The sequence below is a fragment of the Ictalurus punctatus genome, chromosome 29, assembly GCF_001660625.3.
Source record: "Ictalurus punctatus breed USDA103 chromosome 29, Coco_2.0, whole genome shotgun sequence".
Lineage (NCBI taxonomy): Eukaryota > Metazoa > Chordata > Actinopteri > Siluriformes > Ictaluridae > Ictalurus > Ictalurus punctatus.
This window is the reverse complement of record NC_030444.2, coordinates 6,541,261-6,613,349: the sequence shown is the minus strand read 5'-3', so window position 1 is coordinate 6,613,349 and position 72,089 is coordinate 6,541,261. Positions and strand designations below refer to the sequence as shown.

Genomic DNA, 72,089 nt, shown 5'->3' with positions numbered 1-72,089 from the left:
CATCACACAGAACTCAACAACACATTAAAAAGGAAAAGACAAAAGAAAAAAGAAAAAAAAAAGCTTATCGCCTTAGATTTCATTTTAATTTAAATTACCCAATGACTGAAGGATTAATTATAAAATACTCTTATTAACCTATAAAGCACTAAACGGTCTCGCGCCACAATATCTAAGCGACCTTTTGGTTTTATATGATCCGCCACGCCTACTTAGATCAAAAGATGCAGGCTATCTGACGGTACCTCGAATAGTGAAGGCTACAGCAGGGGGAAGAGCTTTCTCTTATAGGGCCCCACAGTTATGGAACAGTCTTCCTATTAGTGTTCGGGACTCAGACACAGTCTCAGTGTTTAAGTCTAAGCTTAAAACGTATTTGTTTACTCAAGCCTACCCTGACTAGATTCTGTTCTACTTTCTCCCTCTCTCCTTTCGCCGAGCCCCACACGAATTTATGGAGATACTAGAGATCCAGATCCTTTCTGCCTCTGGATGGAGCTCAAATCTTCTTTAATTCCAGACTGCTGGGACTACGGCTGCTCTTAACACCATACAGACTTCATATAAATCCATAATGAACTTTTTCACAATATCTGTTGTTACCCAGATGAGGATGGGTTCCCTTCTGAGTCGGGTTCCTCTCAAGGTTTCTTCCTCTTAAAACATCTTAGGGAGTTTTTCCTTGCCACCGTCGCCACTCAGTGGCTTGCTCAGTTGGGATAAATTCACACCTTTAATATCTGTATACCGTGTTGATATTTCTGTAAAGCTGCTTTGAGACAATGTCTATTGTAAAAAGCGCTATACAAATAAAATTGAATTGAATTGAAGGATGTCCAACAGTGGCTTGTGGAAATTTACGTTATATGCTTCCATTTCCTACTCTAAAATAAATTTAGCAAATATAGTTACATGAGTAAGGTATTCACTTAAAGCAGGTCTACGCATAGAAATAGAACCACACTGCATTATCTGTTGTAAAGAGGAGTTTCTGAGAACTATGAGAAGGAGTTGACTTGTATGGGGCAAGTCTTGACTGAAAACCTGGGTCAAAGTTTCCACACACCTGTGAACAATCAGCAGTTCTTGAAGTTCCTTTCACATTTTTAAAAAAAATCTGAACTCAGTTTGGTGTAAATTGTACAATAAACTGTCTGCAGCAAACAGATGTGTAACATTATGAGCATGCACTGCCATATATACAATATTGGACTGAATGTTTGAAGCAGTTAAAGCTTATCTGTTCATCTGTGCACTAAATAGTTCTTGTTTTCTCCTCGGTCATTGTTCACAGCTTAATAGCTGGACAGTGAACAACTTGCATTTCACTTGGCAGCACATTTACATAAACTGACTTATAAGAAAGGCATAGTACAATCCAAGCATATACAGCAGCTGAGCAGTTGAAAACCCAACAAAGGGTCAAAGACAGCCTCATTAGTAAAGAACAAAGGCACTGCCCCTTTCACTTAAAACAAGTCCTTCACTGTGTCTGCTTGATTAAAACTGCACAAAGGCCTGATGACATGAAAAGTATGAAATATTCAGGAAGTACAAGCATTTGTCCACTCAGTGGTTGCAGAACAAAATAGCCCATTACTGCACAATAAGTGCACATTATGTCAAAATAATGTAAGCCGGGGATAAAGGCTCCTACTTTATATCAGGACACAAGGCCCAGACACTGGATATCGAATAGGTCTCAATAACACTACACCTTCCTTCAGGTCAACTGGCTGGCTGCAGGGTAAAATGCCTAGCTACTGAACTTTGGCCCAGCCACATCTGCCCTCAAACTCACATGGTGGACATGAGATGGGTGAACTTGACTAACATCTTTATGTAAAATATTCATCAATTTAGTGGTCATTTTAAAGAAATAGAAGGTGTTAATGTGTGACACTGCCTACAACTTACGCTACAGCCAAAACGTTAAGTAAATACAAATAAAAGGTCATTAAAAAGATAACTGTCACTGTAACTGCATTTAACTATTTTTGTGGTTTTGGAGATGACTTTAAAAGCATTAGCCAACTAGTTAAGCTTTGTGTCCATGCAATAATGCTGCCTTCACATGCTCCTCAAATGGTCTTAAATCCCACAAGCAAATTTACAAAGCTTCTGCATTCAAACACACTGCAAACTTTAGCTAGTAAATTAATTATCATCCTAACATTTACTGTACACCATCTCCTTTTATGTCTAAAGACATAAAAGGATGACATGACGGTCATCAACTGGCAGACCCAGTAAAGTATTGCAAATTGGCCGAAATTGCGTACTCATGTTCCCAGGGTCCTATGTTCCCAATATTTATACACATAAGGAACACATGGTGATTTAAAGCTGGAGTTTGGCTTCAGTATAAGTGAAAGCTGGGATATGTTCATACTTAATGTTATTCCTTTTATGACCATTTGCAGTGTTTTATAGGCTATAGTATGGGATTTCTTCAGTTTAGAGTATACTATTCACTATTGCTCATGCATGGATTTGAACTGAATGAATGTAGACTAACAGCTATTTTTGAGCAATAAAAATGGGGGTTCAGCATGTGCAACGTAGTTAATTTTAATAAATTTCAAGTGCGGATGAAGGATTGATTTTAAACTAATGTATGTTGAAACTGAAAAGGTAATAAAGTTAATAGGGCCCTGGGGAAATGAGTCCAGACTACCTAAAACCTTTGGAAAAGTTTACTTAATGCGTGTTAACAGAATATTAAACTGGGGAATATAGGACCCTGGGAACAGGACTGCCCCTCCAACATGTCCTCCTGTTTTGTGTGTGTGTGAGAGAGAGAGAGAGAGAGAGAGAGATTATATATATATATATATAAAATGAGCTCATTGACTACTAAAATGAAAATTTATTTGGGAACAAAATAAGCTATCAAACACTGAAACAATCATATTCTTCTACCACAAGGAAAAGAAAAGTTTGACTTGTTACTAACATTTAGGTGGTTACCAAGTTTTCTACAGCTAGCAGGATTATCATCCAATTATCAGGAAAAAACGACAAACAACGGTAAATTTGGGGTTCCCACAACAATTAGGGTTTAAAATAAAGAAAGAAAGAAAGAAAGAAAGAAATATAAAAAATAAAAAAACACGGTGCGACCCACAACTTGTTGGGTTTTTTTCCGTTAACATAAAAAAACAAACATTTTCTAGGCCTACAAATGCCAGTCTTGCTAATGGTCGTGCGCCAATTCGTACTCTTGCTAAACTAACTACTTCACCACATGTGCACTATGTTCTAGGTTATATTAATGTTCACTAATCTTTGAGCCAATGTGGCAGTGTGTTCTGCTAACGTATAGGAAGTGGCTCTTCATTTTCAGGGCGTTAGCGTTCATATTAGCGATCTTAGCTACTCGTGTTGACATAACGGTATGTCTTGTGACCAGTGGGCTTAGACTAGTGTTCTAAAGCCTCAAGACTGAGTTACTAACACTGATCAAACTAACAAACTGGTTACGACACACAGACTATCTACAGTTTAAGTTTAATTCGGTGGCTAATTCTTCAACTATGTTACACAGGAACTAGTTGCACGACGACTGCAGTGATAATACACAATCCCCCAAATGCGTGAAGCTACATTATAACCTGGTAAGAAAGCTCGATCAGTCGATCAGATCAATGAAAAGAAGTGAACTGCTCACCGAGAATCTCTTTTCTCCGGTCGGCATGTGGCTGGTCGGTATAAACCCATTCGAAATCCTCACGCGCCACCCGGTTCCCCATATTACACGGCCTGCTTTATAAGAGCGTTATTTATGAGCTTTAGGTGCTGTTCCCGGAGATTAGACGTCCCTGTGTAGGCGATTCCGAAGTTACCACTTTTTTCCCCCCTTCTTCATAAAGACCAGTAACACCTAGTGCCCCGGCTGAAATGGCCGAGTCGAGCTGCGTCCTGTGGGCGGTTCTGCTTTTAGGGCGGAACAAAAGTTGGTGTGACGTTGGACGTTCGATATTAATGGATATGCGGAAATTAAGGGACCGTCTCTAAAGTTACATACGACATTGTTAAACACGTTTCTAACTTCAATAGCATTTGAAGGGAATGACTTACAGTCGTATAACCAACTGTAAAGTGTTCATGTAGGTGTCATCTATAATGCACACCTCTTAGATTTTTAATATTTATTAAAATAAGCTATTAAATCACATGTAAATATTGCCATGTATTTCACTACAGAATGGGCCCATACACAAAATAGCCATAATTTAAAGCTCAATAGCATTTGAAGGGAATGATGTACTGGAGGAAAACAAGACCAGGTCCAAAGATTTTTGTAGTGGCCATAACAACAAAAACCTGGGAAAAAATAAAGCCACTGTCATGGAAATTAGACAACACTCACAGACTCGTCCTCTGAAGGTAAAAAGGTTTATTACAGAAAGATGGTTAATACAGAATAGAATAAAGCAGGATAGAATAATGAGAGCGCTCTGAAGCCCTTGTACTAAACCACTACTATATATGAAACGCAGAGCATGACTTAATTCTGTGTACTGATAAGAAGCAGTTTGAGACAGTTCAAACAGGCTTTGTTTTAGGATCTTGGACAGACGAACCTTGAACAGAAGAACATGTTTGTGTCTCTGTAAGCAGATAAACATTCTGTACTGATCTCAGTGACATGACATGGCGTTCTTAGGCGTTATCCTCAGATAAACATGAACAAGAACAAACTTATTACAAAGTAAAAATAAGTAATTTCCCTCACACTACATGCAGGTTCAACCCAGTTACAACAGCCCTGGACAGATGTCTAATATGAAGCGTTCACCAAAGTAAATCCTTGCTGTGTCCTTTCATTCAAGTATCAACTTGTAAAATGCAGGAAAAGTCGTAAAAAAAGAGCACCTTATTTCAGGGCACTTACCGTTTGTATCTTTGATGATTGTTCAGCAAAATACAAATTTACAATTTGAACAAAGCCCAAACCATTCCAGAAGCATATTGACATCCATGTTGTGCAAATGGGTGATGTGACCCACGAGGATAAAGAATTGAAATCCAGAAATGCCAAATTCACCAGAAGAGGAAACATTGCAGCAGCAATAGCAAAAGGAGTAAGCCAGCACTATTATGAATCATTGAGAAACACACCACCAGATGAGATTTTCGCTGGCAACATCTCCAGATGCCTTACTCATGAACAACTACATGGGCATTTTCCCCCTTTGGAGTGGCATATTGCTTCGGGACCTGAGCAGACTCTCCAAAGAGAATACTAAAGAAATAAAAACAAGGGGGAAAAGTTGCTATGTGGAGCAGTGGTTCTCACTAGTGAAGAATCACATATTACACAGAAAAAGGTTCCTGCGGCCTGCAGATTTCATTACAAAGATGTTTAACTCTCTGCAAGGAAGGTACACACAGCATCAGATGATGCATATTCTTGATAGTCTGTCTCAAGGAACATCTCCAAAGCAACAGACCATTGATCAACAAGAAGATCAATGGGCCAAGAGATCCCTATCTCAAAGACCAGCAAAGCATCGTTCAAAGATTTTGATCCAGCAGAAGCAGTGCCCCAACCAAAAAGACACAAGACAAAGCAAACATCTGAGGATCATTCAGAAGACATATCAGCCCAGGTATTATGCAGTTCTCAATCATTTCACAAAGCTTTTGTTCACATTAATTCATATCACCTTTTATATTATATTTAAATATCCCATTGCAGATCCAAGCTCTGTGGTCTAAGAAAGCATGTGAGATAGTCATTGCCGTCACACAGTCAAAGGACAAAAAAAAGGTCTTATATCCTGCATCATTCAGAGCTGAAAACACTCCAGCCACATAAATGGAAATGCTTTGCTCTTATGATAATTGAAAAATAATCTGTGAACATAGAGGAATATATTAAGCAAAGATGACAATGTTAAGCCATTGTTGAGTATATTGAATAAATGTTAATGAAACACTGGATGAGGTAACTGTAATTTATTTTTTATCTTTTGTTCTTAGACAATCCAATTCTATTTTCAAGTAGTGGTGAATAACAGAGACCAGGGATACAGGATCTTTAGTAAATTAAACCAAAAATTAGATTTTGGACCAAACTGTCAGCACTCTCCAGTATCATCTTGAAAATATAAAAATTTTGAAATATATTTTGAAAAAATTATGTTCTATCCCTCCTGTTTGTGTTCCAGAGACTTATCATAGATCTTGCAGACCTCTGGATCCTTAAGGATTATTTTCATAAGAATAAAATGACAGACTTCGAGTCTTTTACATTGTTTAAGTATACTAGTCTTCTCATAAGGTTTTTTTTAAATGCTGTCAAATCCTTACAATAATATCACTTATTAACTTTTACTATAAGTAGCAAGCAATTCACAATAATTGTTAAATGTAAAGTGAGTGAGATATGTAAAGACAATAATTACCATATACTACATATATAGGAAATTAGTAGGCAATAATGTTTTAATGCTTAATGTTATCCTGTCAGTCATTTTGATTCGCTTATCACACTTTTTTCCACACATTTTGTGTTTTATGCACTAAAGGAAAATGGATAATGTTGCCTTTCTAATAATATTATTATTATATTTATATGGCCTGTAAAGAGAACGGAGAGCACAATGCAGAACATTCATTTAAATTGACTAATAAAGTGGGTCTCTTAAATAAAAAAGATTCACAACAACATCTATTGTTTGGATTTTGTACTAACATTTGGTAAAAATATGGTTAAAAATATGAACCTTAAAGTAGTTTAAATTACAAGAATGTGTTTTTATTGGTTTTGGGGCCTTTTTTGCTTTATTGGGGTAGGGATAGTCGAGAATTGACAAGGCAATATAGATAGAAGAGCTGGGGTGTGATGGGGAAAAAATACCCTATGAGCTGGGAAACGAACCCTTTACTGTATAAGAGAAGCAATTGATTTGTCACCTTTCTCTACATTTAGACTCAACAAAGATTTAACAAATAAATAGGTTATTTACATATGATGATGAACATAGAATGTTCATGATTTTCTATATTTACACTGCTTAGAGAGTACTTCAAGATGAGAAGAAACTGTTTCAGTAAATGTGACTGGGTGGACATAAAATGGAATGGAGGACAAATTAACCATTCCACACAACAGGACTGGTACAGCTTTGGAGTTGTCATGCAGGTTGGATTTCCTCATTAAATTGTACGACATAAAGAAAAACAAAGAGTTTATCTTATAATAAACTCTGACCCAGTTCTTATAAATTTGTGGAGCAGAATGTTGATTTAGTTCAGTCTTATAAGAACCCTGGAGTGTACCTAGACAACAAACCAGAATGGAGCGGGTAAATTGAGGCTACACAGAGGAAGGGTCAGAGCAAACTGTACTTTGTGTGGAGGCTCAGGCTCTTCAAAGTTTGTTCAATGTAGATTATGCAAATAGTGTATTGAATGTGATTCATGGATTTAGATGTATGTGTTTTGTTTGTTTGTATGTATGGCTGCTGTGGTGAAACAATCTCCCATGGACAATGTAAAAAAAAAATATTAACTTATCTTGTCTTATGTAGATGGCAAAAGAAGTTGTTGGTGCTTTTCCAAATATCCCTTGACATTTGACTATAAACTCATCCAAGCAGCACACGGAACATCTGCGACTGACAATGGCAGAGGAACTTCTGAAAGCCTCAGGTAATTTATTCAATTCAATTCAATTCAGTTTTATTTGTATAGCGCTTTTTACAACAGACATTGTCTCAAAACAGCTTTACAGAAATATCAACACGGTATACAGATATTAAAGGTGTGAATTTATCCCAACTGAGCAAGCCACTGAGTGGCGACGGTGGCAGGAAAAACTACTTAAGATGTTTTACGAGGAAGAAACCTTGAGAGGAACCAGACTCAGAACAGAACCCATCCTCATCTGGGTAACAACAGATATTGTGCAAAAGTTCATTATTTACTTATATGAAGTCTGTATGGCCTTAGAAGCAGCCGTAGTCCCAGCAATCTGGAATTGGAGTAGATTAGAGCTCCATCCAGAGACAGGACATCCAAAACGGATCAGGCAGGTCCGGAGATCAGAAAGGATCAGGATCTCTAGTATCTCCATAAAATTGTGTGTGGTTCGGCAGAAGGAGAGAGGGAGAGAAAAGATTATTAGGACTGGGAATTAGCATAATAGAAAGTCTAGTCAGGGTAGGATTGAGTAAACAAATACGTTTTAAGCCTAGACTTAAACACTGAGACTGTGTCTGAGTCCCGAACACTAATTGGAAGACTGTTCCATAACAGTGGGGCTCTATAAGTGAAAGCTCTTCCCCCTGCTGTAGCCTTCACTATTCGAGGTACCGTCAAATAGCCTGCATCTTTTGATCTAAGTAGGCATGGCGGATCATAGAAAACCAAAAGGTCACTTATACTGTGGTGCGAGACCGTTTAGTGCTTTATAGGTTAATAAAAGTATTTTATAATCAGTGCAAGATTTCACTTGGAGCCAATGCAGTGTTGATAAGATTGGGGTGATATGGTCGTATCTTCTGGTTCTAGTTAGGACTCTAGCAGCTGCATTCTGGACTAACTGGAGTTTGTTTATGTTCCTACTGGAACATCCAGACAGTAAGGCATTACAGTAATCTAATCTAGAGGTGACGAAAACATGAACTGTAATATATTTTCTTATCTTACAAATGTATTACTTGTACAAAAACACCTGTTATTTAGACTATGGTATAAAGTATAGATTTTTAACACAGAAAAACCACACATTTTGTGACATCATACTAAGTAGTAGTATTAAGTAGTAAACATATGGTCATGCTATTTACAGTATGTACCATCTGCCAACAGAGCTGCATGTTTTCAGTATTCAAGAGGGGACATTACTGCTCATTATGTGCTGCCTCAAAACCCCCAGGTGGTGGTGCAAAAACATTTTGGGTGCGTAACGTAGCAATCATTATAACATTTTCATGGGCTATACCATTTTGTTTACAAGTGTGTCTTGTTTGTGTAAGAGAGTGAGTGAATGAAAGAGAGAGACTGAGAGAGAGGGAGAAAGAGTGAGAGAGAAACTAATTGATTACTGAGCAATTTGATAAGATTACTATGATAATTTTTCAGATTGAATGTCACTGCTGCAAGAGGTGGTTTCATGTGGCATGCCTTTCTATGTCAGAGAAGCAGTTCAAAAGGGCTCAAAAGGTTGACTGGAAGTGCTGCCTATGTAAATAATTTTGAATTCCTTTGGCTCCCATCCACAATCTTAACATGTACATAAATAAATTAAAAGAAAACAAATAAAATGTTTGAAATATTAAAACATTCATGGATCATCAGTTCTTTTAATTATTTCATTAATAAGACATCTATTTTTTTGCACCATAGCACCTCAGTGGCACGGCACAGCACCTTGGGGGCGAGTTTGTGTGCACGTGCGCTTTATTCGCCGTGTGGGCGGGGGCAGGGCGGGGCTGCAGGGAAACGGAGTTCGACACACACCGTGTCTGCACACCAGCCAATCAAGATACAATTTTCCTTTCACAACATTTTGCAGCGTCCAATCCCAATCATGCACGAGGGTTTTTTATTCTACCGGCGTTATCTTAAAGCCATCTTCCACATATACACTCACCGTCCACTTTAATAGAACACGTGTACACCTGCATCTATTCGGTTATGCAAGCAGCTAATCATGTGGCAGCAGCACAATGCAAAATAAATAAATAAAATCATATAGATACAGGTCAAGAGCTTCAGTTAATGTTGACATCAAACATTATAATGGGGGAAAAGTGTTATCTCTATGACTTTAACAGTGGCATGGATGTTGTTACCAGATGAGCTGGTTTGAGTATTTTAGATACTGCTGATCTTCTGGGATTTTCATACACAACAGTCTCTAGAGTAAGGGTAACCAATCTTATCCATAAAAGGCCAGCGTGGATGCAGGTTTTCATTCCAACCAAGCAGAAGCTACACCCGAGTCCACTGAAAGCCAAGATCAACTGATTAAACAGGTAGAATCATGTGTAGCTCCTGCTTGATTGGAATGAAAACCTGTACCCACATTGGCCGTTTGTAGATAAGATTGGACACCCCTGCTCTAGAGTTTACACAGAATGGTGCAAAAAAAAAAAAAAAAGGTTGAGTGAGCAGTTCTGTGGTTGGAAACACTTTGTTGATAAGAGAGATCAAGTTGTCAGGAAGGATATTGTAACTCATATAATTACTCTTTACAACCATGGTGAGTAGAAAAGCATCTCAGCATGGATAAAACATAGAACCTTGAGATGGATGGGTTACAACGGCAGAAGACCATTTTGGGTTCCACTCCTGTCAGGAATCTGAGAACAGAAACAGGAACAGGCTGATTGGCGGATTTTTTTTAGAGATGGTAACATTAAAGTGCCACAATATAACGCACAAGTAGGCATGAGAAAACTTGAGCTTGTCAATTATGACAGACTTTAGGAACATAGTGTGAGCCATGACATTAATTTACCTTCTGATAAACTAAATGTAATATTTTCAGTTAATTTTACAGTGTATGTAAAAAAACCAACCTGTTCCACCTTGTAAACAAATAGAATAAACATCAATGTTCTTTGAAGTCGGCTCTTCTTAAATATATTTAAAGCTACATTATTAGACATTTTCCACTGTCATGGTTCTGGGCTGGAGTCAGTTCTCGAACCACTCTGTGTATATTGTGTATACAGTATCTCACAAAAATGAGTACACCCCTCATATTTTTGCAAATATTTGATAATATCTTTACATGTGACAACACTAGAGAAATGACACTTTGCTACCATGTAAAGTAGTTAGTGTACAGCTTGTGTAACAGTGTAAATTTGCTGTCCCCTCAAAATAACTCAACACACAGCCATTAATGTCTAAACCGCTGGCAACAAAAGTGAGTACACTCCTAAGTGAAAATGTCCAAATTGGGCCCAAAGTGTCAATATTTTGTGTGGCCACCATTATTTTCCAGCACTACCTTAACCCTCTTGGGCATGGAGTTCACCAGAGCTTCACAGGTTGCCACTGGAGTCCTCTTCCACTCCTCCATGACGACATCACAGAGCTGGTGGATGTTAGAGACCTTGTGCTCCTCCACCTCCCATTTGAGGATACCCCACAGATGCTCAATAGGGTTTAGGTCTGGAGACATGCTTGGCCAGTCCATCACCTTCAACCTTAGCTTCTTTAGCAAGGCAGTGGTCATCCTGGAGATGTGTTTGGGGTCATTATCATGCTGGAATACTGCCCTGAGGCCATGCTCTTCTTCAGTATATCATAGTACATGTTGGCATTCATGGTTCCCTCAATGAACTGTAGCTCCCCAGTGCCGGCAGCACTCATGCAGCCCCAGACCATGACACTCCCACCACCATGCTTGACTGTAGGGAAGACACACTTGTCTTTGTAATCCTCACCTGGTTGCCGCCACACACGCTTGACACCATCTGAACCAAATAAGTTTATCTTGGTCTCATCAGACCACAGGACATGATTCCAGTAATCCATGTCCTTAGTCTGCTTGTCTTCAGCAAACTGTTTGCGGGCTTTCTTGTGCATCGTCTTTAGCAGAGGCTTCCTTCTGGGACGACAGCAATGCAGACAAATTTGATACATTTGTACAGTATGGTCTGAGCACTGACAGGCTGACCCCCCACCCCTTCAACCTCTGCAGCAATGCTGGCAGCACTCATAAGTCTATTTCTATTCGTGCACTCAACTTCTTTGGTCGACCATGGCGAGGCCTGTTCTGAATGGAACCTGTCCTGTTAAACCGCTGTATGGTCTTGGCCACCGTGCTGAGGTGGCATGTTGAACTTCCAGTGGCCAGTATGAGGGAGTGTGAGAGCAATGACACCAAATTCAACACACCTGCTCCCCATTCACACCTGAGACCTTGTAACACTAACACGTCACATGACACCAGGGAGGGAAAATGGCTAATTGGGCCCAATTTGGACATTTTCACTTAGGGGTGTACTCACTTTTGTTGCCAGTGGTTTAGACATTAATGGCTGTGTTGAGTTATTTTGAGGGGACAGCAAATTTACACTGTTACACAAGCTGTACACTCATTACTTTACATTGTAGCAAAGTGTAATTTCTTCAGTGTTGTCACATGAAAAGATATAATCAAATATTTTCAAAAATGTGAGGGGTGTACTCACTTTTGTGAGATACTGTATATCTCAATAATCTCATATAGGATGTGATTGGGTGAGTTCATTTACCCCCCACATGCAAAGAGCTTTAGTTTGATGGTGTTCATTAGGGATGCACCGATCAGGATTTTTGCAGCCGATATCGATCCAGATACCAATCTTTTTTTTTATTTAAGCTTGAATCAGGAGGTCTGTCATAAACAGATAAATGTAAGCTCTCTATTCATAGTCACTGTTAATTGAATTAAAATAATAGCAATGAGAAATACTGTTGGTTAATTGATAAATAAACAAGCATAAAATATTTATTTTTAAATATTTTAAACAATAAAGAGTCCTAATTAAATGTAGACTAACACAAGCATGATCTATATTAGGAAAAAGCTAATAGCTTTCTAAGGAAATAGCTTACTAAGCTTAATGTCAAATTGATATTAAATGTAACCCATAGTAATTAAACACTATTTAATTTCTCATTTTATTTATATTTTATGAAGTTATTATAATATCTAATTTTTATATTAAATGATTTATTTATAACTAAGCACATTTCTGTCTTTACATTTTATTAGTTTTGTTTGTTTGTTTATCAGTTTTAGATGGGTTCCCCCAGTACAGTGTCCATGTCTGCTAATAATAAATATTGTGTTTGTTAGTGGATTAAATCAAAACATGGAAACTGGAGTTGACTTTTCTAGTGATTTCTGGCAACTGTGAGTTTAAATGCAGTGAATGCGCTATTAAAGTTAGTGAAGGGGAGCAGCAGTATGTTTACAAACGGAACCGTTGCTACTCTTGATTATGATTGATGAGGAATGATTTAATTTTTAAAATTTTGAATTAAACCCACCTTGTTATGTTAGCATTATTATTAATTTACCGCTGTCTCTACACGAGCAAGTCGCAAGGTCATTTTGTGGGATCAATAAAAGATGGCGGTTGTGAAATTGGGAAGTTGAGAGAATCAGGTGATGTACAGAGTTACTCTTGCCACCATAATGACTTCTTTGCAGTATTTACACACTTGACCGGTTGAATGAGATGATGAAAAGCATTGTGAAATAACTGTTGCACAGTGTAGGTGCTTTTTGGAGTTGTAGTTTTTATCCCGATTGTATTATCCAACTCCGGACAGATCACTCGCACTAGTGCTCCTAAATATTTTTTCACAGTCGCACAAAGAACTTTTCAGTTGCAAATGCAAGAGAAATGGTCGCACTGTAGAGCCCTGCTACATCAAAAAAAATCTTCCAATTATTTAAAAATCTGTGAATATTCCACAAACCCATTGAAGGAGACTGACTATCTTTTGCTGTTTGTCGTAATGCTCCTTGTGGTTGCATGTTTTACTGTGTTTTCTGTCTTTTTTCACAAGAGTCCATGGAGCATCGTCACTGGATGAACAGAGTATCTGCATAACAGTGGTATGAAAACCCAGGTGAGGATATGACCTCACCATGAAAGTAGGTATAGAGGGAAAACAGGAGAAAACCTCAAATTGAGTCCTGTTGGACTGAGCACGGAGCCGGTAGCACCAACCCTTGTGGGACACCAGAGTTTGCATGGAGAAGATATGGATCCCCTCATTATCACCTGACATGACTGTCCCTCCAGGTAGAAAACCAACCATTACCATGCTGTCTCACAAATTCCAAGACTCATGAGGATGGACAAGTCTTGTGGTTGACTATATTGAAGCTTGCTGAAAGGTCGATTTGCTGAATTTAGCTGATCTAGTGGCATGAAGCTTCTCAGTGACCACCATTAGAGCAGTTTCTGTGCAGCCTCTGTTGGACCCAGTGCATTTCCCTAGTAGGTAGTGGCAAGTCCCAATCTACACTTAAGGTGTATATGGCAGCCATTGCAGCATCATAGCACTGTGGATGACCTCTCTCTGGGGCCTGCATTTCTGATAGGGATGAAAAAATTGCCTTTTTGCTAGCAATCACTTGTATAGACAGGCAGCTTGCCATGCATGAATCAGCCGATTGACCTTGCAGCTTGTAGGTGAACCTGCAGAGCATTCCTTGATGGCAGCCATCCTACACTCAGAGCAACTGTTCATTTGCCAGATTAAAAACATGTCTAAGCAAAGGCTGGACAACTGGTTAGTGAGCATCATCACCATTGCCTATAAATGGGCTGAATGTCAAGCCTCTACTGTAACATGCTACTTTATAAGGAGTGTCTCCTCCTCAGGGGGCATTATTTAGAGGCATGCTGCTCTAGGAGCAAGGAATAGGTATACATGAATTGAGAAATGTTCTTTATTATTTATGTCCCAGGATGCCTTCATGTCTGTGTTACCTTCTGGTTCTCCCTTTTATTTAAGCTGTCATAGCTAGTCTTGCTTTAGTCACTGCTTGCACTCCAAAAGCATACTTAATAATTATGTGATGATACTATCTTTATCTGCCCTAAATTAAACATACACAAAAGATGACAATGGATGACCTAAAGATTGCCCTTACTGAAAACTGCTCGAGTCTCATTCATTATTAAGTAGATAACTTCACTTAGTTACTATACATTTAAAGTTAAAAACTAATGACATTTTTAAAAATTAATCTGATGCTCATACTGAAGATCCTTTCAACACACTTAGCAGAGCTTGACTTTATAGCATATGGCTGTGGTTGAGTAACATCTATTTAAGAGGAAGGTTTCCGTTTTAAGAAAGGTTCCTCTCAAGGTTTCTTCCTCATGTTGTCTCAGGGAGTTTTACCTTGCTACTGTTGTCTTTGGCTTGTTCATTGGGGATAAAACTCAATCCATATCCAGAATGCTGAAAAGCTGCTTTGTGCATTGTTAAACATACTATATAAACAACATTTAATTGAATTAAATGTTAGTTTATTGGAACAATTTAGATCAGCTCTAACCAGGAACTGGATGATTTTTTTTAAATCACTCTGCTTAGACACTTGAAGCACACCACATATTTATGGTTTCCAGTTAATACTAGTACTGTGTATGGATCTCTTTATCTGTAGGCTTAATGTATTTACCCTCCAGGTACACTTTCTTTTAAAGCACTATCCAATTAGGATCCCAAGATTTAGGTTTCCTTATTTAATTGCTATTCTGTATCATTTTGTTTGTAGACATACTGGTGATTAAACTGTAATAAAACATCAGGCGACTAATAACGTTTGACTGGCAGTATATACAACTTTAGTACTACGAACCCCGGTTAAACTCCAGAAGTTTAATCGGAAGTGGCTTTGCGAGAAGGATTCTGGGAATGATTGCTGCATAATGGTGGTATATATTAAAAACCCTGCATCATGAGTCACTGCAAATAGTGACATGCTTTCATGAGGCAAAGGTCCCTTGAGGAAGTGTAATGAGTAAGAGATACAAATGGATCAAATTACTTCATCATACACTTACTAGAATACAAAAACTGATAAGTACACAAATTACTATCATACAAAAGATTGGTATTTATGTAATCAGTTATGAGAATATCCTACATAAAAGATATTGTATAATAAAGGGTGTGAATTGCACCAATCAGCCATAACATTTAAACCTGAACCTTAGAAAGACAAAGGAATTGATAGTGGACTTCAGCATGAAGCAGGAGAGGAGCTGCCACCCCTCAACAGGGCTCCAGTGGAGAGAGTGGACAGTTTCCGATACCTTGGTGTTCACATCACGCAGGACCTGTCATGGTCTTGTCACATTAACACCCTAGTGAAGAAGGCTTGTCAGTGTCTTTACCAGGGTGTTACTGTATTTAAGGGACTTTAAACTGCCCTCTAAGGTGCTAAGGAACTTTAACACCATCGTCATCGAGAGTATCCTGACTGGAAGCATCACAGCCTGGTTTGGGAACAGCACGAAGCAGGATAGATGGGCTCTCCACAGAGTGGTGCGATCAGCAGTGCATAACATCTGCACTGTGCTCCCAGACCTGCAGTCTATCACACCACAGCAAGTGGTGTTGGACCAAGGCCAGGAAGATAGTGAAGTACAAAAGCCATCTGAACAATGAACTCTTATCTCTGTTGAAGTCAGAGAAGGCCTTCCGCTTCTTGAAGGCCAATACAGAGAGAATGAGGAGGAGCTTCTTCCCACAGTCATTTGGGCCTCAACTAGGACAAAACATAGGACTAGAGCTTGGACTTTTTTGTACAACACCCACTACCTAAGCCTGATGTTGCACAGCATATATTGTGCAATATAAACAAACAACTGCACATATCTGCATCTTATTCAAAATACAGTTGTACTATTTCTGCCACTGATCTGATACAAATCCCTTATATCATATTTTCCTTTTCCTACCTGTATAGAAGCAAATTCTGGTTTATGTAAATTATATTTTTATGTCACAGACAGTTGAAAAAGCATTTCACTGCATGTCATACTGTGTATGGTTGTGTAGTGTGTGAGCAATAACATTTTAATTGAATAATATGTTGTATGCCCCCTTGTGCCACCAGAACAACTCTGAACCATCGTGGCATGGACTCCACAAGACCTCTGAAGGTGTGCTGTGGTATCTGGCACCAAGACATGTGCAGCAGATCCTTTAAGTCCTGTAATTTGCGAATTTGGAGGCCAAGTCAACACCTTGAACTTTGTCATATTCCTCAAACCATTCCTGAACAATTTTTGCAGTGGGGCAGGGCACATTATCCTGCTGAAAGAGGCCACTGCCATTAGGGAATACCGTTGCCATGAACAGGTGTACTTGGTCTGCAACAATGTTTTGGTAGGTGGTATGTGTCAGAATAACATCCACATGAATGCCAGAATGCAAGGTTTCCCAGCAGAACATTGCCTAGAGCATCACACTGTCTCCACCGGCTTGCCTTTTCCCATAGTGCATCCTGGTACCATCTTTTCCCCAGGTAGAGACGCAGATGCACCCAGCTGTCCACATGATGTAAAAGAAAACGTTATTCATCAGACCACTTTCTTCCATTGCTCCATGGTCCAGCTCTAATGCTCAAGTGCCCATAGTAGGCACTATCGCTTGTGGACGGGGGTTAGCATGGGCACTCTGACCAGTCTACAGCTACACAGCCCCATACACAGGAAGCTACAATGTACTGAGTATTCTGACACCTTTCTATCAGAGCCAGCAATAAGGTTTTCAGAAATTTGTGCTATAGTAGCTATTCTGTGGGAAGGCCAAACTGGCTAGCCTTCGCACCCCATGAGCATCAATCAACCTTGGGCACCCATGACCCTGTTGCCGGTTGCCCTTCCTTGGATCACTTTTGGTAGGCACTAACCATTGCATACCAGGAACACCCACCTTGACCTGCTGTTTTGGAGATGCTCTGAGCCAGTCGTCTAGCCATCACAATTTGGCCCTTATTAAAGTTGTTTAGATCCTTATGCTTGTCCATTTTTCCTGCTTCCAACACATTAACTTCAAGAACTGTGTCTTCACTTGCTGCCTAATATATCCCACCCCTTGACAGGTGCCACTGTAATGAGATAAACAATGTTATTCACTTCACCTGTCAGGGGTTTTTAATGTTACATGTATGCAGTTTGAAACAATATTTGAAAGACTCTTGTGCATTTACCCACTTCTTACCATCTCTCAGTTTAGTCAGAGACTAACAATAGTCAAAGACTTAACATGAACAACCTATGATAAAATAAAAGGATTATGTGCATGGTGCCCAGCAATGAACTAGCATCTGCATCCAGGATATATTTCCACCATGTGCCATGTGCTCCCAGGATCCACCTAAACCTTGACCAGGATAAATGGTTACTAAATGAAATGAATGTTGATTTTGTGACAAAGCCTTCTATTCATATAAAGGACAACGTGCCCATGTTTTAACAGAGTGAAATCTGATGCCTCGGGTGCACAACAGACGTACAAAGGTTGGAGTCGGATGAAGCCTTTTGTTCATTTTGCTAGCCAGCTAAAAGGCTTGTAGGCGTAAAAGAAGCTCAATTTTACAAAGCAAATATCCTACCAAGTCCCTTTCTACCTTTCAGTCAAATACTAAGAAGCCCATTTTCCTATATGCATTCTATAGCAAGTATTTCTTTGTGGTAACATCCAAGACATTTCCTATACAGTAGATTCCATAGAACTGTTTACCATTATATTATTTAAAAAGTATTAGAAAGCTCATGGGTAGCAGCTAGTGTGAGGCTAAGTCACCTACAGTTGCCCAGTGTTTCTGTAATTTTTAACATGCCCTTATCTACTTACATTCACAAGCCATAATCACTAACGTCACAGCTACAGCACATCACTAGAGCACATTTTAACACTGAGCAGACTTTTTTTTTTCTTAAGTCAAATGCACTTTTTTACAGACAATATATGTGAACATATAGCCCAATCAGTTAAAAATGAAGCCTCTGAGATATGTATATCGATCATATTGGCAAGGTTTCAGCAGGTTAAGTTGAACAAATTTTTTAATCGTACTTCAAATTTAATGTAAGATCTAACTGCAGCGAATATATACCTCCTTGTAAATAAAAATACATTATAATTCACATATATACATATACACACACAATACACACACACACACACACACACACACACACACACACACACACACACACACACACACAGTGCATCCGGAAGGTATTCACAGCGCTTCACTTTTTCCACATTTTGTTATTTTACATTAGGAAGAAGAATAGGAGAATGAAGAATGGGAGAAACTGCCCAAAAATAGGTGTGCCAAGCTTGTAACATCATACTCAAAAGGACTTGAGGCTGTAATTGGTGCCAAAGGTGCTTCAACAAAGTATTGAGCAAAGGCTTTGAATACTGATGTACATGTGCTTTTTTTTATTTTTAATAAATTTGCAAAGATGTCAAACAAACTTCTTTCACATTGTCATTATGGGGTATTGTTTGTAGAATTTTGAAGAAAATAATGAATTTAATCCATTTTGGAATAAGGCTGTAACATAACAAAATGTGGAAAAAGTGAAGCGCTGTGAATACTTTCCGGATGCACTGTATATCCAGTATTTAATATTTGCTTTTCTGCAGCCACATTTGATTACATTTACATTTATGACGCATGTCTGTTTACACCAGCTCAACAGCAGGCAGCTAACACTAGCCTGAGATTAGCACCCAGGCTCAACTTTTGTGAGTGACCCTCCTGTTATCCTGTATTTTTGTTAAATGTTTTAAAAAGAGATCCAATACATATTTCTAACACCAGATTAGGAATGTTAATAGCCTAAAATCTTGTAAATTCCTTTACAAGGGAAGACCTTGTAAATTTAAGTGCAAGATGATTTAATACTTAATGTCATTGGTTTGTAAAATGTAATTTTTTTTTTTATCTTAAAATTGCATTCAATTGCAGTGACTTCTGAGCAAGTTGTGCTTCTAAAGTCATTATTCATATTGATTCTATGCCATCAGGCCACCTCAAAAAAAAAAAAAAAAAAAAAAAAAAAAAAAAAAAAAAGGGAAAGTTAGTGACATGCTAGAATTAGAATTTTTGGCTTATGAATTCCTTTAGGTATATGACTGTATTTAGTTGCATTTTAAGTATTCAAATTATTTATAATATTTTAAATGGTATCAGGAAACAAAAACACATGTTAAAAAAAAATATTTTTTTTTCTAAAGCAACATATTCACTGAACTTAGAAGTGATACATGCTTCAATATGCCTTTCCAAACAGAAGAACGCTTGTTTCACCTACAAGACTTTTTTATACAATATCTCTTAGTATATAAAGAAATTAATTGTATTGTTTACTTTACCTCTTTCCACAAGGAATAGAACATAGCTAATAATCAATTCTCAACATACAACTGAATAAAAACCCATTACTCATGCACCAAATGGCTCTGGCTTAATGTGATTTAATACGATTCATTTGTACATTTTTTTAACAGAAATATGTGCAACAAATCTTTTTTTCCTCTGCCACAAACAGGCAATGTACAAGATTAATTTCCCCTTATTACATAGATAAAATAATCCAGGCTTCTCTCTGAAGTACATGTTTACAGTACAGACCCCCCCCCCCCAAACTGAGACACTCTTGCATTCAACCACAGGTTATAAAGTATTTCAGTGTGCCCTGATTATAATATGAAAACATACATGCTATTCTAACGCAAGTTTTCAGAAATTAGAGGTTGCTGCATATATGACATCTGGTTTCAGGATTAGTTAGATCCAGTTCCCCCCACATTTCCACATCAGGCTGCAGCTACATTAATTGTGGGGATTAACCTTAGCCAAAATGCTTGCAAAATGGAGATATAGTTCAGGAATAAGAAGGAATAATTCTTGGGTTTTAAGACAACCATATATGGACCGTGAATGCAGTTGCATTAGCATCAATTGGGTTAATTTGTATTTTCCTATAAAGAGTAGTTTTAATGTTAGCATAATGCCAAGGTAACAAGCTAGGCTGTCTTTCATTCACTAATAACCACAATCATTATTTGACTGAATTGATTCTGTAAAGAATTTGCAGTGTTTTTTTTACTCCGAGTTTTCTTTCACTTCCATCCTTTTATGACAGGTAGAAACAAATAACGTACAAGCTTTTAACAAGTTATGCTACGTTTAAAATAAAAATAAATAAATAAAGCACCCTGCTGATTCCACTGTGTGAAACGGTCTATGCTGTCAGGGTAGAGATTTCAGTCATACTTCAGTAATCTTAATGAAGAAATGTCAGAGTCACAATGATATTTACACTACATGCTTACAATGGTTATCACTATCTCAGTGCCCAAGATAAACGATGAGCTGTTGATGATGACTACACAGTCTCACAGTTATTCTTTGAAGAATCACACTGTAAACATGATAAAAACTCTTTCAGGGAAGTGAGTCAATTTCAGCCTTCTAAGGAAAAGCAGTGTATTTCTATCTGTCAGGGAATGTGGGCTAATTATTTTGCAGCACTGCAACAAATTCCTTCAGGGCTTTAGAATCATATGACCAGGACTAAAGATTTTTCTAATGTCTTCATGTCTTCCTCTACTTCATGAGGATTTGAATAATTTCTACTCAGTAAAGAAGGATTGCCAAAAAGGCAACAGGCAACGCTGATGTTGTCAAATAATACACCATACTAACCAACAATATTGGTTTTCATTTTGTTGCTAGCCAATGTAGCACTGTTTGGGTGAACTATTCCTTAAATACTTTGTGACAGACTGAAACAGCACATAGTAAAGTGAAAGCGATAAGATGATTGGGGATTGGACTAACAAAAATGTAGCAAGACAGGAGTGGCAGATGTACTTCTCAAAATTAAACTGAACATTAATAACTCGTGACAAGGCTTCTGACAACTCTTATTGCACTGGCAGCTCTATTTAGTAAGCAACTGTATAACCACAAAAATAATGGTAGCTACAAAATGGCATTGTAACATAGTCAAAGGTGTCTTATGTACTAGGCAGGGATCATTAAGATGCGTTTCAAATTCAATCCCTTAACTTTCACATTCTGAATATTTATCATTTAAATGAAATAATCAGACACATGCTTTACATATTTTAGACTTTATATGGCCATACTTGGGCCAACAGTTTAAATGTTAATGTTGCAGCCAGTGTATATGTTACATATGTGCTCTTTTTCACCTCTTTCTGAAAGTTCAGTTATTCAGCAAGGGAAATAAAGAACATGCTCTTGTACTTGACTCAGCAACAGATGCTTAATTCCAGCTTATCTTTCTTCCTTTTACTATGAATTTCAGGATCAACGCCATACAACAACAGCAGACACGGAAGGCAAGAGTCATCTAAAGCCGTTACACCAAGAGCCTTTAGGCATATTAGTGTACGATACAAAGGGACACAATAGCATTTGCTTCAAACATGTAAAAATGAAAGCAGATATCCATCACGCTCTGTCCATGTTTCGTGCCAAATGTGGGCAGGTGCAAAGAAAACTGATTGGAGAAAGCAAGAAACGACTCTCCAAAAACAAATTAGGAGCAAACCACAAAAACTAAAAAGACATCACCCTATTTCTTGCTCCGCAGGCGCTTGGAGTGGCGTGGTAGGTCTGAATTCTTGCGGCGCCGTTTGTGAGGGATGCTACCTTCCTCCACCATGCTTGCTGCTGTCATGCCCAGGCTGACTGAAGAAGTGGATGCTACGACAACAGCACCAGCAGATGAGGAAGTTGAGGAGGAAGAAGAGGTAGTCGGCATGGCCTGGGTTGCACCAGCACCCACAGCACTCTCCATGAGTTCGCGCAGCTTGTGCTCGAGCTCAGCAAGGCGCGCATTCTGCTCCCCGATTACCTGCGTCTGTTCCAGCAGCTTTTGCTCCTGGTCTTGCAGCTGCTTCTGCTGCTCGAGCTGCTTGACACGTACCTCCTGCATCTCACGCCGCAGCGCTGTCATGGATGCACCATTCACCTTCACCTGCTGTTGCACCTTGGTCATCTCTGAGCGGGACGGCGCATTTTTGGCCAGCAGTGTCATGGTGCTAAGAGAGCTAGATGGCCCAGCCACTGAAGAAATCAGGGCAGAAGACAGAGGTTAAGAAATTTCACTTCATATTTAAGACATTTTATTAACTTTAACTTATTTATAAATTAAGAGTATAAGGGATATCCTCAAGATAAGCTCAAAATCCAAAGTCAGGCATTGACCATATTCATAAATTAGCCATAGCTCCTCTGATACCATGCTCAGGATGGGAATGACAGCATGTAGTCCGTTAGCAGATATGAATATAAGTGGCCCAAAACCTCCATCTGTGTTGAACACATTAAAAATATGGGCAAAACACACTGTACTGATTATTCAAAAGAACACACAGAAAACAGTCACTGGATGTTTACATGCACAGTGCTGAATATTAACATTAATTGCTTGGTAATATTAAGAGGCAGTGCCAACTGTTAGTTTCATATTAGGTTTTATATTTGTTATCCCTCGTGAACACAACATCCAAAAATTATCAAACTTATATTTTCTCACTGAAGAAGAAAGTTTAAAAGTCCAATAAAAAACAATTATAATCTTTTAAGCGCATCTGGATTTACTTTCAACATTGTTGATCTTAACATTAATCCAATGACTACATTCCCGATGAGGTGTTTCCCGATCCTTTGAGGTGTTGTTGCTGTGTGTTTTTTGCCCATTTAATGTTTTGGATAGTTATATGTGGAACACATGACAAGTTTTAGTGCCATTTTTATCTTCCAACTGCTTATTACTCCCGGAGCATGACATAACAAGCAATATGACTGACTTGAATATGGCCTTGCTCAAAGGGCCTGCAGTGGCAGGTCACTTTTACTAGAAAATTAACCATTAACATACCACTGGCTACTTCTGAAAGCCCTCTCTGCAATCTTACAATGGCTGTAGTGCTATATTTCTGTCATTTATAACAAGACTGAATGTCTCTTACCTGGTGCAGATCCTATAAGACGACCAGACAGGTCAGCACCTGGGAGCTTCTTCTTAAGAATGGGGACAATCTTCTCATCAAAGTACTCCATGGCCATAGATGAGATGTCCCGCAGCTCTTGAAGCACCTCATGAGCCCTCTGTGGTGCACGAGTAGAGTTTACATAGCGCAGCACCCGGTAAATTTCATCTATCACCTGAGAGAAACAGAAAACAACAAGTTAAATCTTTTGGTGTCAGGGTTAATTACAGCCTTGGTTCTCAAAGGGGTTCATGTTTTCCTAATTTTCTAACAGGAAATCACTACACAGTTGGAAATTACAATTTTAATTTAAAAAAAAAAAAAAAAAGGGTTTTACATATTGGTTGAAAGTACAGAAATAAAAGCCCTCCAATAAATATTGTTGTACAAAACATTGTAAAACACATTTAAAAGGTGTGCATGTTGCATGTCTGAATAGTTTGTTTATACTAAACATTAGATATTCTACTCAATTTACATTTTTTTTATTCTACCTTTGTGCCAACATGAGAAAGTGCAAAGTCTAGTTCCTTAAAAGTGATCTTTTACACTAAAATTAAAGCTAATTCTAAAATCTGCTACTAATTAAAGATAATTTCTCATAACAGTTTCAGGAAGTCAGTAATAGCAAATCTGCTGAAAACAATACTCTGTTCTTTTTGGAACAATAACTAGGAAATGATAGCATAGTGTCCAAATTATTCTTGGCTGGTACAGGAGCACCTTCAGGTGGCCAAATATTTGTATGACAGAAGGAGGATACAATAATGAAATCATTTCTATCAGGAGTCCCTGATAGACAGGGACAAACAGGGTTTGCTTGAATATTGCTCATGAGGTACACATCATGCAGTATTTCTGGTAAATAATAACGAAGAGTAGAGAGTAGGAATCATGGAGGAATTACTACAAAACCAGCCATAATAGCAGGGCAAGCCATTTCAGTTATTTTTGAATAGTTACTAGAGATGCACTGATGTATCAGACGATAATCGGCATCGGTCGATAAAGGCTATTTTTCCCGTTATCGGCTATCGGCCGATAGTTTAAAAACATCAGATGATCAGGGCCGATTATATCCTGTCAATCAAAAGAGGGTGGGAAAACACTGATGTGTAAAGATGATGTCTCTTGTGTGGACTGATGACAAAACTGCAGTTTGTAATGTCTGTAATCTCTCCACCGCTAAAATTTTACACCGGAAGTAAATTTTACGATGCAGAAGTTTCGGCGTCGAGTGAATCCCCCTGGGACACCTGTCTTCCAAACAGTTCCACTTTCGACTCATCAGTCACACAGAACATTCTCCCAAAAGGTTTGAGGATCATCAAGGTGTGTTTTCAGATAAGCCTTAATGTTCTTCTGGGTTAGCAGCGGTTTTCGCTTTGCCACTCTTCTATGGATGCCATTTTTGCCCAGCGTCATGCTGATAGTTGTCTGATAGTGTCATTCTGTCATTCTGATGACAAGATGCAGGATTTAACCCTGAATCTACCAATGCATGTAAAATCACAGCACGTTTACAAGACAAATCATGGCTTTGCAACAATGTCTGTGCACAATGACTTTAGCAAGGCTTTTCAAGTTTAAATTAATGTCACAAAGTAAATAACAGCAGGTACCTTGCCAGGTATGAAGCAACAGAGATTGGAGTCCACATATTTCATGAAGGTCATATTGAGCAGGGATAGTCGTGTTTCTACTGCAGCTAAGATGTCTGCATGGCGAGCCAGAGAATGGTTCCTCCTCTCAGATTCCCGCCTAAGAAGCATGACAGAGCAAATAATTAATGCAACATCAATTGTCAAGTGTCAGCTCACTGCTATGTACTACATTCATTAATTAAAAAAAGATGTCTGAATGCACAAGGATCTACTTTTGCGCGGGTCAGACAATTTTGAGTACTGAGAGGAAGCTGAAGCCATTCATTCATAGTGATTAATTAATTTTCCTGTGTCTGTTGTCTGCCTGTGCATAAAACAGCTGTTATTTTAGGGTTTAATCTCACCTCGGCAGCTGGGCTTTGACTTGTTTTTGACAGAGGCTGTGATAACGCTCCACTTTGAGGAACCCTTGGTTAAGCATACGTTGGCAAATCATGTCCATGCGCTTACATACCTAAAAAAAGACAACAGATTCAGATTTTGTCTTTGTATACACATGATGATGAAAGAGAGCGTCACTAAAACAAACATTATGTAATATAATCAAGTTTCTTAAATAAGTACCACATAAATAATGCATGAATAAGGCAAACTTGAAGCTAATGTGTTCTGCTGGTGAAAGGTTCAGCAATAAAAAGCTCAATGGCTACAACAAATAGCTAGATAATTACTGTCCACATATGAATAATGAGCATAATATTTTTTAATAAACAAATTCTGTGCTGAGGGGATCCTTAAATATTTACAGCTACAACTGTACAGTTAAAAGGGTCCTTGGATGCAAAAACTTTGAGAGCCCATGCTATACGCTACACCTCAGAGGCTTTCATGCAACATTAATAACAAATAACAATACTATTAAATCTTAATCTGTGGACTCTACAATAATGTAAAATCTAACAACGCCCACGTTTTCACAACCTTCTCTCCAAGCCCAGTCGACAAGCAAAACCCCACCCAGTACACAACAAAAGGCGCCTTTTAATAGGGATGCACAGAATGTTCGGCGGCCAAAATTATTTTGATTGTTTGATGACGTGACCAAATAGCCTAGCAACCAGAGAGAGATGCGCGAATGTCACGACCTCCACTTCCGACAGTGCGGTCGGAGAGCTGAGGGGGTGCGCGCATGCACGAGCGCATGCTCTTCGGATTTTGACAACCGTGACATTGTTTATTGTGGACACGTGTGTTTGTTTTGTTTCTGTTCCGGAGTATTTTGTCACGTTGCGGGACGTAAGGTAGTAGACTACGGAAGACTTATTTATTTAAGGGCAGGCAGACAAATCCATATCGTAATCCAAAAAACGTAGTCAAGACAGGCAAAGGGTCGGGCGATCGGCAAACAGGCATAAACAGGGCAAAGCAGGAATCAGAGTCGTGGTCACAGAAAACAAGGTCAAAACACAAAACAAGAAACATGAACTAGTACTATGGACTGGGAGTGGAAAAATAAGCAGGGACTAAATGAACTAATTTTTAGTTTAAACTAACTAAATCTGTCAAGGAACATAACATCAACAACGTATGTAACTATACTATTTCTACTATAATACTCCGCGAGGTGTACAGGGAGGCGAGCGGTATATATCCCGAATATAATTAGCCGTATATAACCATCTTCTGCACTCGTCAATGCACTTTTAAATGCACTTTTTTTTTTATTGTAGACTACAGTGTGTTACATCCTTTCAGCAGTCAGTTATAGGCCTAACATAGGCTATTCAAGAAGGGCTCAAAGATGACCACATAAAAATTTTTTTATTTTGCTAATTTATTTATTTAAAATTATATTGTGCCTTGTTGGTAGCCTATGCCTGCTGGAATGAAAAAAATGTTCAGTGTTAAATAAATATTTTGAAAATGTAGTTTTTGTAATTGATTTTTTTCTTTGAAAAGCAAGACAAAATAGTAAAAAGCACATTTTGACTATTTAATTTATGCAATGGTGAAAAAAATGGCAAAATAAATGGAAAAAACGTGAAAAACGTGTTCGGTATTCGGCCAAGTTTTTCATTATATTGTAATGTAATACAGTAGCTTGGCCAAGAATCAGCCAAGAATTTTCGTTTCGGTGCATCCCTACCTTTTAAGGAGATTAAAAACAGCATACAACATGTTTATATTCTGCATATTAAAACTGAAAACATGGAACCTGTGAAACATCGCCGCTGATAGTTTTTCCCGGTTGTGTCAGCTTCGGGAGCGGCTAAGAAGGGTCCGCCATTATTATATAGTATGAGAGCAGCCTCTAGAGGCAAAATAAAAACTATCGCTGACAAATTTTGTTGTTATTTGGAGTGTTTTTTTTTTTTTTTTAAATTCATCTTGGATGAATCCATGGAGATTGGTCTCCATTTGTTATATGGAGTGTTACTTTTTGGTTCAATTTCGATGATACTCTTGAAATGATCTTTGGTTCAATCTTTTATTTACTTCTTTTATCTTTTACGTGTCATGTGACTTGTTAGAGTTACAAGGTATCAGGTGTGAATGGGGAGCAGGTGTGTTAAATTTGGTGTCATCACTCTCACACTCCCTCATACTGGTCACTGGAAGTTCAACATGGCACCTCGTGGCAAAGAACTCTCTGAGGATCTGAAAAAAAGAATTGTTGCTCCACATAAAGATGGCCTATGCTATAAGAAGATTGCCAAGACCCTGACACTGAGCTGCAGCATGGTGGCCAAGACCATACAGCGGTTTAACAGGACAGGTTCCACTCAGAAGAGGCCTCGCCATGGTCTACCAAAGAAGTTGAGTGCACGTGCTCAGCGCCATATCAAGAGGTTATCTTTGGGAAATAGACGTATGAGTGCTGCCAGCATTGCTGCAGAGGATGAAGGGGTGGGGGGATCAACCTGTCAGTGCACAGACCATATGCCGCACACTGCATCAAATTTGTCTGCATGGCTGTCATCCCAGAAGGAAGCCTCTTCTAAAGATGATGCACAAGAAAGCCCGCAAGTTGTTTGCTGGAGACAAGCAGACTAAGGACATGGATTACTGGAACCATGTCCTGTGGTCTGATGAGACCAAGATAAACTTATTTGGTTCAGGTGGTGTCAAGCGTGTGTGGCGGCAACCAGGTGAGGTGTACAAAGACAAGTATGTCTTGCCTACAGTCAAGCATGGTGGTGGGAGTGTCATGGTCTGGGGCTGCCGGCACTGGGGAGCTACAGTTCATTGAGGGAACCATGAATGCCAACATCTACTGTGACATACAGAAGCAGAGCATGATCCCAGCATGTATTCCAGCATGATAATGACCCCAAACACACCTCCAAGATGACCACTGCCTTGCTAAAGAAGCTGAGGGTGAAGGTGATGGACTGGCCAAGCATGTCTCCAGACCTAAACCCTATTGAGCATCTGTGGGGCATCCTCAAACGGGAGGTGGAGGAGCACAAGGTCTCTAACATCCACCAGCTCCGTGAAGTCGTCATAGAGGAGTGGAAGAGGATTCCAGTGGCAACCTGGGAAGCTCTGGTGAACTCCATGCCCAAGAGGGTTAAGGCGGTGCTGGAAAATAATGGTGGCCACACAAAATATTGACACTTTGGGCCCAATTTGGACATTTTCACTTAGGGGTGTACTCACTTTTGTTGCCAGCGGTTTAGACATTAATGGCTGTGTGTTGAGTTATTTTGAGGTGACAGCAAATTTACACTGTTACACAAGCTGTACACTCACTACTTTACATTGTAGTAGTAGTGACATTTCTTCAGTGTTGTTACATTAAAAGATATAATCAAATATTTACAAAAATGTGAGGGGTGTACTCACTTTTGTGAGATACTGTGTGTGTGTGTGTGTGTGTGTGTGTATATATATATATATATATATATATATATATATATATATATATATATATATATATATATATAAATAAAGTAGAGGACATTTCCATGGTACACTCAGTAGTGTTTATTTTTGTAATAAAGTTCAGCAATATTTTACTTTGTTTTAACTTTTCAGTCAGTATCCGTTTTAAGAACGTTGATTAATCAGTTATCGGCAGACACTGCCCTACTTAGGAAAAATACACTATCGGTCGACCTCTAATAAATATCTTGGGATTTTAGGTTGCTATTGAACTACACTATTAATTATCATTATTAACACTTGACTCATTGACAATCTAATAGCTTAGCTATGAAGTTTAAGTCTCTAAAGGATGTACGACAGATCGTACATCAGTGCAAATACTGAGAGAAATGAAGATTACAGGGTATATTGCTAGCTAGCTTCATAGCTATAACGAGAGACAACTGCTGTATAAAGAGCACGTAACGTTAGCTAGCTCACTACTATACTAACTTACTCATGTACTCTAAGGAAATAAAATGTGACTGTGGATTAAAAGTGGGTTTTATTCAATTAACGTTATGAATAATCCCAACAGACAGTCGTTCAGACGTCAACACTCAAATTCTGCTTAATATGCACGCTTGCTAAATTGCTTAGGCAGCCAGCATTACTGTACTCGCCAAAAAGCGCATACTTCCATACTACACAGTATGTCAAAACAGTACGCTTGTTTAGTGGCATACCGCTCTGACATACTACTTAGTACAATAGTATGCTCTTTTTCCTAGCCTTTGTTTTTGTTATAGTTAGCTCACCAGGCGCAGCAGACTGATTTCATCATAGGACAGGAAATTTAAAATGGTCTCGATGGCCACGATGGGAAGTCCGAGGAGCGGGTTGTTTTGATGAGGCTGATCGGGCGGTGGAGAGGGCAATCTCGGCGAAACCGATTCGGAATCAACAGACCCTCCACCTCCCTCAACTCTCTCCACAATAGCCGCCATCTTCTCTAGCTCAAGACTGGAGGAAGTGACGTCTGACTGGGGAAAAAAACCAACAACAACAACAACAACAAAAAACGGTGTTCAGTGGAAGTGGGAGAGATTACTTCATGACGTCATGATTTTATGGGATCAAAGCAAATAAATCAACGGTGTCAGTCTTCAGTCCTGGAGGGCCACAGTACTGCAGAGGGTACAGTTCTCCCTCACTGTGTTGCCCATTTTAGCTAAGTAAAATAGTAAACTAAATTATTATTATTATTATTATTATTATTATTATTATTATTATTATTATTATTCTGAGCACCAAACCTTCACCCTGTTCTGACTATATCTTTTCAAAGTGATCAGAATTCCTGGTACAGAAGCTCAAAGTGGCCAAAATTCACATTGACTTCCATTAAAAAATTCTCACTGTAAAAAGTCGTTAAGCTTTCAAGCTACTTCCACCATATTCAGCACAGTGCTTCAGACTGATCACACTGGTCAGGCTTTATTTTTCCAAACTGATTGGTCCCCCGGTATTCCCGTTGCGGACAATGAAAATTCAACAAAAGTCCCATTCACTTACATTTGAGGGAATGTTCAGAGCCTGGCTCCAACTGTCAGAACTCACACACAGCTGAGTGCCCACGGCCTGAAGCCTAAAAGCATTGGAACACTGTCTGGCTCTAAAAGTATTGGGATGCTGTCTAGCTCCAAAAGTATTGGGGTGCCACCTGGCTCCAAAAGTATTGGGATGCCACCTGGATCCAAAAGTATTGCAACACTGTCTAGCACCAAAAATATAGGGATGCCACCTAGCTCCAAAAGTATTGGGATACTGTCTAGCTCCAAAAGTATTGGGATGCCACCTGGCTCCAAAAGTATTGGGATGTCACCTGGCTCCAAGGGATGCTGTCGGGCTCTAAAAGTATTGGGATGCTGTGTAGCTCTAAACTATTGGGACGCTGTCTAGATCCAAATGTATTGTGATGCCGGCTTACTCCAAAAGTATTGGGATACCACCCATCTCCAAAAGTATTGGGACACCAACTGGCTCCAAAAATATTTGGACACCACCAAGCTCCAAAAACATTGGGACAGTGCATAGCTCCAAGATTCTTGGGACGTTGTCTAGCTGATGGATTGCTTTCTCAATCCAACATCAAAGTTTGTCATGATGAACTTTACATATTGGGATTGTTATTATTGCTGCTGTTGTTTTTGGAGGGAGCAGTATGTCAAAATTTTGACTTCCATGCTGAGAAAAACAAAAGCAACCATCAGAGAAATTCTAATGGTGTCCATTACAAATACCATTACAAACTATCAGTTAACCATTAAAACATTACCATAACGATTATTGGTCCTTAACGATATCCAATAGACATAACAAACCACCAATAGAAGGCAACAAATTACCAGTAGAGATCCCAGGGACCATTACAGTTTTCTTTTAAACCAATACAAATCCCATTATAATCATTAAAACCATTTCAAATTCTATGAGGGTTTCTGTTTTTTTCAGTAGTCTCATATTATCTCAGAAATTTGACATCTCACAATTTTGAAAATTGTGAGATGTCAAATTTCTGAGATAATATGTTGAACCTTTGTGATATCTCAACAATTTGCCATACTAAGTCAGAAAAGTGAGATAACAAGTAAGAATTCTGAGATAATAAGTCAGACCTTTATGATAGAAAGTCAAAATTCAGATAATAAATACTTGGTCCAAAAGGTTCATTTGAACCAAGAAACCAGAAAGTGAAAATTTACTTGCAACTAGGTATTATAGCAGGACAATCATCCTGAGCATACCTCCAAACCAAATGGCTTACAGACAACAAAGTGAAAGGATTGGAGTGGTCATCACAAAGACCTGACTTGAATCCCATAGAAAATTTGTGGACTGAATTGAAAAAGTGTGTTTGAGCGAGAAGGCCCACAAACTTGACTGAGTTACACCAATTTTGTCAGGAGGAATGGGCTAAAATTCTGCACCAAGTATTTGATTCAAGTTTAAGCAATTAAAAGGCAATTCCACCAAATAGTAACAAAGTGTATGTACAGATGCATCTAAAAAAAATTAGAACATCCTGGAAAAGTTATTTTTTTCTGTAATTTAATTTAAAAAGTGGAACTTTCATATATTCTAGATTCATTTCACATAAAGTGAAATATTTCAAGCCTTTTTTGTGTTTTAATCTTGATGATTACAAATTACAGCTCATGTGTACACACATGAGCTTCAGTACACACAACCACAATCATGGGAAAGATGAAAGTAAATTTTGCATTTCATTTGGAAATCAAGGTCCCAGAGTCTAGAGGAAGAGTGAGGAGACACAGAATCCAAGTTGCTTGATATCCAGTGTGAAATTTCCACAGTCAGTGATGATTTGGGGTGCCATGTCATCTGCTGGTGTTGGTTCACTGTGTTTTCTCAAGTCGAGAGTCAATGCAGCTATCTATCAAGAGATTTTAGGGCACGATTTAGGATTTTAGGTCAAGCTTCCATCTGCTGAAAGCTTTATGGAGATGCTGATTTCCTTTTCCAGCAGGACTTAGCACCTGCCCACAGTGCCCAAACTACTAGTAACTGGTTTGCTGACCATGGTATTACTGTGCTTGATTGGCCAACCAACTCATCTGACCTGAACTCCATAGAGAATCTATGTCTAGAATCTATGGGGTATTGTCAAGAAGAAAATGAGAGACACCAGACTCAACAATACAAACAAGCTGAAGGCTGTGTGATGACAGGTCAGCGGCCAGTACACAAAAGAGGAAAAACGCCCCGCCCACGTCTGCCACCAGGATGCTGAAATGACAGCTCCGCTTCAGCACCACTAATGTTTTGGACAGCCAGAGAGCACGTGGCTGCAAGGCGTGGCCACAGAAACACACATGGCTGGTGGCTAATTATCAGCGCGGCAGCTCTCCACCATCCAGCAGCCAGCGGGAGCATATAAAAGGGCCTACCTCTTCTAACAGAGAGAGACAATCCCTGAAATCATGCTAACGTTCTGTTTTGTTCTTTTTCTAGAGGATATGGACACTGCAGAAGACTTCACTCCCTGGCTGCCTCCACAGAGCTCCCTGACCACAAACAGGACCTCAACTTCTCTGGGAGACCTCATCACACACTCTACAGCCCGAGGATGCCACCAACCCTTCAGCAGCTCACCACACCTTTTTTTCACCCACACACTCACACTGCTGAATAAAACTCTCCACGTTCTGCACCTAAGCGGCCTCCTGGGTGTCTGTGCTCAAATCTTCGCCATCTAAGCTCACTACACTGTTGGAGGATACGGACTTGAGCACAGACCCACCCACCCAGAAACAAATGGATCCCATGCTGCAGCACTCCCACGGTCGGGTGCTTCACCAGCCAGTAGCTCAGATGCTGGGAAGCGCTTACGTCAGACCCCTGGGTTGTATCAACCCTGTCACAGGGCTACAACATTCAATTCAGACGCCGACCGCTGAGGTTCCAGGGAGTCAAAATGACCTTAGTCAAGGACCCAAACAAGGCTCTGGCCCTACACCAGGAGGTCTGGGCTCTTCTGAAGTAGGGTGCCATCGAGCAATTAGACAGTGCTTTAGAGAACAGTGGATTCTATTCCACTTATTTTATTATCGCAAAGAAAGACAGCAGATTTCACCCCATACTGGATGTAAGACCTCTGAACACACCCCTCAAGGTTTTCAAGTTCCACATGTTACGTACAGTGGACGTGCTGCAAGGCATCTGGCTGAACAACTGGTTTATAACCATCAGCCTGAAAGATTTTCATATCATGCCCCAGCACAGGCAATTCCTCTGTTTTGCTTTCGAGGGAAGGGCTTACCAGTTTTGTGTGCTCCTGTTCCAGTTCATTGTTGCCAAGTGTCTTCACCAGATGTGTAGCAGTGGCACTGTCTCCGTTACAGGCCAGGGTGATTAGAAATTTCCTAGACGACTGGTTGATCTGTTCCCAGTCAAGATGCCCTCAGAGAATCAGCATTGCTGGTGTCCATTGTTACCAAGCTAGGGCTTACAGTGAATTATGGAAAGAGCTCTCTGATGCCCCGTCAGCGAAGACTGTTATTGGCATCCAGTTGGACTCACGGTTGATGATGGTTACCCCCTCTCAACGGTGAGTCAACAACATCCTCCAGCTCATCAGTCACTTCAGAAGAGGCAGGGCTCTGGTCCTCAAAGCATTTCTGAGACTGCTAGGTATTCTCACAGCAGCCTCATCGGTGGTCGCTTTGGGCCTTCTGTCATTACGGCCTGTCCAGATTTGGCTGAAGGACCTCGGCTTGCATCCCACTCAACACAGGCACAAGCTGGTCAAAGTCACTGCCAGTTGCCTAAGGTATCTACGTCCATGGAGGAGAAGAGCATATTTTACCCAGGGGGTTCCCTTAGGCTGGCACAGCCCCCACCCTGGCGAATGGAAGCTGCACCCCGAATTGGTGCAAGCGATCTGGCACAGATTTGTCAAGGCAGAGGTGGACCTTTTCCCCTCACGGTCAACGACACACTGTCCCCTTTGGTTTTCATGGGGGGAACCAACAAGCCCCTTGGGCCAAGATGCACTGGCCCATGCATGGCCAAATCGACTGCTGTATGCTTTCCCTCCACTACCATTGATACTGCCCTCCCTAGACAGGATCCTCAGGGGCAATCTCAAGGTGCTACTAGTAGCCCCCAAATGGCCATGGAGGGTGTGGTTCCCAATATTACACAGATTACTGAACAGGGAGCCTTGGTGCCTCCCTGTGAGGAGGGATCTGCTATCAAAGCTGGAGGATCGAATCTGGCACCCGAACACATCCCAGCTCCAACTTTGGGTCTGGCTACTGAAGGGCCAGAACCATTACTAAGGCTGTGTGATCCAGGAGTTGTTCAGACCATCCACAACTCCCGTGCACCTTCCACCAGTGCGCTGTATGCTAACAGATGGAAGCTCTTTTCTGAGTGGTGCCAGGCACAAAATCAGGAACCAACACGCTGTCCCATTCTGGTAGTCCTCAGCTTTCCCGAGTCCCGTCTTGATGGAGGCCTTGCAGCCTCGACCATCAAGGTATACATAGCTGCCATCTCAGCCATGCATAATGATGGCATGACGATTGGGTCCCACACCCTTGTGACCTGCTTCCTTAAAGGTGCTCAACCTCTGAGACCTCCTTGACGAAACCAAGTATCCTCTTGGGACTTGCCTCTCGTATTAGAGGCGCTGTGTCAGCCTCCATTTGAACCTCTAGAGAGGTCAGAATTGAGGTGGCTGTCTATGAAAATAGCTTTCCTCTTAGCCATTTCCTCAGCTAGATGAGTAGGCGAGTTGCACGCCTTATCAGTAAGCCGAGAGTGCCTACGCTGGAGTTCAGGGAACACAAGGGTAACTTTGTGACTGAACCCTTCATTTCTCCCAAAGACCTTTTCTTCGTTTTATATGAAACAGCCCCTCAGTCTGTCAGCTTTTGAGCCCCCAACTCAGGAGAATGAGCAGGGTTCAAGTGCGAGTCTGTTGTGCCCAGTGCGAGCACTAAAGTGTTATATCCAAACAACTGCTGAATTCTGACACTCAGATTCACTGTTTGTCTGCCATACAGGGCATAGGCGAGGTCACGCTGTGTCCAAGCAGCATCTGTCAAAATGGACTGCTATAAGTGCAGGGGCCTCCGGATCCCTTCTCAGGTTCGAGGTCACTCAACCAGGAGTGTGTCTACTTCATGGGCAGCCCTACAAGGGGTCCCTCTTTCAGATATTTGTGCAGCTGCATCATTAGCATCAACCTGCATATTTGCAAGATTTAATAGGGTAAATATGATCTCTCACAACCTGGTGGCTGCAGCCATTTTTTCCCTGGCTTCACAGCAGTTGTTAAGGGGCACATAGAATTTCCTCGTGACCTGGTTGGTATTAGTCATCCAGGTGCTGAAAGCTCCTCCTCTGGCGGTCAGTAGAAATGAAATAGAACAATGGTTATGTATGTAACTGCGGTTCTATGAATTTCGGATGACCGCTAGATCTTGCCAGTCACTCTGAAGATTCGCGAGAAGATTGCCAAGAGGTCATTTCTGGGGTGAACGTGTCTTTAGTTCCTTTAGCAAAAGGCACACGTCACCCAGGTCACAGGTGACTTTGCTGTTATAAACACACGACCTGCACATACATGTGATGGACATCCAGGTGCTGAAAGCACCGCCTCTGGCGGTCAGCCGAAATTCATAGAACCGCGCTTACATACGTAACCATTGTTTATTAGAGGCGGTTAATATTGCTAGAATTCAGGGCTTTAGCCATAGCTAAAAAATTTAGCACAACATTGACAAGCTCTCTAACTCCCTGACAAGTTCAGAAAATGATGATATTACCACACTCGGGGGGAAAAACTGTCAGATTGGCCCAGTAAATTTCATGTGCAACATAATGCAGTGGATGCTCTCCTAAACATCCTTAAGAAACATAGAAATGCAGACCTCCCACGTACTACAAGAACATCTACAGCTACATCTCAGTCCAAAAAAATGTTTAAATATACACGAATAACTACTTTCTTAGTATCCTGGACCCCTTGTTCCTCTCAAGGTTTCTTCCTCTTAAAACATCTTAGGGAGTTTTTCCTTGCTGCCGTCGCCACTCAGTGGCTTGCTCAGTTGGGATAAATTTGCACCTTTAATATCTGTATACCATGTTGATATTTCTGTAAAGCTGCTTTGAGACAATGTCTATTGTAAAAAGCGCTATACAAATAAAATTGAATTGAATTGAATTGAACTTGTGCTAACCTCCTAATGCTTAATTTAAGATAGCTATTTATTTCTGTTTTATTGTTGTTGCTGTTGAATTGGAACATCTCGGTTGGTTTTGTCAAGCTGGTTTGCTTACTCTAGTATCCGGTCTAGATCAGAACTGACTTTTCACAATACAAGTAATTATGTTCACTTCTCAAGATCGATTTGAGTATTGCTTCGCAAATTCAACACTTCATGTCTTCATTTCTGGCACATGTTTTTTGTGCATGCCAGTGAATTAGGGATGAATTCAATTACTAATTTTTATGAAATTAAAGGAATGGTCAACCAAAATTCATTCATCATTTATTCACCCTCTTGTTGTTCCAAACCTAATTGACTTTCTTGTACAGAGCATAAAAGGATCTTTTTAAGAGTATTTTTTCTCTATTTAGGGAAAATCAATAGTGATGTGTTTTAGACATACTGACTGTCTATTAATGGACGAAAACTCTCTTCAGAATAAAAACTCTCTTCAGTATATCATCTTTTGCGTTAGCTATTCAAATCTGTCCGAACATTTTTAACAGCAATTTATCAAACAACTGTTGAACAAGCAGAGCATAAACTTAAATACGACATCTTTGACTTCCAGCAGTTAACTCCACTCAAATCCACAACCGTGATATCTGCATCTGTTAAGTTCTTTGTCATAAATGCATCTGATTTAACTGTAAAAAAGGGAATAAAAAAGAGTGGAAAAATGGTTGATTAATTTATTTTCTCTTTTTAAAGGGGACGGAGAAGTGAGGACCTGCATTTTTTTTTGTTGGTATTTGTTTAGGTGTATTTTGTTTTGTATAATTCTCAAGCTGCTTGAGAGTTACACTTTAATGCTTGTTTGCTTCCCTGACTAATGTCCTCTTTACCTGGTCCTCCTTACTCTGAATCCTGTATGAACTGACTAATTATGTGAATTCTGATGACGACTTGTTGCACCAAAACTAACTAGCCCGTATGTACTAATTTTTGCTGATTGCATTGCATGTTGTTTAAGGTTATTCTAACGTTACTTTTATGGGATGTTGATGAATTAGAGTGTTTCTGTAATGCTCTGTTCCTGTATGGAGATCTACAAGATTAAAAAAAAAATCTTATCTGTAAAAATCAAGTCTAATTATACTTGTTATGGTTCTGGCCATAGACATTTTCAATGTACTCATCTTGGCCGGTTAACTCAGTTGGTCAGAGCATGGTGCTATTAATGCCAAGGTTGTTACGTCGATCTCCATACTGGCCAAACATGCCAATGTGTGTGTGCTTTGGTTGTCAGTTAACATATGCACAGCATGTAGTGTAGAACACAAGAGTCTTACTCATTCCTCAGAAGAGCTTTTAGATGCACACGACTCACTTGTCCTAAAGCCTAAAGTCCATCTGATTCCAATCAAACATTTAATCCCACCATTCCCTACAGTGGCCCAATTTTAGTTTATGAAGCACTGACAATTTATTATTATTTAACACTTGTATTTATTTATTTGTACTTTAATTTATAAAGTATTTATTTATTTATTTATTCTGATCATTTCAGCATTAAACTAAGAAGCTTTCAGTGAACTCTGTGTCTGTGTGACTTCTTTCCGAGCTTGGTATTGAGAATGTAACAGCAGCATGGGTCCAAGAATTTAACTCTGAGACCAGTATCAGCAAAATCTTAACAAGTGTCACATGAACTCACCATAAATACACCTGCTCCTGAAAGGCTCTGGAATTTGTTAGACAACATACCTAACATACAGCATCATGGAGACCACTGAAAACTGAATGGTCAGGTTATTGGCTAATAATGCCATCATTAACAGCAAAAACAAACAAAAAGCAAAATCAGAGACCCATCAAAAACAAAGAGCAAAGTCCTTTGCTTTATTACACTCTTCACTCATGAGTAACAATGAATGAATGTGTCTCTTCTCAGGATTTGAAATTCTGACCCATGAAACAACCTGCTTCTTACTGAAAATATTTTTAAAAATCTTTTAGATCTCCATAGAGGAAAAGAACATTGCAGAAGCACTCTAATTTTCCAAAGTCGTGTCTAATTTTCCAAGTCAGGACTTCAATGGTTTATCACACAAAACACAGATATTTTTATCCATACAACTGCATTAAAAAAAATCCCAAAATAATGCATATACTATTCCTACATGATACTGGGAATCTATTGCTTTGAAAATATCTAGATTACACTAGTCATATGTAACGTTCACCTAGTCCGTCTAGTTCACCTGACTTACCAAGAATAGAAAGTACCATATTTACGTGAAACATGTCATATTACATCATGAACATGTGCAACATATCATGTTACATCATAAACGTGAAAAATATCAAGTTATGTCATAAACTGAAGTTTCCATAGTACATACGTAACCTGCGAGCATGTGCTCACTCTGGTTCATGCACGCGCGCACCCTCCGACTCTCCGTGCACATCGCCACCGCAGCGCCATCTGCTGGTAAGATCGTGACAGAACCCCTCCCCTCCAAAAGGCGCTCCTCCCGGAGCACCAAAGAACACTCCCTTCCAATGGCTGTCCTGGTCCCTGGGGTAACCAGTCCTTCGCTGAACCAGGAAAATCCGCCGTGCAGCAGACAGGCGGAGCACCGCCCCCAGCGGGGCTGGGGCATGGGGCACTGTCCACCGCGGGGCTGGAGCTCCAGGCGACGTCCTCTGCTGAGCTGGAAAACGGAGAGACGTCCTCGGCGGGAGGCCTTCCTCAGCGGGACAGGACAGCGGGACGGCTTCCTCGGCGGGACAGGACAATGGGACAGCCTCCTTGGCAGGACAGGGCAGGCTCCTCGGCAGGACAGGGCAGCGGGGGCGGCCTCCTCAGCAGGATAGGACAACGGGACGGCCTCCTTGGCAGGACAGGGCAGCTTCCTCAGCAGCTGAGATCTCCCCGCGGGTCTCCAGCTGAAGCTCTGAGGTCGCCATGTTGACCTTGGGCTGGGACCCCGAGGTTGCCACGTTGACCTTGGGCTGGAGCTCCGAGGTTGCCATGTTAACCTTGGGCTGGCATTCCGGAGGTGAGACCTCCCCGTAGGTCTCCAGCTGGATCTCTGAGGTCGCCACATCGACCTTAGGCAGGAGCTCCGAGGTCGCCTCGTTGACCTCAGGCTGGAGCTCTAGAGCTGAGACCTCCCCATAGGTCTCCAGCTGGAGCTCTGAGGTCACCACATTGACCTTCGGATGAATCATATTAAATTATAAACATGTGAAACATATCCTATTAAGTCATAAACATGCTAAACATATAATCTGTAATAAACAAGTGAAACATCTCATTCTGAGTCATAAACATGTGAAACATATCATATTAAGTCAGAAACATTGGAACATCTGATATTGAGTCAAACATGTGAAACATATTAGAGTATCATATAAAGTTATACACATGTTAAACATATCAGTAGTTATATCATACACTTTCTGTCAAACTGTCAAAGTAGTGTGTGCTGATTTATGGCCCTTTGTGCTTCCCTGGCCAACATTTGTGTAGGTAACATAATTTATGACCAGGGGTGGGGGTAACCCTAGCGACTGTATCAGTGGGTCAATCTGGCCCCTGTGTGTCTGAGCAGTGGTGAAGAGGGGTGTGTGGGGGAGTAGCCTCCACCCCCACAACAAAGTTGTTTATGTTAATGAGTCTGGGTTTTTTTTTTCCGGGGGGGGAGGGGGGTAGGGTCAATACGTCTGAAAAGCGTATATCAATGGTTAATATTGGGCACGTGTTTATGTTAGAGTGTGGGAGTATTTCGTTTATGTAACCACATGGTTAGAAAAAGCATGATCTTTGAATGTGTACATATATTAGCAGAATATTTGTTTGTGAAATAAATGAAAACAAATGTTTTTAGGGAGCCCAGTTTGCCTTTGAATAAAAAGTTTAGGAGGTAAAGCATTTAAAAAAAAGAAAAAGAATCTGTTTAAAAGAATCATGTGTATTACATGACTTCTAAACAAAGATCCTTATGAGGTAAAATAAAAATAAAGTCTTGGCCCATATTGTTTAAACTAGAAGATAAGTTTTCCTGAGATGTCTTCCATTCACTGGGTTAAAGCATTAATGATATTAAAACCGACCCCCCCCCCCCCATACATACGTGTTTCAGACACACCTCTCTCTCGCTCTCTAACCCCATGCCCATACAAGTGTTTCACCGGTAGACACTTTCTGTCAAACTGTCAATCAAAGTAGTGTGCTAATTTATGACCCTTTGTGTTTTTCCTGACCAAGAGTTTGTTTATGATAATGAGTTAGTGTCTGGGGGTGTTAATGGCTTTTAAATATCATCTTAAGACATTGTGGTTAAAACACAGAAGACAGTCTGCAACTATCTGATACAATGGCTGCTCCGAGAACTCCTAATATCCCCAGAAGACTGTCCTGCATCACACCTATAAGAGACTCTGATGAAAAGCATGAGAAGTTAACTTTTGCTCCAAGAAAAAAACAACAAATGTGTTAGTTTGTCAAAAAATTCTTCGTGAGAATGACAGTGTAAAGGAGTTGATGTTTAACCCTGAGCATTGCGTTACCAACTCTGGAGTACCTCTCTTAAGACCGTCCTCATGCTGCGATGATTAAAACGGGGTGGCCTGTGTTACAGTGAACACGTATTACAAAGATGTCTCAAGATTCTACATACGCCTGCTAAGCAACACCCCGGAAACAGCGCCGGCTTTGCCTGATGACAACGCACTAACGCAAGAATTCCTCCCACAAACATGTGACAGCAGTTGGCTAGATAATTTCTGCAAGGAATTAGGATATCACAACCTAAGTTTCCTCACAACTCTATACAGAATCAGCAGTACTTTAACTGGCGCATCCACCTACGTTGGTATTGATGACACAGACGGCTGTATTCGAGCTAACGCATTCAAGATTATAAAGGCGACAGTCGTGGTCCTTCTGGAACATCTTAACAACAAAAAGCTGAAAGAGCTCTGCTTGGGGTGCGAAGTGAATCACCCGAATCAGATTAGACAGTCGTGTCTGTTCGAACCTGACACGTATTTCTTTGACAAATACTTTGAGGAACTATTGCGTGATCTGGTCAAACCCGGACTTAAACATTTCATCGCTCAATCATTGAGTCAGTGTGGTTTGAGGGTTAATCCCTAGAGAATTCAAGGATCGGTGGATGCCGTTCTGCACGAGTTGCGGGACGAAGTGTACATCGTGCAAAGGCTTTTTCTCAGAGAGAAACTTGTGCATGTCAGCAGCGAGCAGATTGTCTACGACGCCGTGGACAGCTGGAAGCGGGTCGCTCCAGTCGTTTGAGATGGGAAATGTGTGCAGGGCTACAGGATTAGCTAAGAGTCCAGCCTGTTGTACAAATGCCTTACGGACCATGCTGATGTATCTGTAGCTGTAAATGATTGACCCGAGACGTTTAACAAACCTCGTGAATCAGATGTGTCTTGTGCGAGGTACGGTGTGCGATTGGTCTGCTTTATTGCATATGTGTATTAATGCATGCGATCCAAGTTGGGCTTCTATCACAAAAATACTAGATCTTGTGACTGAATGTGGCAGACATGTTAGAATTGTAGACATTTTATGTATGTGTACATATGTGCATGATTTATGTGTAATCCTACTGTCGAGAAATAAGCAGACTGTTGTCTGTGAAATAAGTGATACATTTATCCCATATATGGTTGAGAAAAACACTGATGTGTATAAAATTTCTACACTCCCTCGATGATGATGTATGAAAACGTTTGTGTTCTTTTACTGAAATAAATACCATGACATTTAAGACCATCTGAGTTATTCTTTTGTGGAGGCTAAACTGTCATATATAATATAGTTTGTATATTATGTAAGCCACTAAAAATCACTAATTGGATGTGACTGGTATAGGTCAAAGTTCATAATCATCATAATTAAATATAATGACAGGTCAAAGGGTCATCATAATCAATTATAATTACGTTAAATCCGGTTCCGATGTATTCCAGACACACACACACAAGTTGTTTCCTTTCCCATAGATTGTAATACGCTCATGAGTTAGGCCTAGATCAAAAAGGTTATTGATAATTATTGCTGTATGTTGCTGTATGTTCATACTGATAGCTTTCACACACGTATCCCCTGCTTAGGTTGTTATTTGTTTTCCTGAGTTAGGCCTAGGTCAAAAAAGGTCAATGATAATTATTGATGCATATTCATTCCCATAGCTTTTGCTATAGCTCCGGTGAGTTCCACACACACACACACACACGGATGACGGAAAAAATAAGTAAATGATTACTTATTAATGAAAACCTTCTAATCGTAAGAAACATGAGTGCACACATCCGAAATGCATACTCTGTGGCCAAAAACTCGTCGAGGATATCGAGCATAGATGCAATGGGCTAGGAAAGAACGTAAAAATACGGATTATGTATTTTACGATTTCAAGACTAGGCACGAAACAGGAACTCATGTAGCCAATTTCATATGCTGTATTGATTTTAAGGGAGAGGAGTGGGTGGCTGAATGGGATGACTGCGTCAGTGCCTTCTTTAAGAAGTTTCGATGTAATACATACCATGGTTACATGTTTATCGCGCATAACGCTAGAGGGTTCTAGTCATACCTTTTGTTAAACCATTTAGTGAAAGAAGGAATCACACTCAAAATCATAGCGCAAGGCGGTAAAATTTTGTGCTTCATCGATACTGCATTTCGCCAGTCCTACATTGATAGTCTATCGTTCTTACCCATGAAGCTGAGCAGCATCCCAAAAGCCATGGGGTTTTCAGAAAGCAAGAAAGGCCATTTTCCCCATTTCTGGAACACCGTAGAACATCAGGATTACGTAGGACTGTATACTGACCCTAGGTTTTACGGTGTAGATGGCATGATGCCTAAGGCTAGAGAAGATTTCTTTAAGTGGTACAGAACGGTTTCTGACAAAGTCTTTGATTTCAAGAAAGAGATGGCAGAATACTGTGTGAATGACGTAGACATTTTGAGAAAGGGGTGTATAGCTTTCAGAGAAGAAATTCTGGAAGGTACAAAGATCGATCCTTTTAAATGGATAACGATCGCTTCTGTGTGCATGAAAATCTTTAGAACCAAGTTCCTGCGTAAAGACACTTTAGCTATTCTGCCGCTTGATAATTACATCACCACTCAGAAATCTTACTGAACACCTTCCATACAATGGCTCGAATACATTTCTAAAATGCAAAACCTACCCATTCGCCACGCTTTCAACGAAGGTGAATTCAGATTTGGTAACTATTACGTAGATGGTTACTGTGAGGATGGGGAAAACCGTAAGGTTTTTAAGTTTCTTGGATGTTTTTATCACGGTTGTGAAAAGTGTTTTCCCTCAATGACCCCGCATCTTCTTACCAAATCCAATGCTACCTTCAGAGATATCAATCAAAAATCGATGGAGAGAATTAAGAATTTGCAAGACACTCTGATGTGGGAACACGAGTGGAATCAAATGAAGAAAAAACGACAACTGCGTGCTAAACTTTCTAAAAAAACTTTGACTTTTCCTGAGCGTTTAAACCCGCGAGATGCTCTTTTTGACAGTCGAACAAACGTGTTATATTTACATTATGTAGCTCAACCCGGTGACAGAATCGATTATTTCGATTTTACCTCTCTTTACCCATTCGTAAATAAGACAAAGACATATCTAATCGATCATCATTTACCCTATCATCATTTATCGTGACTTTCAACCTCTGAAATATTACTTCGGTATCGTCAGAGCAAAAGTATTACCGCCTAGGGGTCTATGGGCACCTGTTCTACTGTTTCGTGTAAAAAAGCAAACTCCTCTTTCCTCTTTGTAAAACGTGCGCCGTGCATCAGCTAAAACAATGTGATCATTCGGATCAGGAGAGAGCTCTTACCGGAACATGGGCTTCTGTCGAAATTGAGAAAGCTATCGAAAAAGGCTACAAAATTCTAAAAGTTTTTGAAGTGTGGCACTTTCCTAAAAGGTCTGATGAGCTTTTTACGAGATGTAAAATGTTCCTCAAGACCAAACAGGAAAGTTCAGGTTATCCATCCTGGGCTGTTGATGAATCCTCTAAACGTGAGTACATTCGCAAATATAAGGAGAATGAAGGGATCACGTTGGATCTGGATTTTTTCTTGAGAAGAAATCTTCTCTAGCCTTAGGTATCATGCCATCTACACCGTAAAACCTAGGGTCAGTATACAGTCCTACGTAATCCTGATGTTCTACGGTGTTCCAGAAATGGGGAAAATGGCCTTTCTTGCTTTCTGAAAACCCCATGGCTTTTGGGATGCTGCTCAGCTTCATGGGTAAGAACGATAGACTATCAATGTAGGACTGGCGAAATGCAGTATCGATGAAGCACAAAATTTTACCGCCTTGCGCTATGATTCTGAGTGTGATTCCTTCTTTCACTAAATGGTTTAACAAAAGGTATGACTAGAACCCTCTAGCGTTATGCGTGATAAACGTGTAACTGTTGTATGTATTACACCGAAACTTCTTAAAGAAGGCACTGATGCAGTCATCCCCTTCAGCCACCCACTCCTCTCCCTTAAAATCAATAAAACATATGAAATTGGCTACATGAGTTCCTGTTTCCTGCCTAGTCTTGAAATCGTAAAATACATAATCCGTATTTTTGCGTTCTTTCCTAGCCTGTTGCATCTATGCTCGATATCCTCATCGAGTTTTTGGCCACAGAGTATGCATTTCGGATGTGTGCACTCATGTTTCTCACGATTAGAAGGTTTATCCCTTATCACACGTTTACATTTACAACAGTAGAATCCCGTTTTACACATAGAATATTCGCCTTTGCTCGACTGAATCTTCGCTTTATGCCTCTTGAAACAGTATTGTGATCTACACAATCTCTGACACTCTGGGCATTTAGTTACATTCTTAGGGTGCTTGTGACAATCGGGGTCATGACAAACGTTGCAGCTATATTCGCATTTATGTTTCAAAAAAACGTCAAACCTTGAATGACAGAAATGACAAACATGACTCGTTCCTAAAAGTCCGGTGATACTTTTTACTCCATAATAGTGGTTGTCATGCAAAAACAAGTAAATCGTTTTTTCGTGCGGAGTCTTGCTAGTTTGAAAGAAAGAGTAACCGGCTTTGCTGATAGAACAGTGTACGATTACGATTTTAGAATTCAAATGTCTCTCAAATCTCGACACGTCAGCGAAGCTGACTGCGGTGTTTACGGATAATCCCACATTGTAATTGTTTAGCGATTTGTTCGGTTTCAAAATCGTTTTTTTTTCACGATTCAAAAGTTGGGTGACACACAAGGCGAATCACATATTGTCTCTGTTGTGAAAAACGTATAGATGCTTCATTTTCTTCCGCATGGTTTCTGAATTGAATATATGGCCTATTTTCCTTCTATTTCCACCACCCCGAGGTGGACGGACGATCTGGACGACTATTTCAAGGGTATCACCCGTAAAAATTTCACGTTTACTCTGAATTACATTTTCGAGCATGGTCAGAAAAGAATGTAAATCGATGACACAGTTGTCTAATTGAACGCGTGATGAAACATTGATCGTATCACCTCTGATTTCAATGGTGACGGCACCCTCAGCAGAAATTAAACTATTAGCGAATTCAATCACACTGTTTAAAATCTCTAAAACCTAATTATAAAAATCCGCTAAGCTGTCGACATTAGCAACCGAAGAAAAATTCACTCTTCGCCTAATCTCAGTGTTGTTGAACCTTTCCCGATTAATTATCCTAAAATTAGGATCTAACCCACCTCCATCTTGCTCAACTCATATATCGGGCAATTACATGTTTTCCGTTTGAGAATTCTGGATATTGGCCGACGGCATATTTTCCAAAGGACGGTTGTACTCATTATCGTTTTCTGAATTTTGTGGAATATTGACAGGGTTTTCGATTAAGTTAACCAGACTGTCATTTATCCTCATAAGACTTTGATTAAGTTCGTATATCATATCACAAGAAGATAATGGTCTACGTTCCTGAGCGTTTTCCGGAGTTGAGACGGTATTCTGTTCGGGAGATAATGACACATTTTCATTGAGTTGATTCACCGCTTCTATTAAACATGGATTTATCTGCATAGAATGTCTTTGTTGGTTTAGGTTATTTTGTAACTCTTAACAGACATTTATTTAATTAAAAAAATATGTCGTGGAACGCCACCGGCGTGCTTGATACAGTTTGACTGGAATTTCGGCTGGGGTTTTCATTTTGAGTATTGCTCTGTTCTGACGATCTTAAATTTTCATTCAACTGATTGACTGCATAGTGATCCTGATTAGATCAGGGTTTAATTGTACCGAATGACCGTGCTCATTTAGGTTATTATATAACTCTAACAGACATTGATTTAATTCAGAAAATATATCGTATGGCGTCACTGGTGTGTTTGTTACGTTGTAATTTGGACTCTGATTAGGTCTCTCACTAACAACCTGGTGTGACGGAATTAAACTTTCATTCAACCGGTTGATCGCGACAGTTAAATATGGGTTCAGGGTTGTGTACGGATCACGATGTAATAGACCATTTGAAGAACTCTGGTTTCCATCACAACAGAAGTCATGCAGGGATGGATTATTTTTGGTTCTCATTTTTTTTTTAGTCACTGTATCCGAACTGCATTTCGGTTGTTTCTGCGCCATATCTATCATACAATTTTCTGATCAACTTTATGTTCACTGTGAGACAACTATTCAAATTTTCAAGTGTTGTACAGTAAAGGGACAAAATCCGTACCTCGACCAGATTCAAATGTATTATCAAGCTGCCCAAAGTTTTCCAATAAAGCAGTCTTCGCTTGGAAGAATTCACGCCACGCTGTACAGATCTCCTGTAATTTGAGGTCGGGTTGAATGTCGGCTTCCGAGTTGATTTCCTCTCGATCTTCTACTGCATCAAAATTTTCGACATCACTCAAAGTCACAGAACAGAACAAGTGAAAGAGTTTTTATTTTTGTTTTTATTTTTATTTTGTGCTGGGTAAATAGAAGGTAAAATATACGTCATCTCACCTGAAATATCTCCATCGTAAGCACTGATAGTCACAACGCCCTCATTTTCTGAATATGACACAAACAAAAAGTTATAATTAAGTATGAAAGACTTTACAGCATGAAGCATTCATGATTTTATGTTATGACTTACATGTAGAGCTCAGATTCAAAAGGCTTCAATCAGATGTCTCGGAAATTTCATCGTCAGAAATTATGACGACACTTATCTACAAACAGTAAAGCAAATAAAACATACTTTTAGTACCTTAACAGTTCCCTTTTTAGCTCGCTACACAGATCTAAGAGACAAAATTTATTCACCTAGTACACTCTCATTCGTTTGATACGTTATCCTATACACTAGAATCAGATGAGCTTAGTTCGGTCTTGCTCTGTAATAAGTGTATTGAACATTAAATTTAGATATAGTATCGTACCCGTTTACATAATAACCAGATAAGGATGATGATTGTTGTATTCAGAAAGAATAGTTTTAGATTTATATCAATATCAAATGGACAATTACATAAACATTGTATTTCAATTTATAATTAAACTACTTTAATTGTTTAAAATACATCTTCTTACCTGCTGAGAAATCCATGGTGTCTGGAAGTTTTGAAGGATAGAGTCTGGAAATTCTTTTGATCCTTTCGAACTATTCGACTCTTTGCGGATTTTTCCAACTAACGAAGTGTTCACTTTTATAGACAGGTTCGTATATGCCCGCGTGCGTGCGTTGGTGGGTGGGTGGGGTGGGGGGGGGGGTTAGAGTGGGGTGTGTTGGTATGCGTGGGAAAGCTATATGGTAAAGAACATGCAGCATTAATTATCATTGACCTTTTTTGACCTAGGCCTAAGTCACGAGTGTATCACAATCTATGGGAAAAAACTTGGGCCAGTAGCGCAGCTCCAGTGGATGTGACCCGGAACTGAGAACTTGAAAAGCACAATGGTTCCTTTTTCTGCATCGAAAAAAATCCGGCTGTACATCCGTTTGACATTACCCAATACTGAATCTCTAAATTTTCATGCTCTAAATTTTTTTGTAATCTTCCCAAAAAAAAGAGTGAGTTTTTTTTGGTGCATCAGGACAAGCAACAGACATGTTGTAAGCTCACACACGATCTTCGAAGTACAGAGTATTTTTAAACCTAAAGGGTGAGTGAGGCCTTCTTCTTCTATAAACTTATGGTGCTTATAACGTCACCTACCGGATGGAGCAATTTTATTCTTTTGTTCTGATTGGCCAGGGTCTGTGTGTGTGTGTGTGTGTGTGTGTGTGTGTGTGTGTGTGTGTGTGTGTGTGTGTGTATGTGTGTGTGTGCCTGTGCTTCATATTTTTGGTAGGATGTGTACAGAAATTCATTATTAAACATTTAATTATTTTCATCAGCCTTATGTATGTATGTATGTATGTATGTATGTATGTATGTATGTGTGTGAGTGATATTTTTGGTTGGATGTGTGCGTGTGTGTGAGTGTGTGAGTCATATTTTTGGTTGGATGTGTATGGAAATTCATTATTCATCATTTACTTATTTTTTCCTCATCCTTATGTATGTGTGAGCTTTTGTGTGTGTGTGTGTGTGTGTGTGTATGTGTATGTGCGCGTCTGTGGAACGCACCGGAGCTATAGCAAAAGCTATAGGTATGAATATGCATCAATAATTACCACTGACCTTTTTTGACCTAGGCCTAACTCAGGAAAACAAATAACCTAAGCAGGGGATACGCGTGTGAAAGCTATCGGTATGAACATGCAGCAACATACAGCAATAATTATCATTAACCTTTTTGACCTAGGCCTAACTCATGAGTGCATCACAATCTATGGGAAAGGAAACAACGTGTGTGTGTGTGTGTGTCTGGAATACATCGGAACCGGATTTAACATAATTATAATGGATTATGATGACCCTTTGACCTGTCATTATATTTAATTATGATGATTATGACCTTTGACCTATACCCGTCACATCCAATTAGTGATTTTTAGTGGTTTACATAATATACAAACTATATTATATATACTGTCGATATGTTGGAAGAAATGAAAAAAGTGTATTACTCACCTTCAAAAACATTAAACAAACAAAAAAAAAACATTTAAAAGACAGCATTTTAAAAGAAACAGGGGTTCGCTTAACAGATAAACAAGTTTCGGGTTCGCTCGCTGGCGAGGATGCTTACACGTTACACAGAACTGCTCTGTTAAACTACAAAAGAAATCATGTTTTTGTTTATGGTATTGATATGCAGTTTCAAGCCGATCTGGTCAATATGTCTGCATACGCCAAGGAAAATGACAACATTCATTTTCTGTTGACGTGCATAGACATGTTTAGTAAATATGCATGGACTCGGGTTTTAAAAAACAAATCCGGTGTCGAGGTGTCTAAAGCGTTCCAATCTATACTGGATTAGGGCAGGGTGCCTGCTGGCTCAAATTTTTCCTATTACCTGAAGACAGTTAACATAGAAACAGATACTCACATATTCAATTGGAGAAAGAAAAATAAGACACCAGCCGTGAGTGAGAAGAAGCAAGGGTCCAGGTTTATTCGTTCCGTTCCACTACACGAGATCCCCACAGTTTGAGACGTCCCAAAATGCGATCTAAAAAACCAGAGCTGAAGCTCTTCTATTTATACAGTTTTCATAGGGTCAGGATGACCCAGACACCAATGTGTTTTAGAAAGAGCTTATCAAAATTACCATTCTGTTTTGAAAAGAGCCTTTTCCGAACAACATTAGGTTTGAAAGAGGTATGAGACACAACATTTCGGAGAGACCTTGGTCCCACAGTTATCTCGCGGGTGCAACGTGACTCAGGTACCCTTATAAATGGCCCCTCTTAGTTCTCTCTTAAAAATTAAGGCCTTCGCCTGTATTACTCCTGACTTTTTCTCGTGAGACAAGACTCTTCCCCACCTCCAAGTATATTATGAGTAAGTTTCTTTCACATTTTTCTGTATTTCTGGTTTATAATTTCCTTTCATATTTGCTCTACATTCTGTTATATATATATATATATATATATATATATATATATATATATATATATATATATATATATATATATATATATATGTGGTTATACTGCTTGCAAGTGGTTTACTGTACTCCCTACTTCATAATATCATTATATTATCCTTATAATATCTTAATACTCCTTTTATTATTCTTATAATGTTCTGTTTTCCTTCTGTATGTGTGTGCGTGGTGGCATAGGCCTGTGTGTGTGTGTGTGTGTCTCTTAGTTGACCGACCACCTATGCTCTGAGGCCTGCCGCACTAATCAAATACATTTATGGTTTGCGCCTTGCTTATCTGTGTGTTGTGTCTTAGGTAAACATCCGTTCATACAGTCCACCAGCCCAGTGAATTCTCAATAAGATTACATATTACTCATACTAGGTCTCCCTCGTGTTTATTTCATGTATATTTTATATACATTTCCCCCTCAGGCTATAAAGCCTCACAAACTACACGTATATATTGTTTTGAAATCTGACTCCTTTGATTACACGTTGATTAACTGTGTACCCCTAAATAGTGATTATTACCACTACTGTCATTAGTATGAGTGGCTAATACGAGTAAATATTTGATTGGATCTACACGTCCCTATGTTTCTCAACTGGGCCTATCAGCCCTCAGTTTTGTATTTGTCGGGACTGTGCAGTGTGTTGCTTCTCCCCAAAAACCAAACCTCGCACTCAGGGGTGGGCGAAAAAACCTCTAGGGAGGAAAAATTCCCACCCTGCCAGCACCATGTGCTCGACAGCACCATTATACTTTTCTCGTGCCTGATTGCGTCACACTTTGTTGCACATCACATGTCATATCACAAACATTTTATAACAGCCCAAATTGACAGTCTCTGTTGGCAGTATCTCTCTGTATGCTGGTTGTCTTCGGCCCAGGCACTTTATGTACCCTTGGGCCACCCTTGGGGAGAGATTAGGCTAGAACTTACACCCAGGGCATGGCTCATCACATCGTCTTCTCATCCTGGACTGCCACTGAATTGAGAGTTCTGCGGTAATGTCTCTTGAGGGCAGACCCCCCGTTGACAGCTTCGTACAGGACCTTCATGTGTCCCCTGCCTCACAGGTCAGGGGTCTCATGTCCTCGTAGTCAGTTGCTTCAGCCATTCTCTCACTGCTCAAGGTGACCACCACTCCCCGTTGAGGCGGTAACACCTCACCCTTCACTCCTGGGCTGGAACACCCCATGGTACCCATGTCGGGGGTCACGGGACAAGGAACTTCTGTCTCCTCTCTCGGTCCCCAGCTCTGGTCAGTCTCTCTGGAGGCGTGGAGTTGGGTCAGCCAGCAGGACAGGACTACCTTCCTTTGTAGACACGTTCACCGATGCTCAGACCTTGTCAAGGTACAGGTATGTTCTTGAATGGGCAACCTGTCATAGAAAATAGGTGGAGGAAAAATAGAATGGACAGAGCTCATTTGTTAACAGCTTTTAACCAACTTGCATGTCTCATATCGGTCCTTCTGAGGTCAGACCACCTGTTCACCTGGAATTAAAAAGTATGATTTACTGTGGGGCAAAGGTCATTTTAATTTAGCACATATACAACACATCAAGGAATTTACATACATAGTCGTCTAGATGAATATCGACACCACCTACGGAGTGAGAAAGGTTAGTAGTGTTGGCTCGAATTTAGCCTATTACCCAAAAACATTTAAAACTCAACTTAGAAGCCAATACTCACATCTACCTCTGAGCCCAGTTGGAGATAGAAAAAATACACCAGCCGTGAGTGAGAAGAAGCAAGGGTCCAGCTTTATTGTTCCATTCCACCACACGAGATCCACACCGATGAGAATTCTCAAAAGTGATCCCAATATCCTGAGCTTAAGCTCCAGTATTTATACTGTATTTACACACTAGATAACCCATAGGTTTCCAGAAAAGGCCTATTTCACTTACCCATAGAATTGAAACCAGGGGTTTTAATTTACACATAAAATCAGAACCCAGGCATCTCCAACAACCCAGGAAACAAAAACCCAGAGTTTCTAGTTACCTAGGTTGTCAAAAACCAGGATTCTCATTTACCTAGGTTGTCAAAAACCAGGATTTTCATCCACCTAGGTTGTCAAAAACCAGGATTCCCGATTCCCTAGGTAAAAAAAATGACGTAAGCAAGACGACTAAACAACCGGGAGGGACCTTGGTCTTATCGTTATCTCGAGGGGGGGGGGCAGCCACCCTTATAACTGGCTTTCTTCATGGTTCTCTAAAAATTAAGGCTTTCCTTGCGAGACGAGAATCTTCACCATCTGAATCATGAGTAAGTTATATTTTCCTTTTTTTCCTGTATTTCTCGTTTATAATTTATTTTCATATTTGCACTATATTTCTTAGTTTATATATATATATTTATACTACTTGAAAAGCGGTTTACTGTACTTCCAACTTCTTAATATCATTACAGTTCTACTGTCCTGCATATCCTACAATTCTGTTTTTTATAGAGTTTCTCTATTACTATAAGATTCTATTAAAGTTATTCATGTGTGTGTATGAGGAAGAGAGTGTGTGTGTATGTATGTTGTGTCTACCTGCCCGCCCTTGACGGTACGAGTGTGTGTGTTTTTAGCACTCCTCAGCTCGTACACTTCTTTTTGACTTTTTTACTATTACTGCTCTTAAATTGCTCGTAATTCCAATCTGTCAATGTCCGCCTAATCCCGCTTCTATGTGTCTAGGTGCCCGTTTTTCCTTCTTCTCCCTTATGTTTATTTTATGACATTTTTTATCCACAACATTTCCCCCTCTGAGGCTGTGAAGCCTCATACACTACCTTAATTAAGCGGGTATCTGTGGAGGAACTGGTTCTGCCGCACCCCATGGCCGTCCCCCGCTAGCTGTCGGAGGATTACTCTAACAAGGCCATAATCCCTGCGCCCGTCGTCCCCGTAATCCAATGGGTCCCTTACATTAACCACTTCTACGCAACACTGATCCGAACAGGAGCTGAGGAGGTTTTGTAGACCTGGTGGGAGACGTGCTAGTGTTGTGCGCCCCGGGGTCTCATAGTAGATTGGCAGCTGGAGAATGGGCCTTAGGACCCCCCTACATCCACTTTGCGCCGGACATGTGTAGATGTACCTAGCCATAACTCTTAACCCTTAACTTACTTCTCCTTTTAACTATGTATATATATATCTCATTTCGAATTTAACTACCTTGATTATACGTTTGTTTGCCTACATCGATTATAAGATTAACTGAGTTTCCCTAATCATTTATTACTACTACTACTGCCGTACGTATGAGTACACTACAGTAACTAACTACTCTACTTGATCTACACGTCCCTATCTTTCTCAACTAGGCCTGTCAGCCCACAGTTTTGTATTTGTCGGGACCTGCAGATTCTTGCTTCCCCTCAAAAACCAAACCCCAGTCTTTCACAGTCAGGGGTGGGCGAAAAAACCTCTTACGAGGAAAAATTCCCACCCTGCCAGCACCATGTGCTCAGCAGCACCATTATACTTTTCTGTGCCTGATTGTGTCACACTTTTTTGCCCATCACATTACATGTCATGTCACATATCACAGCATTTTATAACACTTGGCATAACAGTCTCTATCGGCAGTATCCCTCTGTATTCCAGTTGTCTTCGGCTCAAGCACTTTACGTACTGTAGAGAACCACCCTTTGGGGAGAGGTTAGGCTAGCACTTACACCCAGGGTATGGATCATCACATCTTCTTCTCACCCCTCAGGGTTCAGTAGATCTGCAACACAAATGAACATATAGAAAACACCAATAGGTCCCGTTTGTCTCGGATAGGCCCATTACCTTGCCACTACCTTGTACAAACAGGTCCTTGCGCCCCCTTTCCCATCAGTCCTGGCTCATGTCCCGTCTCATGTTCTCGTAGACGCTGGTGTTGCTGCTGTCACTGCTCATTGACCCCTGTCTGTCGCTGCTGTCGCTGCTCATTGTCTCCCGTCGCATGGTCTCAATCACCACCCCCCGTTGAGGCGGTAACGCCTCACCCTTAACAACATACTGGCCAGAAAAGGAGGCTGAGGACATCACCATCCGCCGTGCGCAGGGGATCACACAGCAGGCCACCAGAGCCACAAGGAGAAGGAGGACGAACAGGGACGCTCCCAAGCGGGTCAGGGTAGCAGTCCAATCTCCAGAAAGAAACCAGGAGAGCCACGGCGGAAGGCGGAGACTAGACCCAAAGCCGGAGTTAGCCGCTTGCTCCGTCTGGAGAGCTGGTAGTTGGCCCAGGACCTTGGAGAGGGCTCCCTCAGAACCAGTGTGCAAAGGGATTGCAGCACAGCACTCGGGACCAATCATTGTACAGACACCTTCCTCCGGGGCCCGCATCTGGTCCAGGACAAAACGGTTCTGAGCAGCCATGAGGGAAGTGGCATGGAGCTGATCACGGACCAGTCCGAGAGCACTCAGCGAGTAGTTAATGAAGCGTTGCTCGTTGTACCACATGTAATTAATCCATGCCACGTTGCGGTTGATCTGCACGGCCGGGAGCAAAATAGACGCTACACCACTGCCAACGGCCTCCATGGCTCTGTAGCGAGCAGGAACGCCAACGGGGGTACCCCCAAAGTCAAGATGGACGGTCTCATCAGCAGCCCAGTCAGAATAGTTCGCTGCATCAGCGTCACGGACATACTGAGTCCATTGGGCCACGTCGCGGCGTGAACGGGACCGGCCGGATGACGGTCGGTCAGCCACCAACAAAACACGGGTCTTACCATCCAACCTAACCGGGGCGCAGCATCCCTGCCACTCCGCAGGCAAGGTCTGGCGTACACGTTGGCCCCCGCAAAACCAGAACACATCCGCAAGGGGAACAGTACCACCACTAAGATCAGGTAGGGGAATTACCACGTTGGGGGTGCATGGGGGTGAATCACAAACAGAGGGGGTTTCAATTTGCAAATCATTAGCGAACAGGGAGACATTACATCGGGCAGACATATTTCCCACAGGATATACGCCAACAGAGGAGCAGAGGCAGATGGGAAAGAACGAGGGCAGAGACGGTTGGACGCGGACAAAAGTCGACACTTGGGTGGTTACAGGGTGAAACAAGCATGAGGAGCTTGCATTGTGCATCCACGATGGGCCAAAATCAGCCGAAAGGGCCCCAAGGAGGCACACAGTAGGACACAAAAAATCAACAGAATAGGGGTTGGTGAGACATTCTGTGAGGTTCCCCATAGGCAGCATAAAATGGGGGGTGAGGCTACGATCATGACATACGAGACACGAGCGATCCGTCACAGATCGAGCAGTGTGGACCATCCATGCCATATACATGTTACTCTGCTCCTCCGTGAGCGAGGTGTTAGCGGTAGAGATTGAATAATATTGTAATTTCATTAATTTATGTGCGATCGGAGTTGACATCGGGGCAATGAGGAGGGGGTGGAGAGCCCGGGATGCGAAGGGTGACCCTGTACTATCATGGTAAGAACATGCCGTAGCCGAGCAAAGGAACGGTAGCCACAGGGGGCCAATCGTGGGCAGCTCGAAGGAGCACCTACTCGTCCGTGCCCTACCAGTAATTCTAAGATGTCCTACACGAATCTCCACAGACCGAGCTGGGGAGAAAGTGAATGAGGCCAAATAGGGACTTCTCCCAATCAGGGACTCTTCATGGGCGAGTCTAAGGAGAGCTAACGCGCACATCGAGCTACGGGAACCTATAGTGGAGCCAGGGGCCGTCCAGGATCGAACACGCCTAATACGAGGATAGAGGGCTGTGCGGGAAGTAGCAGTCGCTAGTGGGCGTAATGTATGATAGGAATCCAGGGCATTTCTTTTAAACATTGGGTCGTAGAAAAAGAAAAAGAGTGCTATTAGCCCTGCTGTAAAAATCAGTTTACCCACATACGTGCTACTATTCTGTGGAGCTTGTTCCACCGGTCCCCTCCGGAACCGGGGGTAGGGGAGTGCGCAAGGATTCATGCGGAGACTGACGTTCAGGAGTAAGCTCGGGTAAGTTCAACTGTGCTGCTAGAGACTGTAGCGTATCTGAGTTGATTAGGCTCAGAGGCAAAGCGGTGTCGTCAAGGTCCTGACAGAGAGTGGCAAATGTAGACAGAAAATCCTCCGTTGCTGGGGTTACAACTTCCTGTGGGCAGATAACTACACCCGTCACTTCTACTTGGGGCGTGAGAACGGTGAGGCTACTGGCATCAGACTGAGACAGTCTATCGAGTTTTTCCACAGCTCGCCGCTTATTCTGGGCTCGAGTGCCGTAGGCAGGGCTCAGGGATGCACCCGAATCACTGTCACTATCAGTGAACACCACTGCCCCAGTGGGCTTCCTTGTACTGTCTAGTCTTGAGGTCGATGGTTGTTCGTCGGTAGTGTCTTGCCGTAGCGGTCCCTTACCTGGTTCGGCGCTGCTGCAGTGGTTCAAGTGATACCAGTAATTCCTCCCCTCTACTTTCACAGCCGTGGGGGTTGCAGCGACCACGGTGAATGGTCCTTCCCGACGTCCCGCAAGGGGGCTCTTTCTCTTGAAAACACGAATGTATACCTGGTCCCCCGGTGCCACTAGGCGCACGTCCTCCCGTACCTCGCTCTCTCCATGGACTGCCTCACGAACCTGTGAATACAAATGTCTATGGATTTTGGTGAGGGTTCGCACATAATCCTGCATTTCGTCCTCCAATTGTGCCAAAGACGGCCCTGTGTATGGACCTCGGGTGAATGCCATAGGCATTGGGCGGCCAGTAAGCATTTCATGAGGAGTCAAGTGCGTCATACGATTGGTCTGAGAACGCATCTTCATCAAGGCCAGTGGTAAGGCCTGTACCCAGTTCAGGCGAGAGCTCTCGCATATTTTTGCCAGTTTATTAACTAGGGTACCATTCACTCGTTCTACCATGCCCTGGGATTGAGGATGATACACACATCCTAGCTTATGATCTATCCCCAAGGCAGATGCCACATTGTCAATGACGTTATTCACAAAGTGGGTACCGTTGTCCGAACTCAGAAAATCTGGAATACCGAACCGGGGAATGACTTCGCGACATAAAAATTTAGCCGCGGTCCTTGCATCTTCCTTGGAAGTTGCAGCTGCCTCCACCCACCTGCTGAAGCGGTCTACTACTACTAGAATGTAGCGCTTCCCTTCTTTCCGGTTGTCTGCTCCCATGTCTACATAATCCATCATTATATGCCGGAATGGCCCTGTCGGCGGGGGAATATGTCCTAAAGGAGCAGTGAAGTTCTTTCGCACATTGTTCTTGATACACACTTCACATCTATTCAACGCATAGTCCACCATACTGGCCAGAAATGGGGACCACCATTCCTGACGGATTTTTCGGATAGTTTCGGTTCTATGGGCATGATCCAAGCCATGGGCTTCTTTGATCAAGAGCGGGAGGTAACTGGCTGGGGCTATACACAATCCTTCTATGCTGCGCCACAATCCAGTACCCGCCCCCCGTTTTATCCACGCCGATACTTCAGCCACACCTGCGGTGTTCTGCAGCTCCACCAAGTGGGCCACATTGTCTACCTGCGGATGCCGCATCGGACTTTCCCCAGGCTGAGTTAGGGCCATCATCTGCCCCGGCCCTACGGCAGCTTTCTTAGCTGCCTCATCCGCCAGTGAGTTCCCTTTAGTGATAAAGGAGTCATCGGTCCTATGTGCCCTGCATTTCACTACAGCTAATTTTGCGGGCAATGTCATAGCATATAGTAAATCTGAAATCGCTTCCCCGTGGGTCACGGCGGTCCCATCTGCCCGCTGGAATCCCCTTTGAGCCCAGATTGGTCCAAACACATGGCAGACTCCATGAGCATAGGCTGAGTCCGTATATATATTGCAACTCTCATTACGGCCCAAATTACATGCAGCTGTCAACGCCCGTAGTTCAGCTAGCTGGGCCGAGCAGGGTTGGGGGAGCGGAACACTCATCACTACCTCAAACGTCGCCGGGTTTCGTCGTGCTTCTACTACTGCCAACCCAGCCTTATTGCCCGTATCAGTACGATAACAGGAACCGTCCACAAAATACGTATGCTTAGCATTATCAATAGGGCAGTTCTCCAAATCTGAACGCGCTTTCAAAAATATCTCTGATACCGCTACGCACTCATGGGGTACACCATCTATCGGGGTTACCAGTTTATCGGCCGGATTCACCGTGGTGCACCGTTCTATGGTGAGCTCCGGGGCTGACAGAATGGAGTCATATCCTGTTCGATGGGAGTTCGTTATCACAAAGGTCTGACTCGTTAGGAGCGCATGCAGTGCATGGGTCGTATATAATGTAACTGGGTGCCCCATGGTGATTGAGGACGCTTTCTGATATGCAAATGCGGCCGCTGCCAAAGACCGATAACAGGGGGGCATCCCTTTTTCCACGTTATCAAGAGCCGTGCTGTAATAGGAGATGGCCTGTTTTCCCATCCCTTGTTGCTGCTGAGTTAGGACGGCCGATGCGTACCCCTTTCTTTCGGATACATAGAGGTGAAAAGGTTTGCTATAATCTGGGTTAGCCAATGCAGGAGCGGTCATTAAGGCCATTTTAATATCTGCGAGTGCAGCTAGAGCTTCAGGAGTCCAGACGAGGGGGGCATTTGGCTGTGATTGGTCTGCTGCCTTAATCATATCCCGTAATGGTTGGACCCTTAGCGCGAACTCACATATCCATGGACGACTGAACCCCGCCATTCCTAGAAATGCCAACATCTGTCGCACGGTGGTTGGCTGTGGGGCCTTGCGTATGGCCTCTACATGCTTTGGTGCTATAGTACGGCTTTCTCCCTCTAACACACGACCTAGGTATTCCACCTTTTGTCTACAAAATTGCAACTTTTCTTTACTTACTTTGTGGCCATTTTCGGCCAACATTCTTAGAACCTTTAGAGAGTCGTGCTGGCATTGCTCTTTAGACGCACTACAAATCAAAAGGTCGTCGACATATTGCAAGATGGTGCTACGGCACTCCAGGGCTGAGAGGTCTTGAGCCAGTACCTGATTAAATATGGATGGGCTTTCACAGTATCCCTGCGGAAGTCTAGTGTATGTGTACTGCTGCCCTTCGTATGTGAAAGCAAACAAATGCTGTGAGTCTGGGTGCAGTGGCACGCTAAAAAATGCTGAGCATAAATCTATGACAGTATACCATTTGGTCCCTTCTGGAATGTTCGACAATAGGGTGTGTGGGTCTGGCACTACTGGTGTTTCCGGTATCACAATTTGGTTAATAGCACGCAAATCATGTACTAGCCTCCACTTCTCTGAGTCAGGTTTTCTAACTGGAAAAATGGGGGTATTGCACTGACTTCGCGTGGAGATTAGAACTCCGGCCTCTACCAATCCGTGTATTGTGGGCCGTATGCCTTCTCTAGCTTGCACTGACAACGGATACTGTTTCTGGTAGGGCAACCTTGCATTCTCTTTTACCTTAATCTGAGCTAGGTCGGCGGATTTAACCAACCCTACGTCGGTCGGATGTTTTGTCCATAGCTGTTCTGGAATAGTTTTCAGTATTTCCTCATTGTCCTGATCTTTTGCTGCCTTAACTGCCATTTGTAAACCACTCCGGTCCGTGTTCGTGCATATGCAGACACTAGTGGCCACGGCGGTATCAACTGCTGTTACTGAGATTCGCACAAACTTTCCATCAGGCGACTTGTGCAAGGATGGATTGGTAGTTGGCTTCCACTCTTGTACTTCTTTTGCCTGCCCTATCATTGGCTCTACCTCTTCCCGTTCCAGGCCTTTGGTGACCATGAGTGTGACATGGGGCGCTGGCCCTTCCAGCTGATACCAGTTAGCGATTCTATCTGGGAGCTTTATAATAGCCGCCACTCCCTGTGGGCCGCTTATTATTTCCATGGTTTTAATGTCCATTACTTGTCCCTGTTCCATGTCCTCCCAAAGCTGAGCATATTCCTGGTCTCGTCCACCGTCATCATTTTTAATAGTGCAATATAAAGGGGCCTCCACTTCGGTGCAATCGGGCCGCAAGTACTGTAACCATGGTTTCCATTCTGCGTATCTGTGCCAGAGTTCCGAGTTAGCTGGATCGGACATCTCTAGCCAGTATACCATCCTCACATTACGGGCGGTGCTAGGTGGCTCGTGCAACAGTAGGAATTGTGTGGATATTGATTTGGGGAACGTCACCCAAATCCCAGTCGCTTCGCACTGTATCTGAGCTCCCAACTTACACAGAGCATCACGTCCCAGTAGGTTAACAGGCGCTCCTGGCGAATATAACAGGGGTGCTTGTATTGTCACACCATCCAGAGATAGTTCTTGAGGCTCGGTGAATCGTAAGGTCTGTATTTTTCCTGAGAAGCCCATAGTTTGAATAGCCTTACAGGTGAGGGGGAGCTGTGAACCTTCTTTCCCTATACTTGAATATGTAGCTCCAGTGTCGATCATAAAAGGCGCTTGCAAGGTGTTTCCGATCGTCACTGTAACAGTTGGCTCTTGTTCTGGATGCAGTGTGGTGACGGACTGCATGAGCTCCCCCCCGGGCTTCTCTCAGCCTCCTCAACTCTGGCTGGGTCCCGGCTCCCCATAGGGGCCATACATGGGGCCACCTTGGGGTACTGGGGGTAGCGATTGACACCGAGGTGGCATTCCATAGCTCTCCGGTGCTCTCGGTCCAAGCACCTGACCTCTTCTTTCAGCCCTATCCACGCGGTCTCCCCAAGTTGGTCGTGGGACACGTGGACAATTTCTCCTGAAGTGGCTAGGATCACCGCATCCCCAACACCCTTCAGTTGCCATATCTGGCCTTGGCAAAACTCGACCCCGTCCGTATCCTCGTCCCCTCCCCCAGGCAGGTGGCATTCCCGGGTGCATGGGGGCCCTCATATGATATATGTAATCCATCTGGTCGGGGTGCAGCATAGTAGTTATGTGTGGGACTTGCTGTTGTGGGTGGGCCTGGTATCCATTGGCCAACAGCATAGGGTCAGCCTGTGCTGGGGCTGACGCTTGTGGATGGGGCACCATCACTGCCGCTTGTTTAATGTGCTCCCTCCTCCGTTCCTTCTCTTCCTGTTTAGTCCTGGTCAGTTCGCCAAGCTGTGCTTTATAGAGTTGGCTCATTAGGGTTTCAGTGGCATCTTTAGCTTCTTTTTTCAGCTTCCTGTGTTGCTCCACGTGATGGGTCACATGTGCCAGAAATGAAGCCCATTCCATTGCGTTGAGCCCCACCACTTCCTCTAACTTCTTCTGTACCTCCCCAGGGAGAGCCTTCTTCAATAGCAGTTTGAACAGTCCCACACTTGCCACTGAATCGTCCCATTTGGCACCCGTTTCATCCCTCCATTTATCTTGAAACTTTTGTATGAAGGTTATCACGTTTTCTTCGTCTTTCAGTTTTATATTTTCAAGCTTCCCAGGGTCCATCTTAGCCGGATACATACTCCTCACAGCATCCCATATTTCTTGTCGGTATAGGCCAAATGGGATGGCATCAGCCTTGGGGTCGTCTATCAAATCCCTGTGTTCTGCCCCATCGAAAATTTCTTCAGTCCGTCCCTTGCCCACTGTTTGGCAGAGAATGGCTTTGATATCGCCTATCGCCAGGTGCTGTCCTGATGTTTTTTCCTCAAACTGTGTAATCCATTTCTGCCCCCCTTCACACATGTTGGGTAATCGTTGGATCAGGCCCGTTAGGTCCATGAAACTCCAGGGTGCATAATGTAGGGCTTTTCCTTTAACCATGAGGGGCATCATCTGAGTAAGGCTGGGCTCCGACTGGGAGCGGGCATGCGCCAAGCACGCTGTGACACCAGGTTCGAATCTCACTGGGGGCCTCAGGCTTTCCCTGTTCCGTAGTGTTCTAGCTCCTCTAAGCTTCAAATCGTCCAAGTCCTCCTCCTCATTGACGTCTTGTTCAACTTTTCCTTCGTTGTCTGTTTCAGTCCCCTCGCTCTCAGTCCCCACTTGGTCGTCCAGTTCCATGTCTGAACTTACTTGCTTCTTCTTCTGCTGGTGATATATTAGGACTTTTGAGGCCTTACTCAGGCTTTTCACATGTTTTCCTGCTGACTGGTTCAGTGCTCTTCTCGACCTTTGTGATTTTGACTCTCCCAAACGCGGCTTGTGCGCATACTTATTCTTCACAGCAGTCGCCATTTGGAACGCTTGACCTGCGAGATTTTTCAATTCATCCATTTTACCCACGCCGTATGATATCCCGTCCTCTAGCCGTCGAATCCTGCCCTCCAATTCCTTATCCTCCTCGACAGCATATGGGGAGAGCACCACATCCCCCTCTATACGGACCATCCGCCCCACATTGTCTCTCGGCTCACTTTTTCCTCCTCCTTTGGTATGTGGAGCCCCTCGTGCTCCGTTTCCACCCTCGTGCCCTCTCTCGCTCCGACAACTTTCTTGATTGTCCCTGGTCCCATGCCCCTCCTGCTCCTGTATTTCCTCCAGTTCCTTGTCTTTTTGCTTGTGCACCATCGGCCGTGACCCTGGCCTCGGGGTGCTAGTGCTGGGGGGAATCTCCCTGTGCTCCGGCCACCCCGGAGTGCGGGTCCAGTTTTTCATATACTCCTGTAGTTCCCTGTCCCTCTCCTTGTTGCCTACCTGTGGGAGGTCCAGCCGTGGGCTTTCGCTCTCGACCGGGGTTCTATCCTCGTATTCGGCAGCTCCTTCTTCCATTTTGATACGTTCTCCATCCTCCCGCATGCGATGCCTCATTCTTTGGTATCCGGTGAATGTTCCCTTTATGTCCACCTTAGTTTCCTTCCGTTCATCTTCTCTGTCTTCCAGGTCTTGCATCATGTAGAGCCCGGCGGGTGGGGCACTTCCGACAGGTCTCACTGGAGGGCGGTACTGAGGATTATATGAGGGCGGGGCCTCGGCCAATTCCTCCTGAATGGCTTCTTTTATCTTTTTTCCTAGGCTTGCTTCCCTTTCTTCTTTCTTCCGTATCACCGCCTCTGCTCGTTCTCTCTGCCGCCTATCCTTCTCCTTCTCTTCTTTCCCTGCCTCCACAAACCAGTCCACTATCTTCTCTGTCTTCACACATTTCTCCCTCACTCTCAAGCCTTTTTTCTGTTCATTCCATACAACTAATCTCTCTTTCATTATCTGGCATAGCTGTTCATCAAAAGTACCTTCCTCGGGCCATTTCCACTCACCACTTGTCTTCTCACTCCATTTTTTACAATAATGTCTAATGTCCTTCTCATCTGTACAGTGTTTGCTTATCACCCTCTCTATCGGGCTCATCTTTTTCTTACATTCAGCCATAACTCTGGTCGTGTCTCACACCTCTCAGCCCTTAGAGTCGGTCGCACACACCTCCTAAATCCACTAAGTTATGCCTCACAGCCAAATGTTTTCCTCCTACCTTGTCCGTTGTTCCCGCCTGCTTAGCCTATCTCGTACCGATTTATGCCCGCTTTTCCCTTCCGTCCGTACTTGGCCCAGCCAGCCTCCCTAGGGACTCACATACACTCAGAGTACATACATTCAATTTACTTATGATGATTAATTAATTAAGTTAAATGATTCAATTACTCTTATAAGTTTTAAGTTTAACTTTAGGTAATTCACACAGCCTCACACAACAGACAATTCTTACATGTTTACAATATTCTTAGACATAATATTTACCTATTCAACATTACCCAATTTTGGGTAATTAAACAAAAATTAAATTGTATTATTATTTGTCATTTAACTGAACAACACCTTCATAATTTATGGAATATAAATGAAAAGGTCCCAATGGACTGACTCCCTGATTTCTCAACAATTTTGTTATATATTACTGGTCTGGAAGTTCTTATTCACCCAATGGGCAGTCTGACAGATGCCTAAAATATTAAAAAAAAAGAAAAAAATAAAATGTTTTTTTTTTTTGTTTTGTTTACAATTCTTGCATGCTCCTCCAGTTTTTAAAACAGCAGTTATTGATACCAATAAAGTTATAATACACACAGTCACACCCGACTCACAGAAAGTCCATATCAGATTCAAAACATTAAAACAAATTTAAAAACAAAAATCTCACACTGTTCTATATTAGTCAGCTCAATCTGAAGTGCGCACACACACACATTTTTCTTCTTTTCCTTTTTTCCTTTCCACACAGAAGACAGGCCTGCTTGTGCAGATAAGAACAGATAGGAACACACACATACACCCCTTTCTATCAACAACATCGGCACACTCATATACACATTGTGTCACACACTCTCTTACACATATTTAGTTATTACATACACACCATTGTGGTCTCAGAATATAAAACGCCTTCACACCAGCTCCGTATGTATGAAGCTTACAGTCACATAAATTAAATACAACTTTTTTAAAAAAAATTATTATTATTATTCTCCCCTTTTTTTTTTCCCTTTTTTCTTTTTCCCTAAATCTTATCAAGCGTCAAATGTATGGAGCTCTTGTTCAGAGCACTAATAAATACTTTTTCCCTGTCTCCAAAACTTACACGCTCTCACACCACACTCATATTCTAAGCACATATATTTTAAGCACACACATTTGTTAGTACATATTCCATTCATACACCGGGCATGCTGTATTGCACGACCCGGACCTGGGCCCAGGATTTATTCCCCTCTCTATCCAGCCCTGGAATCTAATCTATCTATCTTTTATCTAATCCTTTTCCAGCGGTATTAGGGGTCCCCACCAATGCAGCCGCCACTAGACTGCTAGTCTAGTCTAGTAGCCGGTATCTGGGGTCTGAGGCCTCATTTTCCACCTGCTTTCTATCCAGCCCTGGAGTACTTCTCTATTTCTCTACTCTTTTTTCTACCTTTTTTCCCTTCCTCCAGCGGTATTGCAGGACTTTCACTCACACAACACATATACCATTTCTTTATTACAATTATAAAAAGTACATTCTACAATCTACACTTCTCTTACCTCTTCTCACTCACTCCAGGTTCTTTTGGAGACCCACTTAGTCTTTCTTCCCACCCCGGGGCTTCTCAATCGTAACAACAGACCACTAAAACAGAGCTTTGACATAACAGGCGTCTGCAATGCCTTTTCCTATACGGCCTGTCTGTTGCTTAGAGAGCGAAGTCCCACGGGAGAGATTCCAGACATATAGATCTTAGCCCAGTCCCATCTGGGGTGCCAAATGTTGGCTCGAATTTAGCCTATTACCCAAAAACATTTAAAACTCAACTTAGAAGCCAATACTCACATCTACCTCTGAGCCCAGTTGGAGATAGAAAAAATACACCAGCCGTGAGTGAGAAGAAGCAAGGGTCCAGCTTTATTGTTCCATTCCACCACACGAGATCCACACCGATGAGAATTCTCAGAAGTGATCTGATACCCTGAGCTTAAGTTCCAGTATTTATACTGTATTAACTAACTTCCATTAAGTGTTTCTGGGTAATAGGCTAAATTTGAGCCAGCAATGGTGTGCTCGGCAGTATTTTCTGTTTTTTACGCTTCTTATACGAGATGGTTATAGGTGATTTGATTTTGAAAGAGTTAATTGTGTGTCTGACATAATGGTTTGGTACCTTTGAGTATTATTGTATGTTTAAAGAAATTCGAGCCAGCTGACAGGTCTTTGGGCATCAGTAATCTTTTGTGGAGCCATGATGCCTTTAACTAAATCGAGCATGTATGAACCAGGGATTGTTCTACCTTTAAACACAAACTCCCCTGAATCATCCCAAGATGTGACATCTTTCATTTTAGACATTTTATCTAAAATGTAGCGAGCGTTTTTTTACACTCCCCTGCGGAACATTCTTCAAAATATCATACACTACGTTATCTAAATCATGGTGGGGGTTTACACCGGGCGGAAGAGGGCTTTTCTTTTTCAACATGATCAGTCTGTGGAAGTGTTAATGTGCTGTTTTCACGGTCCCCTTGTCTAGCGAGTGTTAAAAAGCACGGTAAAACGCTTGTGTACAGCTTCGCATTTTCAGAATTGTCCAAGTCAGGTCGGTGCAAAATATTTCTTATAGCCATGTGCAAATCATTCTCCACAACCTGCTCAATAGAATCGTGGGGGTTCCGGTCATTAGTTTATCCAATTGATGATGCGGGAATAAAAACATCTTCTCTGCATACTCCATCTCTGTTATTTAGAAGCAATCAGGCCGGAGATGAAAGGAATAGCCACGCTTAAGAGCGGTAGAAGAAAGCCCCCCTGTTGGTTTATTACACGTCTCTTTCTTTTAACTCCAACCTTCTCATCTGCAACAAATTTGATTAGGCTTTTCCTTTTTCTCAGTTTCTGGTATTGTTGTCATGTGAGTGGTATATTTCCATAGAGAACATTAAGAGCTATTTCACACAATGTCGCAATGAGCTCGTCTGTGGCAGTTTGTAAAATAATCTGTCTTTGTTTGGGTGTTTCATATTTTTAAAAGCGACAGGTTTCTACAAAGTCTGGCCAACATTTTCGCTAGCTTCTTTTCAGGAGATATACCACAGGGTCTGGTGTAAGTAAAGTCTGTAGTGAGCCCATAGTGTTCGGGTGTTTTTGTTTTATAATCAATCAGCTGATACCCGAAAGGTTTGCTGGTTGCGTCTTGATAACACGCCATAAAAATTTGTTGCCGGGATACATTTGTCTTCCTAGAACACTGACTTGATTAGCGTCTCTGGGGTTTTTAAACAACATCAGATAATTTGTGTTTAAGCTGATGGTCCTGCTGGCTTTCCCTTGGCAAAATAAATCCTGCACAATATAAATAGTGCTAAGATTTCTATGATGTACATACTGGGTGAACACTTTTTCCACCTCGTTGCTCCCGCTGGCCTCTTTCAACAGCTCATCAAGGATCAACAAATTAGTTGTGTTGGCCGGAAACAGAGCATCATCATTTAGAGTCTGTGGTAATCCTTCAACAAACTTTATTTTGTACATTTTCAACAATTCCTCATACAACGGTTGCCAACAATCATAAATATACCCAATATTTTCAATTTTTTTAGAAATCAACTGTACAGCATTTTGCAACAACATTTTTACAAAATATGACTTTGCCGAGTTTGAAGGGCCGCTTATCACACCAGTTTTATACACGGCCATGCAATACGCTGCTAAAGTGGTGTATCTGACTGGGTCGAGTTTGGTACACTGTATGAATTCGTGATGGTACTTCATGCATGCCTCAGGGAGCAAAACAACATACTTCTTGCAATACATGGCGAGTTCTTTTTTAAAATCAAACACCTTAGCCGATACCGTAACATACCACTCATCAAACAGAGCCCTCTCTTTGTCAGACATTGTCTCATAGCCCTAGAAGTGCTTGTCCAAGTATGGTCCTATGTAGTCTTCCTTTTCTGTTCTATTGAACAGGTGTGGAAAATGACCTTTCTCAGCACAGGTTAGTGTTTACGCAGCGGACGTCATGTCCGGACACATAGGGATGAATGAGTAGCTATCCATGAAACGTTGCTTGAATGTCTTGTCATATATTAAAATGATCCGACAGCCTTGCATAGTAATTTGAAGTGTTAGCCCTGCTTTCGCGAAATATTCCAAAAGTATAAAGTTGTCAAACCCAGAAGCATTGTGTGCAACCCATGTGAAATTCTGATAATGAGACTTTTACAGTCTGAAACTTTTACATCTATACCAGCGGCTGTGAACTCTTCCCCTTTAAACGTAATCGTGCATACAAAATTTGCAACATGTTTACCGTCTGTGTGTTGTGTTTCAAAATCATAATATATGTATTTGTCACTAGATGTCTCGAGTTTTATTGGTTGTATAAAACACTGGTGTACGCCATCATTAACCAATTCCACACTACAATGGATACAACGTTCTGCTGCGCACATCTGTTGTTTTGGGGTGGATCTGTTGTAATATCACCTATTACATTTCTGACAGTATTTACTAACATCACACTGAGCATACTTTTGTCCTATTTGCATTTGTTTATGTGCTTTATAACAGTAGTCTGATCTACCAAACCGCAAACAATCGTTACATTGCCTCGTTTTGACAGCGTATTTATTCAGGCGCATTACAAACATCACAAACGTATTTACACCTATGGTCTCTACGGCTAGTAAAACCCTGGTGACAGTAGTCGCACACATATGGGGTACCAATGAACACTTTTAGGTTCTTATTTATGAAATAATGTTCATTGTGTAGATACAAGAACACTGTCTTATTATGAGGCTTGTCACTGGTTGTAAAGTGTTCCAACAGACCAGAGCATGGTCTATGGTACACCACTATTTTAATGTGTAACAACCGTTCAAACCGTGTGATGTCAACCCTATCTTTTCTTAAACCCTATCTTTTGCTGTACTGTATACCCAGCAGTGTTCTGCAGAGACTCGGCTATCAGCTCTAGATCAGTACACGATGTTTGTGGATGTAGAAAATGGGCCAGACAGATTGCAATACACAGATTGTTAGATATATATTGTTGGGGCAAAACAGATTCATTCTATTTCTGGTAATTGCTTCGTTATGAGCTAAATCACATCTCTTTCGAAAGCACCACCGTGTTTACCATGAGCTATAGACACATTCAAATCCAGACAATCATCAGCCTGCATGTTAGAATAGCTTTGCATAATGTTCTCAACCTGGTTTGTGAATACGTACACATCATAATCGTTATCAAGTGAAAAGACAGCGTTAACATAGGGTAGACTAGGGCCTCTCAAGGTAATGTTTATTAAACTCTGATCACCGGCCAGCAGTCTGGAAAACGGCAATGTTTTGTTAGGGCACATTTGATGGAAAGTGACTTTCTACACATCCATTGTCACTTTTTTCACCTTATCATACTTTATTATCAACTTATAGATTTTAAGGTAAACAATCATATTTCTGATACATTTCATGAATGTTATTCCTATCTAAGTACGAGCATAACTGCTTTGCTACAACCTTTTCTAAAATCTTAGAGAGGAAGGGGATATTTGATATAGGTCTATAGCTGGACAGTTGAGAGGGGTCAAGGTCAGGTTTTTTAATCAAGGGTTTAATAACTGCTAATTTAAGTGATTTAGGTACATAGCCAGTGCTAAGGGAAGAACTGATTATATTTAAAAGTGGTTCAATTACTCCTGGACAAATCTGTTTAAAGAAACATGTAGGTACAGGATCTAGTATGCAAGTTGATGAATTGGCTGAAGAGATTAATGTAACTAGTTCAGTCTCTCTAAAAGGAGCAAAACATGCTAAACATTGATCTGATATTGCTACATTATCATCTAATGGGTTTGTTACAGTACAGTACGGTTTTAATTTAATGGCCTGTATTTCACGTCTAATATTTTAAACCTTATCAATGAAAAATTCCATGAAATCTTCACTGCTATGTAATTATTGAGTGTTTCTCTCAGTAGTGGTTGTATTCCTAGTTAATTTTGCTACCGTGTTGAATAGGAATCTAGAATTGTTTTTGTAATCTCCTATTAAGGTGGAGAAATAGATTTTTCTAGCATCGCCAAAAGATTTTCTATATTTCAGTAGGCTCTCCTTCCATGCTGTTTGGAATATCACCAGTTTGGTTTGACGCCATTTACGTTCTAATTGTTGAGTTGTCTGTTTTAAGGTACGTATTTGATCGTTATACCAGAGTGCTAATTTTTTCTCTCTACTTTAACATCAACTTTTACATTGTAATGTAAACAATCATATTTCGGAATATTTGAGGTCAGAAACATTTCATAGTACTATATTATGTCTAAATATGTGAAAAGAATCAAATTGGAGTAGGTCGGGCAACTGATTATATGAGTTTGTTAGAAAAACCACTTTCCTTTGCTCCTAGCGCCTTGTCGTTCGCTCTATAGCGTTTTGAGCGGATAAAGAGCACAAGTGTGCATGGGGACACAGGATGAATGGGAACTAGTTTTGTAATTGTACTTTTGATGAAAAGTGACTTTCTAGACATAAAATGTCACTTTTTTCACCTTATCATACTTTTTCATCAACTTTTACATTTTAATGTAAACAATCATATTTCGTAATATTTTGGGTCAGAAACATTTCATAGTACTATATTATGTCTAAATATGTGAAAAGAATCAAATTGGAGTAGGTCGGGCAACTGATTATATGAGTTTGTTAGAAAAACCACTTTCCTTTGCTCCTAGCGCCTTCTCGTTCGCTCTACAGCGTTTTGAGCGGATAAAGAGCACAAGTGTGCATGGAGACACAGGATGAATGGGAACTAGTTTTGTAATTGTACTTTTGATGAAAAGTGACTTTCTAGATATAAAATGTCACTTTTTTCACCTTATCATACTTTTTCATCAACTTTTGCATTTTAATGTAAACAATCATATTTCGTAATATTTTTGGTCAGAAACATTTCATAGTACTATATTATGTCTAAATATGTGAAAAGAATCAAATTGGAGTAGGTCGGGCAACTGATTATATGAGTTTGTTAGAAAAACCACTTTCCTTTGCTCCTAGCGCCTTCTCGTTCGCTGTATAGTGTTTTGAGCGGATAAAGAGCACAAGTGTGTAAGGGGACACAGGATGAATGGGAACTAGTTTTTTTATTGTACTTTTGATGAAAAGTGACTTTTTAGACATAAAATGTCACTTTTTTCACCTTATCATACTTTTTCATCAACTTTTGCATTTTAATGTAAACAATCATATTTCGTAATATTTTGGGTCAGAAACATTTCATAGTACTATATTATGTCTAAATATGTGAAAAGAATCAAATTGGAGTAGGTCGGGCAACTGATTATATGAGTTTGTTAGAAAAACCACTTTCCTTTGCTCCTAGCGCCTTCTCGTTCGCTGTATAGCGTTTTGAGCGGATAAAGAGCACAAGTGTGCATGGAGACACAGGATGAATGGGAACTAGTTTTGTAATTGTACTTTTGATGAAAAGTGACTTTCTAGACATAAAATGTCACCTTTTTCACCTTATCATACTTTTTCATCAACTTTTGCATTTTAATGTAAACAATCATATTTCGTAAAATTTTTGGTCAGAAACATTTCATAGTACTATATTATGTCTAAATATGTGAAAAGAATCAAATTGGAGTAGGTCGGGCAACTGATTATATGAGTTTGTTAGAAAAAGCACTTTCCTTTGCTCCTAGCGCCTTCTCGTTCGCTCTATAGCGTTTTGAGCGGATAAAGAGCACAAGTGTGCATGGAGACACAGGATGAATGGGAACTAGTTTTGTAATTGTACTTTTGATGAAAAGTGACTTTCTAGACATAAAATGTCACTTTTTTCACCTTATCATACTTTTTCATCAACTTTTGCATTTTAATGTAAACAATCATATTTCGTA

General features: G+C 41.2%; 2 protein-coding genes across 3 annotated transcripts in view; both read right to left on the bottom strand.

Moving 5' to 3' along the window:
* The window catches only part of degs1 (delta(4)-desaturase, sphingolipid 1), a 10,516-nt gene extending 6,574 nt beyond the window's left edge, over positions 1–3,942 (bottom strand). Inside the window, exon 1 of one of the 2 annotated variants that reach the window (XM_053677746.1) lies at positions 3,671–3,942. In XM_053677746.1, coding sequence (XP_053533721.1) covers positions 3,671–3,752 — 82 coding nt within the window. In that variant the 5' untranslated portion in view covers positions 3,753–3,942. The remainder of the gene's footprint in view (positions 1–3,670) is intronic. The other variant, XM_017461523.3, reaches the window with a different exon arrangement.
* A 16,034-nt stretch (positions 3,943–19,976) lies between these two features.
* fbxo28 (F-box protein 28) lies at positions 19,977–30,045 on the bottom strand. Its single transcript, XM_017461751.3, has 5 exons — positions 29,837–30,045; positions 25,556–25,665; positions 25,170–25,308; positions 23,527–23,722; positions 19,977–22,618 (listed from the first exon to the last, which is right to left on the bottom strand). The coding sequence occupies exons 1-5, from the start codon at positions 30,023–30,025 to the stop codon at positions 22,125–22,127; spliced, it is 1,128 nt and encodes a 375-aa protein (XP_017317240.1). The 5' UTR covers positions 30,026–30,045; the 3' UTR covers positions 19,977–22,124.
* Between the last annotated feature and the right edge of the window lie 42,044 nt (positions 30,046–72,089).

Coding starts and splice junctions, on each gene's coding strand:
- fbxo28 (XM_017461751.3), bottom strand. CDS start 30,025: ATGGCGGCTATTGTGGAGAGAGTTGAGGGAGGTGGAGGGTCTGTTGAT. Junction 25,666..29,836: donor AAATCAGTCTGCTGCGCCTG/GTGAGCTAACTA, acceptor GTCTTTTTTTAG/GTATGTAAGCGCATGGACAT. Junction 25,309..25,555: donor GTCAAAGCCCAGCTGCCGAG/GTGAGATTAAAC, acceptor CATGCTTCTTAG/GCGGGAATCTGAGAGGAGGA.